This window comes from Glycine soja, chromosome 1 (genome assembly GCF_004193775.1).
Source record: "Glycine soja cultivar W05 chromosome 1, ASM419377v2, whole genome shotgun sequence".
NCBI classification, from domain to species: Eukaryota; Viridiplantae; Streptophyta; class Magnoliopsida; order Fabales; family Fabaceae; genus Glycine; species Glycine soja.
Genome location: NC_041002.1, coordinates 33,200,692 through 33,269,655, shown reverse-complemented (window position 1 = coordinate 33,269,655; position 68,964 = coordinate 33,200,692). Strand labels below are relative to the sequence as shown.

Here is a 68,964-nt window from a genome sequence, read left to right as displayed (position 1 = left end):
TGAGACTGGGAGCTTTGAGGATTACTAGTGAGTTGTTAAGGCAGATTAGAGAGGGCCAAAAGTCTGATCCTTTTCTAAAGACTCAGTTATAAGCTATAGTGTCAGGGAAAGATAGTAGTTTCAATGTGGGATCAGATGGAGTCCTGAGACTTCGAGATAAAATCTGTGTCCCCAATGTGCTCGAGCTTAGGAAGATGATCTTAAAGGAGGGACATAGGAGCAACCTGAGCATCCACCCTGGTTCTACCAACATGTATCAGGATCTAAAGACAATATTTTGATGCCCAACATGAAGAGAGAGGTTAGTGAGTTCGTGTATGCATGTTTAGTATATTAGAAGGCTAAGATAGAACATCAGAGACCTTCCGGTAAGTTACAACCCTTAAAGATACCTCAGTGGAAGTGGGACAATATTTCCATGGATTTTGTTGTAGGACTAACCAGGACCCCTAGAGGTTTAGATTCTATCTAGGTTATTATTGATAGACTGACCAAGTCTGCTCACTCTATTCCCATTAATATCATATTTTCCTTGGAGAAGTTGGCCTCCCTGTATATTAGTGAGATTGTTAGATTACATGGTGTGTCGTCTAGCATAGTGTCTGATAGAGATCCTAGGTTTACCTCTAGATTTTAGGAGAGTCTAAACAAAGCGTTGGGAACTAAGCTTAGGCTAAGTTCAGTTTACCACCCTCAGACTAATGGCCAGACTGAACGGACCATTCAGTCATTGTTGGACCTTTTAAGGGCGTGTGTCTAAGAATAGAAGAGGATTTGGGAGAGTTTTCTGTCATTGATAGAGTTCACCTATAACAATAGTTTACATTCAACCATTGGCATGGCTCTCTACAAAGCTCTGTATGAAAGAAGGTGTAGGACACCTCTGTGCTGGCTAGAACCTAGAGAGAACCTCACCTTAGGGTCTGAAGTGGTACAACAAACCACTGAGAAGGTCAAGTTAATCCAAGAAAGGATGAGGATTGCTCAGAGTAGGCGGAAAAACAATCAGGACAAGAGGAGGAAAGACCTGAAATTCGAGGTTGGTGATCATGTATTCTTAAGAGTCACTCCGTGGACTGGGGTTGGTCGAGCATTAAAATTCCAAAAACTCACACTTTGTTTTATCGATCCTTTCCAAGTCCTGTGGCATACCAAATTCCATTACCCCTGTCTCTTTCTAATCTTCATAATGCCTTTCATATGTCTTAACTTTATAAGAATATCCATGATCCATCTCATGTAGTCGAATTGGATGATGTACAAGTGAAGGAGAACTTGACATATAAGCCATTACCTTTGAGGATCGAGGATAGGCAAACAAAGCACCTAATAGGGAAGGAGATTTCATTGGTCAAGGTGATCTGGTGAGGTGCATCAGGAGAATAAGTCACGTGGGAACTAGAGAGTTAGACACGGGAAGCCTATCCAGCCTTGTTCGAGTCAGGTAAATTTTGGGGACAAAATTTCTAAAAGGGTGGAAGAGTTGTAACACCCTGAAATTTCGATAACTTAAAATTGATGTTTAATGTAATTCTTGTGTTATTTGATCGATTTGGATGAGTTTAGGTGTTTTGTGAATTAGCTATGTGTGATTTCTTAATGTGGATGTTAGGTTATGTGGAGTTTGATTGACGTATGTTGAAAGTATGAGATTTCAAGTTTTATCTAAACCTATTTTGGTAAAACCAAATTCCTGGACTCGTTAACAGTTGAATCACCTTAAAATTTGGGTTGTAGGTTCAGAACCCAGGTCCTCATGCTTTGACCGTTGGGATTTGCAGAATAACACTTTGGGACATCTCGCTTAGCTAGACAAGCGCACTGAGCGCAATTCCAACCCGAGAGAAATTGCATTCAACATGAAATGTCGCGCTCAACGTAAATCCCAACTTGAGAGGAAATTTGCTCAGCGCAAGAGACCATGCTTAGTGCAATTCCTAACCTGAGGGGACATTCGCTCAACACGAGAGTCCGTGCTCAATCCAAATCCTAGCTAGAGAGGAAACTCGCTCAGCGCCAAAAGTGGATTTCTGCTTAGCAAGACAAGCTCACTATGCAAGATCTACAGATTATAAATACGTCTTCAGCATGAAAAACACGATTCCACACCTTTCTCTCTCAAAACTCCGCTAAAAAACCCTAGAAACTCCTCTTCCACCACCCACGACCATTGGTGGCCACCACGAGCCGCCGTTGTTTGCTGTCGGATCACACACGGAGAGGAACGTTTTAATCGGAGCGAAATCCTCAAAATTCAGCTCAAGGATTCAGTGGAGAACAAGCTCTCAATCTTGTCTTTCATAGTTTCTCTGAGGTAATCTTGACTTTTATGCCTTTCTCCTAGTCAGTTTGAGCTTTTGTTAGTGTCTCTTGTGTTTTGGGTACCGTAATAGGATGTTTTTACACTTCCTTTGAAAAACCCTTGAAAATGAAACATTGTAAAAGTTATCTTTTTATAAAGTTGATGTTGTTTCCTTATTTTTGAAATCTATACTAAATTGTGCCTTCGACTTGGTATATTGAACTTTGTGTTTGGACCGACGAATGTGAACGTGAGAGGCCTCTGAGCAACACAGAGAGGAGCTAACGGAGAGCTCACGATATGTGATATTATCATTTTATTAGACTTATATTGTTTGAAGACTTGGGAAATGTGAATCTCAGGAATGAAATTTATATGTATGCACGTGTGGGATGTGATTACTGATGATAATGTTGATATGAGGTGATGTTGTTATTGATGATAATATTGATATGAGAATGATGTTGCTATTGATGATAATGTGATATGAGGTGATGTTATTATTGATGATAATATTGAAATGAGATGATGTTGTTATTGTTGATAATGTCATTCAGATGAGATGATGCTGATGTTGAAAATGGCATTGAGATGAGATGGTGTTGATGTTGAAAATGCCATTGTGATGATGTATGTTGTGTATGTACATGAGAGGTGTAGTGACCAAGTTTTATATCCCTGGTGGGGGAAATAGAGTGGTTAAAGAGTTCAAGCATCTCTGGAGTGAAGGGATGGCTTAGAATATTTAATTATCCACGGTTAGTGCATTGATGGTGCCCATGTGTCATACTTCATATTGCATGGAAATAGTATAAACTTTGTTAGTAAGTACTTGTAGTTTTTCATGAGGGAAAATACTTGTACATGGAGGCATGTCACTCGGATTGGAACTCCCTTGTGACTTAGGTTGATCCCCATGGGGGGGAGTTGCTTGTGCATGACAAGGTGACCTCGACACTTGCTGCCCAGTTTTCCTAAGTGTGAGTGTCGCGTGGACGCACTCAAGCTATTTCCTGATGAATGGTACCACATTGCATTTGAGGGATAAGGTCAGGTGCATGCATTATACCGAGCATGATTGATTTGAATTGTGGAAAGCTAATGACTACTTGTTAAGTGTATGTTGGACTAATGGACATTTGTGTATGATTATGATATTTTTTAATGTTTTCTTAGTAATCATGGTCATTTGATTTTCATGTTGATTCTTTTTATAATAAACTCACCCTTGCAATTTTTGTACTGTGTGGTTGGTACCTGTGATGATCGTAAACCTTTGTTCATGGGAGCAGATGGACAACAATAGATTACATGGAGTGAGATTCTTTTGTTGGAGCCACCAAGCCGACGTGATGACATTGGGATTAATTTGGGAGAGAGTTGTGTTTTGTTAATCAAATTCTTCGTAGCTGGTTCTATAATTATTTTTGAATTGAGGATGTAAATCACATATTTAATTATATGTATAAACTAATTTACTTTTCGTCATGTGAATGATGTGTACTAAGTTAATATATCTATATATATTCATTTAAGTATTTGTGCGTTGTTTGGTGAACGTATATCGTGAAAAAATTACTCTCATTTTTCATAAGCAAATTAACAGAATTTTCATTCAAAAATTGAAATTAACGTGGTTTAGAGTAGTGACATTGTAGTGACGAGGCGGGTCGTTACAAGCGCAATTTCCATCACATGAAATACTACCTCAAAGGTAATGAAACCAATCTGGATAGGCAGACTTATTTCCCCAATCACTTCTCTATGAGACCTATTGAAAGCACATACTACCATAGTGCTTGGCTTCATGTGTGACTCATCAGATGGTAGTTTTGCCAATGTTGTCTTTGGCATGACATTCAACGAGGAACCATTATCAACTAGAACTCTAGCCAAGACATGGTCCATGCATTTCACTGATATATGTAGGGCTTTATTATGCCCTGCTCCTTTTGCTAGCATCTCTTCATCAGTGAACGTAAGGTAATTGCTTGCCGTGACATTACCAACAATACCTTCAAATTTCTCATCAAAACCATCAATACACACTTTGACTTCATATCTCCAAGGCACTGCTTTATTATCCTTGTAAGGAAAAGCTTTCAGAACTTGTATAATGATGAGCTTTGGTCCACTAAGGGTTTTGGAAAGTTTGAACTGGAGTCAACTTGTATAATATACCACAAAGGGTTTTGAAATCTTTTTCTCTTGTGAACATAGCTACAAGATGAGATGCCAAACGTATGCATGCATGCATGTATCTTTTATTTTGGGATTGATGCATGTATACATGAATCCTTTTTTATTTTCTATTTTTATATTATTATTATTTTTTATGAATGCATGGCATTTTGTTTTATGCTGAATGATATTTTGTGCAAAATAAAAAATGCATGTGATGCATGAACATATTATTATGTTTCTACACTAATGTTAGGATGAAAAATGAGAAAAAGAAGAAGAAAGGTATGTTCCCCATGTGTCTTATCAAGGTAGAAATCTAAGGTAAGGAATTTCTATGGCCATAACCTTAACTTGGTAGGTCACTAAGCTCATCTAGAAGTGCAAGGTTCCATTGGTGGATCTAGACTCCTAAAGATTTGTTGGTCTCCATATTGCCTTTGTCTTTAGACTAAGATCTAGCCCATGACTTAGCCACAAGTAGGGAAATGCCCTCTTAATATGACTAACCCATAGTGTAATGACCCGCCTTGTCGCTACGATATCACCATTCTAATCCCCGAGAATTTCAATTTTTAAATGAAAACTCCCTTAATTTGCTTATGAAAAATAAAAGAAATTTTTGTCTCAACATACATTCACCAAACAACACACCATTACTGATGTGAATATATATTTATATATAGGAATAGAAACTCAGTACACGTCATACACATGATGGAAATTAAATTTGTGATTTACATCTTTAGTTCAACAAAAGAATCATGAACAAATTATGGAGGAGTTGATTAACAAAACACAACTCTCTCCCAAAATAATCCCAATGTCATCACGTCGGCTCGGCGACTCCACATCAGAATCTCACTTCATGCACCCTATTGCTGTCACTCTGCTCCCACGAACAAGGTTCGCGATCATCATAGGTATCAACCACACAATACAAAATTGCAAGGGTGAGTTCATTATAAAAAGAACACATATTAAATTCAAATAACCACAATTAATAAGAAAACACAGGCAAATATCATGAGCTTACACAACATTCATTAATCAACACACACACTCAACAAATATTAATCACCCGTACATAGTTCCAATCAATTATGCTCACAATGATGCATGCACCTGACCTCAACTCTCAGATGCAATGTGGTACCATCCCCGAGAAAATAGCCTAAGCGTGTCCATGCGACACTCTCACTTAGGAAAACTAGGCAGTAAGTGTCGAGGTCACCCTGTCGTGCACATGCAACTCCCCCCCTCCCCCCTCACGATGATTAGCCTGAGTCACAAGAGAGTTTCAAACCGAGTGACACACCCCCTAGTACAAGTATTCCTCCTCGCAAGGACCTACAAGTACTTATTGGCAAAGTTTATACTATTTCCGTGTCATATGAGGTATGAAACATGGGCACAATCAAGTACAATGACTATGGATGAATTAAAGATCCTAAGTCATCCCCTCCAAAGATGCTTAAACTCTTTAACCACTCTATTTTCCCCTACTAGGGACATCCGACAAGGTCAATTCACCCCCCCCCCACGAACATACACAACATCCAACGTATGAAACCATCAAGTACACTGACCATGGATGAATTAAAGATCCTAAGCCATCCCCTCAGAGATGCTTAAAACTCTTTAACCACTCTATCTTCCCCCACCAGGGACATCCGACAAGGTCAATGCACCCCCCATGAACATACACAACATACATCATCACAATGTATTTTCAACATCATCAACATTTCATTTCAATATCACTTTCAATATCAACATCTTCTCATCTCAATGACATTATCAACAACAACAACATCATTTCATATTAACATAATCATCAATAACAACATCAACTCATGTTAACATGATCGTCATTAACAATGTCATCTCACATCAATATCATCATAAATATCAACCTCACCACATGTCAGTTAAAGTCATCAATGGCAACATCAATAGTAAGTCGCATTCCGCATGTACACACACACACACACACACACACACACACACACACATACATATCATGCCTGAGATTCACACTCCCCAGGTCTTCAGACAACACAAGTCTAATAAAGACAAAATAATATTATTCATCAACAATAGATATATCACATCCCATTAGTTAAAAATATTACTTTTTAGAAACATCAACATGAAACAGGGACATACATATATTCTCATAGTTAGGTTCTGTTGTAAGCTCCATTGGAGCTTGTAGGCCTAGGATCTTCTTCATCAATGGATTCCTTTGCTTCTTGGAAGATGAATAGCAGTGGAATGGAGAAGGAAGAAAGAGAGGAGACGCCACTTCAAGGAGAAGATGAGTCTAGAAGAAGCTTACCACCATAGGAGGCCATGGATAAGAGCTTGGAGGAAGAAGGAGATGAATGAAGGGAGAGGAAGAGAAGAGCACGAAATTTTGTGCTCTAAAAGAGCTCTGAAATCTGAAGTTTAATATTCAAATGATCAAAGTTGAAAAAATGCACACGCATGACCTCTATTTATAGCCTAAGTGTCACACAAAATTGGAGGGAAATTTGAATTTCAATTCAAATTTCACTTGAATTTGAAATTGAATTTGTGGAGCCAAACTTTGGAGCCAAACTTTCACAAATTATGATTAGTGAATTTTAGTTATGGTTCAGCCCACTAATCCAAGATCAATTCCAAGATTCTCCACTAAGTGTGCTTAGGTGTCATGAGGCATGTAAAGCATGAAGGACATGCACAAAGTGTGACTATATGATGTGGCAATGGGGTGTAGTAAGCAAATGCTCACCTCCCCCTCTAAAATTTAATTGGATTGGGCTTCTACCAATTCAATTAAATTTATTTCCAACCACACACATCAAATATTCACTTAATGCATGTGAAATTACAAAATTACCCCTAATACAAAAACTAGCTATATGCCCTAAAATACAAGGGTTGAAAAATCCTACATTTCTAGGGTACCTTACCTATATTGTGGAGCCCTAAATACAAGGCCAAAAAAATAATGAAACCTTAATCTAATATGTACAAAGATAAGCGGGCCCATACTTAGCCCATGGGCCCAAAATCTACCCTAAGACTTATGAGAACCCTAGGGCCTTCTCTTGCATCTCTAGTCCAATCTTCTTTGAGTCTTCTACCCAATGCCCTTCCGGGGTAGGATTCCATCAGGTTCCCTGACCCTAACTATGGTATCAAAAATGGTAAATTTATAATAAACTCCCCTCACCTATCGTGAGCTCTCCGCCAGTTCCTCTTTGCATCACTCAGAGGTCTCTCTCGTTCACGCTTGTCAGTCCAAATGCAAGTCTCTATATGCCAAATTAAAGGAAATTTAATATAGGTTTCAGAAATGAAGTTAATAACAATATTTGGGGTCAAATACCCCTGTCAAAACATAAAGGGCTGAGGGGTGTTTCAAACTTCTACAAAAAGGAAACATCATTTTGAAATTCCGATCACGCCAATGTGACAGGGGTTCAATGAAAGTCACAAAAATAACATCAATGTTGTAAAAAGATAACATTTACAATGTCTCATTCTCTAGGGTTTTTCAAAGGAAGTGCAAAACACCCTATTACAGTACCCAACACATAAGAGACACTAAGAGGAACTCAAACTAACTAGGAGAAGGCTTTAGAAATCAAGAATACCTCGGATAAGCTATGAAATGGAGGATTGGGGGATTTTCTCCACCGAATCCTTAAGGAGGATTCTGAGGATTCCACTCTGATTAAAGTGTTCCTCTTGATGTGGGGGTTCAACAGCAAGCAACGGCGGCTCACGACAGCCACTGGTGGTCTTGGGTGGTGGAAAATGAGGTTTTAGGGTTTGGGTGGCGTTTTGGAGAAGAGGAGAGTGAAAAATCGAGTTTTTCACGCTAAGAATGTATTTATAACCTACAGATCTCGCTTAGCGAGCTCATCTCGCTAATCCAGAGTCCAATTTTCGTGCTTAGTGCGAGAATTCACACTTAGCGCAACTTCCACTGCATTATGGCTCGCTTAGCACACCCCTGCTCGCTCAGCGCAATTCCCTCTCTGGTTGGAATTGCGCTTAGCGCACCCTTCTTGCTTAGCGAGACATCATTAGTTGTTAATTTCCAAATCCCAATGGTCAGACTGTGGAAACATGTCTTAGGAAGCTCCAGACAAGATTTGAAGACGAGCCAACGATTAACAAATCTGGGATCGCGATTTTACTGAGATAGGTTTGGGAAAATTCTGAAATCTCATAATTTCAACTTAGTTCAACAAAACTCCATAGAACTCAGCATCCACATCAAGAAATTCATGCACAACTAACTCAAGTCATACCTCAAATTATTCAAGTCAACCATATAGTCAAATAACAAGATAAATACAATTATACATCAATTTATAACTATAAATATTTCAGGGTGTTACACATAGTACTAGTAACAATTTGAACGGTAACTCAAAAACCGTCAACTGAGCATGGAGCCCCTCAATAATAGTTGTCAAGACGCCTTCTAGCCCTAGGCTTTCACATGCTTGGGTATTGAGCCCAAAAGTGTGTGAGGTAAAAGTGACAGTGAAGTGTGTGTAGGGAACATACAAACCTCATAATCCTAAAACTACCCGAATTTGCAAAAGGAACAAACAAAACAAATATATACAAAAAGCCTTCTATCCTAGAGTGACATATAATATTTATAAAATAAAAAGATAACCAAAATATATACATAAAAGAACTCATACAACAAAGACACAAAATATACAAGAAAGAAACAAAAAAGGGTACCATAAATATTTATAAAATTATAATTTTGTGCAATTAATTATTTTAGGCCCGACTCTAAAAAAATTCCTAGTGGAGTCACCATCTATTGCAACCGATATCGCAACGGAACGATGTAAATTTTTTATTTAAAATGGAGTCGGCACTAACATTTTTAATTGAGGGGAAACATTAGAAAATCCTTACAAAAATATTTGGAACCAGAAATAAGTTCGGGAGTCTATTACACGTAGAGAAGATATTAGCACTCTACAATGCATGTAGAAAACGGTACCTCCAATTAATTATGCAACATCATTAATTTTATAAATATTTAATTTAGGCCAAAAAACATTTTTGAATCTTATCATAGAAAAACTCTTTTTTTTATACTCCATTAAAAACTAGCACAAGGATTTAAGCTAGCAAATGGCTAGTCATCAAATCCTCAAAATTCACAATGTTAAAGATAGAATCATTATTCAATTAACGTCATAAATTGTTGCTTATTTTAATAAAATATTATTTTTGAAATTTTTGATTTCTTAAATTTACTCTAGCCGATGAGTTTATGATAGTAAATGATTATTCTATAAACTGCTATGATTTGAAAACATTAAAGGTAGAATTGTAATCAATTAATATTATCAAACCATTACATGAAGTAAAAAGAGATTATTTAGAATTGCATCCATCATAAGCGAGTAGATTAAAACACTCAAAGTTATAATCCTTGATTTTTATTTTTACATGAATTACATTTGTTGCTCTTGATTAAAAGAAATAGAATTATACACATGATTTCCACAACATATATAATTCATCAGAAAATAAAATATGCCACAGACTAGATTTAGAATCGTAGCAAGAATTTTCTGCACCGTCTACGGAACGAGTGGAGCATAAGGTTAACACACATGCATTCAATCTAATTTATTCATTTTGACAATTTATTTTTCTTTTATGTATAAAGTAAAAATAGGTTAATCTATATTCAAATCCTAGAAGCTATGGCACACACAACTCACGAAAAGAATGATAACAAGAATAATAAAAACAATCAACATATATAAGAGCCAAGCAAATCAAAATAAGAAAAAGAAATTATAGAAAATATCTATGAACTGCACGTAATTAAATGGAAGAGAGAAAGAACATGGGTTGAGCGGGGTCGCAGAAAGTTCCAAAGGAAGTTATGGTTACCTGAGAATGCCAAAGTTGATGAAGTGAAGGCCTCTTAATGGAGTTCTCAGTGTTACTGTTCCAAAGGTGCTAGAGAAGAAGCTTGAGGTCAAGAACATTGAGATTAGTGGTATTGAACTTGAAGAAGCTGAGAGTGAGATAAAAAAAAACTATTAATTAATTTGTTTTGAACAAAATAGATTTATAAAAGAGTAGCTTGGCTTCCTACTAGTCTGGAATGATTATTCAATAGCTTGGTTTTAAATTGTGGTCTACAACCGTAATTGTGGCCACAACATTACTAGTACATAGTTGTCCACAACTGCATCAACCCATAATTGTGGTGTGGAATTCAATCACACAAAATGCCACAAGCATCCACAACACAGCTACAATGGAATTATAATAGAACCACAATGGAACCTTGGCACTATTCTATTCAACTTTTTTGTTAAAAAAAAACATATTCAGATTGAAACCTTCTATTATAACTTGTAAGTGTCAATGATCAAATGGGTGTGACAATATGGGATGTTGGGAGAGACCAAATTTTAAAATGAATGAAAATTTATACTATCTTACAAATAAAAGATATATCAAATAATTAGAGTAATAGTAAAATTCCTTTCTACAATTGGTATCGGATTTTTTAGGGTTCTTTTTTCCTTCAACTGCAGAGCTACCTATAACACGAACAGTAGCACGCACATTGCGAGCAACCTTGCTTTGCCATCACATCGGTGTGACCCTTTGATCAGGAGCGCCTCTCTCTAGCGAACCCAACACCACCGATTGTGACCCTGTCTACTACCACACGCTCCACCCTTCTCCGGCGTATGAAGCTCACGCACCAATAACTACTCAGTGCGAGACATGTCTTTTCTAGTGCTCCCTTTTTCGATGACTCTCTCACCGTGACCCTCCACTTCTAGTGACCTCGTTTCAGCACTATTTGGCTTAGTTTACCTACTATTTGGTTACGTTTGGTCGTTTTGATTGTTGTTTGGCACTTTTCTGATGGCTATCTCATCCGCCTAGAGATCTATAGTGACTTTTACCACTATTCTGTAGATTCTGTGCAAAAAACTCACCAGGACAACCAACTATAGCACTTGGGCCACCGCCGTTCATTTGTGATTCCAAGGCCAAGGCCATGCCGATCACTTGACAATAAAATTGATGGATGTTCCAACCAATAACCAAGCTCATTGGAAGAAAATTGAAATCTCTTTATATAGTGTCCCATGGTTCTTTCTTGCCCTTAATCTTCAATCACAGAACCAGGATTTTACAACCAGTTATGATGTGTGGACCAAGGCCAAGAAAGTTTATTCCAATGATGTCCATCACTTCTATGGTGTACTGACCAGCCTAATGAACATTAAGCTGAAGAACATGGACATGCAAACATACTTTGGTAAGCTAGACCGTTTAATTGTGGAATATTCCACTCTTATGCCCTTTACGATTGATGCAAAGACATTTTACAAACAACACAAACAATTCTTTATGGTGGTTGCTCTTGCTGGACTCACATTGGACCTTGAGGCAACTCGTAATCAGATTTTATTGAATCCCATGGTTCCTACATATAATTTAGTTTCATAGTAGTTGTTCCATCTCTCCATTCCACATACCTTTGGACCTTCTTCCATGTCTACCGGGGATTCCTCTGCCTTTGTCTCTCACTCCTTTCATTGTAGAGGACATGGTGGTGGTGGTGAACATGGTGAACGTAGTGAAGGACATGGTGTTCACTCTCACTACTTCAAGAACTGGGGTCATGTTGAAGCAAATTGTCGCATCAAAGCCAGAGAACTATCTCGATTAGTTAATATGGTCCAAGTTACCACCTTCGCTTCAAGTATTACTATTTCTACTGTTGAATCACCAGTTATTTTGTGGCTCAGCTTGGTAATCCTATAGCCTTTGTTTCTCAGTCCTCTTCCCTTGGACCTTGGATTCTTGATTCTGATGCCTTTGATCATATGATTGGTAACCAACTCATTTCTCTCTGTTAACTTTTTTGGACACCTTGCCTTCTATTACTCTAACATATGGCTCTCAGATTAAAGTCTGAGGCATCGGAAAAATCCATTCTCTTCCTCAACTCTTATTAAATCCTGCCTTATTTGTTCCTGGTTGTCCTTTTAATTTAATCTCTATTAGCAAACTCACTGAAACTCTTGATTTTTCTTTCCTATTTGTTAATAATTATGTTCTTGTATGGTGTTGCTGAATGCAAAAACTTCCACTTGGTGGAAACAAAATACAATCTTCTTCTTCACTATAGTGTCCCACTTCATTGTTGGTGGGATGCCCTTCTTACTGCATGTCATTTGGTTAATCGCATGCCTTCGTCAATTCTCAACAATCAGATTCCTTATTCCATCTTCAATCCTCAACACCTCCATCTTGTTCTTCTTCATGTCTTTAGGAGTACATGTTTTGTCCATGATCTTATTCCAAGTAAAAATAAACTCTCTGCCAAGTCCCTAAAATGTATTTTTTAGGGTTACTCCTACCTTTAGAAAGGTTACCAATGTTTTTCTCCTCAACTTCAATGATATCTAGTCTTTGTTGATGTTATGTTCTTTGAGATCTTTTCTCACTGCCAAGTCCCTAAAATATATTTTTTAGGGTTACTCCCACCTTTAGAAAGTTTACCAATGTTTTTCTCCTCAACTTCAATGATATCTAGTCTCTATTGATGTTCCATTCTTTGAGACTACTCTTTTCTTTTCTTCCACTGTTGACGATGTCCCTTTAGAGGTTCCACCTATTATTCCAGTGCCATTGGTTGCTCCTGCTCCACCTCTACTTCTTGTATACCACCAACGGATACAAGTAGCACTGGCAACACTACCCACTAATCCTCAAGCATCACCTCTTGCTCCAAATGCCCAAACACTCTTCCACCACCATCACCTGCACCTGAATTTCCCATTACTCTATGCAAAGGTATTTGGTCCACTCATAATCTCAATCCTAAATATCCTTTTTCTGTTACCCATGACCGTTTATCTCCCTCCTATTACTCTTGTATCTCTTCTTTGGATTCTATGTCTACACCTAAGTCTACAGGTGAAGCCATGGTTGATCATAATTGGCAACAAACATTAGAATAAATGGATGCTTTGGATGCCAGCAACACATGGGAGCTCATTTCATTTCCTACCAACAAATCCATTGTTGGGTGTCACTGGGTCTGTATGGTGAAGATCGCACCTGATGGCACAATTGATCACTACAAAGCTCGTCTGTTGGCTAAGGGCTATACTCAAATTTTTGGTCTTGATTATGGCGACACTTTTTGTCCTATGGCCAAAATCACCTTTGCTCATCTTTTTCTTGATATGGCCACCATTTGATATTGGCCTCTTTACCAATTGCATATCATAAATGCCTTCCTACATGGTGACTTTCAAGAAGAGGTATACATGGATCAACCCCCTGGTTTTACAATATCAGGCGACTCTCATCTTGTCTGTAGACTTCGACGTTCTGACTTGAAGCAATCTCCTAGTTCTTGGTTGTAAAGTTGATCACTTGATATTTTCCCTTCATTCACCATTTGCCCTGTGCATCGATCTATCTAGTTGTATATGTTGATGACATTGTCATCACTAGCGATGACTCTAATGGCATTCATCGCCTCAAGTTTCACCTCCACAGTCAGTTTCAAACAAAGGACTTGGGTTTGCGTAGGTATTTCCTTAGAATCGAAGTTTCCCAATTCGCATATAGCATAGTCATTTCCCAATGAAAGTATGTTTTAGACATTCTGACTGAGACTAGTATGTTTAATTGTCACTCGAGAATGTGAAGCTTCTTCTAGGTTAGGGGGAACCATTGAAAGACCCAAGAAGATACCATTGTCTAGTCAACAGACTTAATTACCTCACTATCACTAGACTAGATATCACATTTGCAATCAATGTGGTTAGCCAATTCTAGAATGAACCATGTGATAGTCATTGGAATGTTGTCATACTTATCATTTGATATCTCAAAAATGCACCAAGTCGCAAATTAATATATGAAGATAAAGGCAATGCCAAGATTGTCTACTATTCTGATGGTGATTGGGCAGCATCACCATTAGATAGGAGGTCTACTTCTAGATATTGTGTTCTCATTGGAGATAACTTGATCTCTTGGAGGAGCAAGAAGCAAAAAAGGATTGCTAGATCTAGTGCTAAAGTTGAGTATCCCTTTCAACTTTTCACCTATAAGCATCGTTAATTTGAACATGCTTGATTAGTGATTCCAGCAACTAACAATTTTTCATGCTGCAAAATAAATTACTATTATTTTGTTTCCATAACGGTGTTGAAGGTTCCACATCAGACGATCCAAACTTGAGTTTCAAGACATACCTTGCTAAAATATGGTTACAAAGTTTAGATTTCAATAATGTATGACAATAACAACAAAATGGAGAGCCAAAATTTGATTTTCAAATATTTGAGCATGATTCACTAAAAAACAAAATTCAGCATGAATGGAATACTTTAATCCTTCGGCAGATTTTAGAGGATGAGGAGATGAAAAATATCTGCAACTTATTAGGTTGAGGTTACACAGAGCAGAACAAGATAAAATCTGTTGCTCTCAGCTCCTAGATAGCTCTCCTATAATATATTTGAAGTTTGTGTCAACCAAGAGGTTTGGATTCTTAGACGTTCTTACAACTTCAGAAAACAAGTTAGTAATGTTTAAGAGGATAAACATGTCTTTAATATGCTCTAGCTGGGATCAGATAAGGCATTTCAAGTCCAATTATACAAAATTAGAGAAACTGAGTCCTTTGTTATGAAATATGGGACAGCTCATGTAAGGAGAAAATGATTTGAGAAAAATAAAGGGAACAAGTAGTGTAGTTTAGAAAAAATAATTTTAGAATAATGAGATGTGAAAAAAAAAAAAAAGAACCTTTGCAATGATGAGCTTTAAAAAAACGTTTTAAAATTAATGTGGATAGTGAAAAAGCAAAATGCAATGCGTGATTAGCAATGAATGGAAAAAAAAAACTTTTGGTAGATAAAATCAATATATTAATGACTTAAGAAAAACATAAAAAATAATAGGTTTTAATTGGTCATAGATGTTGAAAGGGATAACAATTTAAGATGCATAAAAATTGATAAAAAAAATTGAATGAATATATCAAACGTTATTTGTTTCAATTTTATTATTATTAAAATCAATAAAATCATGTTTAATTCTATTTAGAGGTTCAAAAGTTTTGAATTTATAAGTCAAACTTTTAATTACCATTATTTTAGTGATAATTGTTACTAAATATATTCTTGATAGTAGAATATTTAAAGTGTCGATAAATAACAATCATTGGTCCCTAAACTTCACACTCATAAAAAATCTAATAAGTTAATACACAATTTATAGTGAGAGTGAGAACTTAAAAGAATCAAATATAGTAGGTCTTTACGATTGCAATGGCAAGAGGTAATTTCGATTCAGTTAATTCGGCTTTTATTTCTATAATGTATTTTTATTTAGTTCCAAGATTACAATGAACATCAAGTTTTTCTAACATTTAAAAAATTGAATGAACTCTCTCTCCCTCTCTCTTTATATTATATGTCCGAATATTATAATAACTATTATATTTATATATATAATATTATTTTATTGTAATATATATATATATATATATATATAATAACTATTATATATATTTTATATGTAGTAGTAGTCTTAATTGCATAAACTTTATAAATAGCATGTTTTAACTTTATATTGTGGCTTTTAGTCTCTCCATCATTTTCCTTTTTAATATATAAAAATAAAGATCTGTTTTGTTAGGTTTGATCTTCAAAATAAAAGAGATGAAAGCTCTCATGGTTCCTCCATTTCACATTTCATGATCACATGGTTTCAAATGTAATAGGATTTTGGGTATAGGTAAATGATTTTTGGTAAATTAGATTTTAAGAATTTTTTTTTGTATTATCTTTTCACCTTTCTTCCTATTTTATTCTTTTTCTAATTGTGTTTGTAGAAATGTTGCAATTCTGGTGAGATACATTTTTCTTTCAATTATAAGTGTTGGGTTTGATTTTATATACATTGATTTGTATTTTTTATTACTAATTTCATCTAGAGTTTTCGTTATATTATTTGAGATCACTTTCTTAAGTTATGTTCGATAAGATATTTTATCTAGTTTTTAACTTTTTTTACTAGTTGAAAAATTTATTTGGTTGTTCGATAAACAAAATTTTTTAGTACCTTCTAATGTTTTTTAGAATGTTACTTGAAGTAATATTTTTTAAGACGTTAACTTTTAACTTTTTATATTTTCTTTCATTTTTATCGTCAATACATTTATTCAATTTTCTTATTATCTTTTTTAAATAAATCATGATTTTATTATTTTTATATCACATTACATTTTTCAACTACTTCAACAGTTAATTTTACCGAACACTTATAATTTAATAAGTTAATTTTTCAACTTTTAACTATCAGCTTACAACTAGCTTTTCACCTGCCAATTACTACCAACTTACAATTAGTTTTCCAACTAGCTTTTTAACTTTCAAATAATTTTTCAACTAGTTTTGTCGAACATAGTCTTAGATGAATAGTTAATCTCTTTTTTATTTATTTTTTCTAATAATTTTCTTTTTCTTTACCCTACTTTTTTTTCATTAGATAGCATTTGTTTGGTTTGCTTCAAGCACTTTCCACCCGATAAGTATACTTTTAAAATTATGAATATTTAATTTTTTTGGTGAAGTATATATTTAGATATTTGTTCTATTTTATAATTAATATTTCTTTACCAAAATTAATAAAATATATTGCCCAAAAATATTTTAAAATATCAATTATTTAGTATTTGATTATTTTGTTCAAATCATATGTATATTTTTTTTGTCAAAATATGGTCATTCTTATTCTATTTAGCGAATTTAGTTTTATTCAATAAAGAATTAATTACTCATTATCGCAACCTACCTCATGACGGGACGACGAAGGTGAAATAGATAAGCCAAAGCGTTCGTCTTCAAGGGAGAAAACGCGTGGAGTCGCCACCAACATTTATTAGAGGAAAATATTAGAAAAACCAAAAAGAGGTCTGCAAATTTTGAAAATAAAAGTTCAGGAGTTGTTTACGTATGAGGAAGATATTAGCACCCCCACGCGCCCGTCACAAGGGACGACAACCTTTAATCGAGTGTGTGCAACGTGACTTCAGAATTATTTACTTTTTTATTTTTAATATTTTAAATTTGAAAAGAGGAGAGAATCGTTAAGGTGTTTGACCTTGAAATGATCTCAAGTGATGTTTGATAAAAAGAAATTAGTTATGAGTTGGTTTTATCTTGATTTTGTTTATTAACTTTCAATCTCTTTAAAGACAACTTTACAACACTAGTGATCAGTTAAGATTGAACTTGACAAAGAAAAACGAGATCGCCGATGATAGATGGAGAAGATAGATGTGCACATAATAACAAGGGGGACCCCTAAGGGTACATAGATCACATTCAAATCTTAAAAATAAACAAAACTAACCAGCAGTCGCACGAAGAACACCGAACAAGGAACGATGTAGAGATTGATCACAGTCGCGATTCGACAGCACCTCGATTTCATTTCCTCTTCTTTCTTCTCCTTCTTTCTCTCTTCTCTCAATTATCTCCACTTCTGAACCTTGGAACCCTTTAAAACACCCCTACGACGCCTATTTATAGGAAAAAGGTCACTTTGGGGCAGTTCTGAAACTTAGTGCTGAAGCAATGAGCTTGCCCAGGCAAGCTGGAGCTCGCCCAAGCGAGTTGGTTTCTTCACCATGAAGCTATTTGGTGGCCCAAGCGAGCCAGAGGCTAGCCTGGGCGAGATACGGTCCAAGAAAACCAAGTAAAAGACCCTTTTGCCCCCCTTTTTTTGGTATTTTTTGTATTCTTGATCAAAACAGTGAATGATCATCTGTTTCGCATTATAACTGGTGTTCAACATCGTAAATCAATTAGTAAGGATCAAAAGATCAACGAATAATAGTCTCCGAACGAAATTAGGGTATGACACTCATATTAGTTACATTTAGTATAAAATTTTGATAATTATAATTAAGCTAATAATATATATTTTTAAATTAGGTTTATGTTTAATAGTAGACTGAAGCTAATATGATTTAATTATATTCAACTACACAAATCTTAACCTTTGGCATGCCCATATATATTCAATTATTAACCAATAAGGTAGAAAAAAGTTAAACGATATACCTTAATTTTATTTCAATTTTTATATAGAAATATTTATCATTTATTTTAATTCATTGACAAATAATTAGTGTTTACTTTTATAATATTAAATATTATTAATTTTTCTTATCAATATATGTAATGTTTATTATTTAATTTTATTCAAATCTTAAATGTTATAATAATAATAATAATAATAATAATAATAATAATAATAATAATAATAATAATAATAATAATAATAATAATAATAATAATAATAATAATAATAATAATAATAATAATAATAATAATAATAATAATAATAATAATAATAATAATAAATAATAATAATAATAATAATAATAATAATAATAATAATAATAATAATAATAATAATAATATAATAATAATAATAATAATAATAATAATAATAATAATAATAATAAATAATAATAATAATAATAATAATAATAATAATAATAATAATAATAATAATAATAATAATAATAATAATAATAATAATAATAATAATAATAATAATAATAATAATAATAATAATAATAATAATAATAATAAAATAATAATAATAATAATAATAATAATAATAATAATAATAATAATAATAATAATAATAATAATAATAATAATAATAATAATAATAATAATAATAATAATAATAATAATAATTAATAATAATAATAATAATAATAATAATAATAATAATAATAATAATAATAATAATAATAATAATAATAATAATAATAATAATAATAATAATAATAATAATAATAATAATAATAATAATAATAATAATAATAATAATAATAATAATAATAATAATAATAATAATAATAATAATAATAATAATAATAATAATAATAATAATAATAATAATAATAATAATAATAATAATAATAATATAATAATAATAATAATAATAATAATAATAATAATAATAATAATAATAATAATAATAATAATAATAATAATAATAATAATAATATAATAATAATAATAATAATAATAATAATAATAATAATAATAATAATAATAATAATAATAATAATAATAATAATAATAATAATAATAATAATAATAATAATAATAATAATAATAATAATAATAATAATAATAATAATAATAATAATAATAATACAAAAGCAACATCATTTCATAATGTTCAATTATAAGACATTGTATAATTTTAGCGATTTTAAAGAATAAATATAACATCTTAAACAATAATAAATACTCATTAAGTATCATAAATATAAAATAATTGTAGAGTATATAATAATAGTTTACTTATTATTATTATTATTATTATTATTATTATTAATCACATCATTTTTCTGAGTTCACTAAAAATAGAAAAATAAATACTACAAAGTAAATAAGATAAATAATAGTAAAATATAAAAAGTGTAACCAATATTTTTTATATAGAATAATCCTTATTATAATTAAATTATAAGATATAAGTTCTAAATCATATAATAATTCTTATAGATAAATAAATTTAAAAAGTAAAAATAATGAAATTAAAGTAAAAAAATTAAAAATAGACAAATCTTATTGCATGATTGGAATCATACAATTTATGTCAGAATGAAGTTAACTAACTCAAAATTTCAACAATAATTAAAAATATTATCTTAAAATAAATAAAAATATCATTTTAAAATAATTAACAAGTAAATATAGTTTTAAAAAATTATACAATTTCAAAAAATTTAAATACATTTTAATTTTTATGATGTATAAATTTAAAAATATTTATTATAAACACACAAAAATTATTAGACGTTAAAATAATATTCATAATTACAAAAATGAACACTCGAACTAAAATAATTATATATATTAAAAATTATTATATTTACATTCTCTTTATATTTATACTTTTGATATAGGTATTGCATCATTATTTGAAGAATAAATCATAATAAATTTAAATAGACTTAATATTTTTTAAGATAATATCTATTTAATTAAAATGCAATTAATCATCTTGCTCAATTTTACTATAATTATATTTAATACACTTCTAAATATTTAATTAAAAATTAATAATTTCACCTATGTACATAATATTTTAAATATATGTCAAACAATAATATCCACATATATAATTTAAAGGAGTGTGTTAACGGCCTCCACCAAAATATGTTGGATAAAAAAACAATCCTTTCTTTATTTCAATTCATTTATTTTAGGGACAGTTTTTTAATTTAATAAAATTTATATAATTAAATAAATAAACAACCAATATAAGTTAGATTGTATGATTTAAAAGTGATGTGAGTATCTACCAAAAAGAAATAACGTGAGTAATTGATGGATACTTGAGTCTCTATTTTCATAATTAAATATTATTTTTTATATTCATATACATGTTTTTTATTTTATAAATTTAAATAAATATTAATTTTGATATTAATTAATAAAATTTAATATTATATTCCTACTCATCATGCACATTTTTTAAAAATATCAAACAAAAAAGAAAAAAATGAAATTTAAAATAAAAAGAAACATCTTTCAATACTTTAGTCCTTTTTATAAATTCAAAAAGTAATTATAATAATCATTATGCATAAAAATAAATTTTTGTAACCATTGATATAATTAAAATCCTTAAATGGTAAAATAAATGCCCTTTTTTCCCACTTTGTTTTAATTTTCTATCCTACATTGCATTGTTTTTTGTTTTATATTTTTTGAAAATGAACATTAATGGTCAGTTCTCTAATTATACTTAATGCATTTTCATTGTAATCTAATATAAATATAAATAACAATTATGATAGCTTTTGATTTTTGCACTATTTCCTTTTTAATAAAAACCTTTTATGTTAGGTTTTTGCACCATCTCTCCTGATTTCTCCTTTTCTCTCTTGCATTAGCATACAGTTCAACCTTAACAAAATCTTAGATAGAAGTAAATAATATTCTGATAAATTTGATTTTAATGTTTTTTATGTGTTATCTTCTCACATTTTCTTCCTTTCTTCCTCTTCTTTTAGTTGTTTTTGTAAAAAATATTGCATTATTTGCAATTTATGTGAGTTTCTTTTTTCTTTCAATTGCAATGGTTAGGTTTGGTTTTGTTTGTGTTTTGCAAATGAATTTAGTACATGTTTTATATACATCGATTTGTTTTTTTTTATTATTGAGTCATCTACGTTGGTCATGCTTTTTCAACTAATCTCATAATATTATTTCTATTTTTTATCTACATTGGAATCACTTATATTTCTTTTATAATATATCTTACTCCATTTCAAAAGTGCCAATATCCTTTACAGGGGTGATGATTTTTGTTGGAGGAATAATTCGTGTAAAAAATTGCATATTAACAAATATTTTTAGTTACATGTATACTTCTAATATAATACTAAATTATTTTTATCTGTATTTTTTATGAGATTTTTGGGACATGTGAAGAATAATTGATATATTATATATTTTTTTCAATAATTTATATGCATTTACAAGTCTTTGTAACAACAATAATTATTTTCAATAGCCATGTTATCTTAATTTTATTAAATTCAATTATTTTTTTAATATTTAACTTATTATATGTCAAAACAAATAATTCAATAAAAAAACTTAAATAATTTTTTTTCTTATATAACTATATTACTTAATACAAAATCACTTATAACTATACACATAAATTTTATTTTGTGCATCACACGGATAAAAAAACTAATATAGTATAATGAGAAAAAGTATATGCAAATGAAAATTTATATACTAATAAGCCAACCAATCTGTAACTAATTATCTAATAGACTAATCAACCTGTAATTAACTAACTCAACACATTTGTCAAAAAAAAAAAAACTCAACTCAAATATCTCCAATACCCTTGGATGCTAATTGTTTCCAACAATTCTTAGGCGCCACAACAAAATACAGAAGCAAAATTGTACAAAATGAAGGGAAACTTAACATGAATCCAGAAAATGAATGCCAGTGGACGAAATAATTAGAATACAAACTTCCTGTATTTGGGATTGAATTTATCATAACAAGAACTTTCTCTCTACAATTATGAGACATCATGAGATGATAAAATAAACAAATATCTAAAGTACAACTCTACGTACAATGTAGATAATCACCTTGTTTCTCCTCTAGCATGGAGAGTATAAAGAGATGTATCGATGAAAGGGAACCTAGCATCCATGTCTGTCTTTATATCATAGGAACTTGTGCTCATATGATAAAAGGAAGAAGGTTCTAGAGAGTTCAAGAATTCATCAAAACCCTCCTGGTAACCTACCTCTCCTGGCTTTCTCAACTCGTCTGGTAAACCAACTTCTCCCTCCAAAAACCTCACCACCTGTCTCATGCTAGGCCTAAAAGTGGGTGCACCATTTGAACACAGAATCCCCAATTTCAACACCATGAGCACCTCTACTCTTTCATTAAAAGCACCATTTAGTTTAGGATCCACCACATAAAGTATTCTCCCTTGTCTGTACTTGTCCCACACACAATCAACCAAAACCACGTCTTTTGGCATTGCCTTTGGATCAACTGGTCTGAGCCCGCATGCCACCTCTAGTAAAAGTGCACCAAATGCAAAAACATCTGAGCTAGGAGTGGACTTCCCTGTCCTAGGTACCTCAGGTGCAATATAGCCAAAGGTCCCCACCACCCTTGTGGTACTTGGGTTAGCCCCATGTTCATACAACCTTGCTAATCCAAAATCTCCTAGTCTCCATTGAGTTCACCATCTAGAAGCACATTGTTAGCCTTCACATCTCTATGTATCACCACCGGCTCATAGCCCTCGTGAAGATACAAAAGGGCTGAAGCAACATCCTTGATGACCTTAAACCTTTGCTCCCAACTTAAGATTGTTTCTGGCTCATCAAACAAGTGCTTATCTAAGCTCCCATTTTCCATGAAATCATACACAAGGAGGAGGTCACCACGGCGGAGACACCACCCAAGCAACCGAACCAAATTCCAGTGGTGAAGCGGGCCTATGCTGGCTATTTCTGACACAAATTTCCTAAGGCCTTGTTTGGAGTCATGTGAAATTCTTTTTAACAGCAACTTGGGTATTGGAATTTGGCAATGTTCCTTTGTAAACACTACCAAATCCACCTTGTCCAAGTAGCTCTTTGTCCTTGAACCCTTTTGTTGTTTTCTTGAGCTCTTGGTAGGAGTATCTGTGTGGCCCAATCTCAAGCTACCAAGCTTCTATGACATCAGCATTCTTGTACCTTCAGTACATGTAGATGCCAAATAAGATAGCACACAATGCAAGCAAACCAGAAACTGAAACCCCAATTATCACAGATGTGTGCTTCTTCTTTGGCCTTGAAAGCTATGGCAGAGAAGAGAGATCAAGGGGTGGGGCTGACCCATTGATTTTGAAGCTCCAACCCAAGATGTAATGTGAGCTAGCAAACAACCCTGTGATGCAGAGACCCAACAAACATTAAATCCTCAAAGACTGGTGAAAGATCCACATGATAGGACAAGAGTGGTCTTTTGGGTTTGTTAGAAGATGCAGAAATTGTAACATTGTTAACACTTTGAGCAGCATCGTAATCAACCCAAGCTATAATGGGTTTCCCACTTTTGAACGCGAGATTTGTTTGGTTGAATCATCATCCCCAATGTAGTAACTTACAGGTGCAGAAGCAATGGATACCAAGCTATTGATGTCAATTCCTGTGACACCCTCTACCCCTCACATATATACTAATAAAGGAATAAAAATTCAAATATTAATTAAAAGTATTTTTAAAACATTTTTAAATACAAGTCTTTCAAAGGGGTAAAAGGCTCACATTCCCTTCCTTCTACATCATATTCAAACTTGTCCAAATAAATAATAAAGTCATCTCGGCTCAAACAAGGCCGTCTAAGCTTCATACAATTAATATAGAACCTATATCCTAATATCACATCCTATCAGAGCGTTGTGTTCCTGTGTCCTCTAGCATGAGGTTTTTCATAGTCATCCATCTATTCATCTGCTCCCCCGAACACAAAGTTCAAAATCATCACAGGATCCAAACACAAACAACACACAGGAAGTGAGTTATCACATTCCTAACTAATGGAGAGAAACAAGATAACATGTAGGTATAAATATCATATAAACAAAATACAACTTATTTAAGCATCACTCACGTTATTTCATCACTTTGTTGCATAACATTACCTCGCAACACCACACATTTCATTTATTTTCACAACATTCACGTACTCAAGGATCAAAATACAATATCATCAAGTCAATTAATATCGATCAATACACAAGAGTTATGCAACATATACACTAAGACTCAATCCTATAAGCAATGTGGTACCATGTCAGTGAAAAACCACGTCGGGCGCCTAGGAGTACATGACAAGACAAACCGCACACTAGTAAGTCAGGTCGCTCTCACTAGGTAAGATCATAGGGAGACCAGTCAGGGTCACAATATTTTGCGAGAATGCTTCAACCATATGGGATCAACATAGGCTTAAAGGAACACTCAAACCGAGTGACTCCCAAGGCCTACACTCCGAAGAGTCCGTCAGGGCCTCTCCCTCACGATTCAGGTCCAACCCAAAAAACATTTTAGCACACAGACTCTATCTATGAACGGTACAAAACACATGACTCCTCAATTGTTCTCAAATATTTTTAACTCGTCGCCCTTTAAGGGTTTTAGCATTAACTCGTCACCCTTAAAGGGTCTAGGCATAATTCGTCGTCCTAAAAGGGACTTAGCATTAACTCATCGCCCTTAAAGGGTCTTATAGTCATGTGATTGTACAATCCACAGTTTACAACTCAATGCACACAACATCTCAATCACGTGCATGATCAGTTTATCACATACACTCGATTTCAATTACAATGGTATAATCTCAAAATAGCATGTTATCACACCTCATGAATCATATTCACTTTACCTATGAACTATGCAATACACACAACTACTCAATTATTTTCAAAATCATTTTAACTCGTCACGCTTGTGATTATACTCGTCGGGTTCCCACAATAGATCCCATCACAATACTCGTCACGCAAAACTCATCGCCCTTAAAGGATCTTACAGTTGTGTGATTGCACAATTCATAGCTCACAACACAATACACATCTCAATATACATGTATTCCATCATTCATCACATGTTCAATTCACCACATACTCACAATTTGAATCATCATTTCATATCCTCAATATAACAGTTTATACAAAAGACTATCACAACCTGGGGACTATAATCTCTCAAATAATATTACACAATTATATCAAAATCATAGGTCAAAATATACAAATATCAAGAGCACAATTTATCAAGTAATTCTCATTAGAACATCAATATTTTATTTATAATCATAAAGGAAAAATTGCAATTTAATAAACATCCCAAAATAAAACCTCAATTTAATCCTCTAAGGATCCCTACACATGTTCTTACTAACCTCCACTTATGAATAACTCATTCCTTACCTCTAAGCGGGCTCACGTGTCTTCTGACAGCGATAGAGACATCTCTATCAAGTTCCTGAGATTCCTCTGATTGTTCTGATAGGGTTCCCAAACATTAGAGAGAATAAGAAGGGATCGAAGCCTTCATTTGTATTATCTTCATGTGATTCATTTTTCTCCCTCCACGAATATTATCTCGCAAATCACAACGGTGAAAGTGTTTGAAATTGAATTTCAAACAACATATCCAAATTTCATGAAAATTCAACGGTTAAGGAAACTGAGATCGTAGTTTTACTGAGACTGTTTTGGATTTCTGCGGGAAAAGAGAAAGTTACAGTGGAAAGGATATTTCTCTCAGCTCAGGCATGATATGGAAATTCGCAACAGTGAGAATGCTAGGAATTTGGTTGCAAACCTGGTGCTTAAATTTCACAAAGATCCGACGGTGAATGAGTCCGAGATCATCATTTTTCTGAAACAGGTTTGGTGGTCTGCGGGAAAAAGAGAAGATTTTGAGAAAAAAAAAGAGAAAAATGAAAATGAGACAAAGAGGAAGCATCTGACTTAACATAGCTATTTATACGTAGAATACTCAGCCTATTATTTGTTCTATATTTATTTATTTATTTTTACTAAAAAAAATAAATTTATTTAAAAAAATGGAATGTTACAATTCCAACATGGTTGTCATCGGTGTCCCCCAACTCAAAATCTTGGGTTGTGTCAAACTCAATAGCAAATAGGTGGTTGGAGGAGTTCCCATTGCCACTTGAGTTAAGAAGACCAAGATACGGACTTGGAAGAGCCTTGAGATTCTCGAAAGATGCAATTGTAAAAGCATGGTGTAACATCCCATTTTTCATAAACTAATTTAAAAAGAATTTTTATTTATAGATAAATAAAGTTTAAAAAAAATGATCATGTTTTTTAAAGAAATAAATAATGAAAAATAATGGTTTGAAGAAAAAAAAAATTTGATTTATTCATTCGATAGGGAATAAAATAGAGTTTCTTTTTATAAAATATTAAAAATAAATAAATAGAGTAATAATAAGTTGTGTGTACCCTAGGTATAAATAGCGATGTTATGTCAGTTTTAGACTGACGATGCCTTTTCTTTCCCTCATTTTCGTTTTCCCTCTTCTCCTCCCCAAAACCCTTTCTTTTTCCCACAACCCACACAACCTGTCTCAGAAAAACGATGATCTCGGACTCGTTCACCGTTGGATTGTCGTGAAATTTGAGTACCACGTTTGCAACTCAATTTCGAGAAATACCACCGTCGGGAATTCCAAAATCATGCCTGATCTTAGAGGAGAACCCTTCGCATTGCAGCCTTTTATTTTCCCGCAGAAACCCAAAACTGTCTCGGTAAAACTACGATCCCAGTTTCATAAACCGTTGGATTTTCATGAAATTTGGATATGTTGTTCGAAATTCAATTGCTCACACTTTCACCGTTGGGATTTGTGAGATCATATTCATGGCGGGAGAAAAAGGAATCGCATGAAGACAGTACAAGTGGAGGCTTCAGTCTCTTCTCCGTTTCTCTGACGTTCGAGAATTCTATCAGAGTAGTCGGAAGAAAAACTTGAGGAATCTCAGGGAACCGCTAGAGATGCCGCTATCACTGTCGGAAGACACGTGAGTCCGCTCAGAGGTAAGAGATGAGTTATTCACAATTGGGGGTTAGTGAGAACATGCGTAGGGATCTTTAGTGAACTAAATTTGGATTTATTTTGGGATGTTTATTGAATTATAATTTTTCTTTATGATTATGAATGCAATATTATTGTGTTCTATGTACCAATTGATGTCCTGATGAGAATTGATTGATAAACTTGAGTGCTCTTGATGTCCTTGTGTTTAACCCATGATTTTGATTGATTGATTTTGATACAAGTGTGAGAAACTATTTTAGAGGTTTTACATCCCATGTCGTGATAAAATCTTTTGTATAAATTGTTATGTTGAGGTTATGAAATGATGATTCAAACTGTGAGTATGTGATAAATTGAACATGTGACGGATGATGAAATACATGTGTATTGAGATGAGATGTGTGTATTGAGTTATGAACTATGAAATGTGCAATCACACAATTGTAAGATCCTTTAAGGGCGACGAGTATTGTGATGGGATCCACTATGGGAACCCAACGAGTTAAAATGATTTTGAAAACAATTGAGTAAATGTGTGTATTTCATAGTTCATAGATAAAATGTATATGATTCATGAGGTGCGATAACATTTTAAATTGAGATTATACTATTGTGATTGGGATTAAGTGTATGTGATAAATTGAGTATGTATATGATTGAGATATATATGTGCATTGAAGTGTTATGTGCATTGAGTTGTGAATTATGAATTGTACAATCACACGATCATAAGTCCCTTCAAGGGCGACGAGTTAATGCTAAGTCCCTTTTAGGGCGATGAGTTGATGCTAAGTCCCTTTTAGGGCGACGAGTTGATGTTAAGTCCCTTTAAGGGCGACGAGTTAATGATAAGACCCTTAAAGGGCGACGAGTTAAAATTATTTTGAGAACAATTGAGAAGTCGTGTGTTTTGTACAGTTCATAGATAAAGTCTGTGTGCTAAAATGTTTTCTGGGTTGGACCTGAATCAGGAGGGAGAGGCCCTGACCGACTTTTCGGAGTGTAGGCCTTGGGGGTCATACGGTTTGAGTGTTCCTTTAAGTCTATGTTGATCCCATATGGTTGGAGCATTCTCGCAAAACACTGTGACCCTGACTGGTCTCCCTATAATATTACCTAATGAGAGTGACTTGACTTGCTAGTGTGTGGTTTGTCTTGTCATGTACTCCTAGGCGTCCGACGAGGTTTTTCACTAACATGGTACTACATTGCATATAGGCTTGAGTCTTAGCATAACTGTTGCATACGCTTGCTAATTGTTTATTATGAAATTGATGTGTTATTATGTCTTGATCGGAGTGTGTGATTCTTGTGTATTGTAATTGATGATTGAAAAATGAATTTTGAATGACAAAGTGATAAAATAATGTGAGATATGCTAAGTAAATTGTATTTGACTACTATATGTTGTCTTGTTTCTCTCTAGTAGTTAGGAATGTGATAACTCACTCCCGGTTTGTTGTTTGTGTTTGGATCCTGTGATGATCTTGAACTTTGTGTTCGGGGGAGCAGATGAATAGGTGGATGACTATGAAGAACCTCATGCTAGAGGACACGGGAACACAACGCTCTGATAGGATGTGACATTAGGATATAAGTTCTATATTAATTGTATGAAGCTTAGACGACCTTGTTTGAGCCGAGATGACTTTATTATTTATTTAGACAAGTTTGAATATGATGTAGAAGAAAGTGAATGTGAGCCTTTTATCCCTTTGAAATGTTTGTATTTAAAAATGTTTTAAAAATACTTTTAATTAATATTTAAATTTTTATTCCTTTATTAGTATATATGTGAGGGGTAGAAGGTGTCACAGATGGCCATGCCCTCCTAACTTTTCATACTCAGGGAATATAATCAAAGCAAAAGAAGAAGAAAAGGACAAAGCTTTACCATCACTAGAGTTCTTGAACCTTTAACCAGTTGGGTATAAAGCTTGACCCATTACTCTACTCGAATCATCTGTGAGTTTCACTATCCCATTTGACTCCATTTCTGCTACTCCTCTAAGGGTCATGATGTTGCTTCCCAAGAATCCATCTGGTTAGGCTGAGATGAAACCAGGATCAGAAGGAACAACAACACATGCAAGAGCTGGAGGAGCATGTTGAGGTTGGGCATGAGACCAGATGTGGAAAATCAAGGACTTTGAATGATTACAACTTACAAGGGCCTGAGCCTTGAGGCTTCAAAATATTAATTGCTATGAATAAAATAGATTTGTTGTGAGTAAAAAAGGTGGCATATAATAAATAAATAAAAGGTCACATTTTGCTCATGTTTTTTAAAGAGTTTGGAGAAAAATGTGTTTCGATGGGTGGCTATGTAGGAACAGGAACGAAGCAAGCAAAGACAGGAACCAGCTGTGGGCGTCCACATGAGTCATCACTCAGCAGTAAAGTTAAAGCTGTGGATTTGGATTGGTCCAATAAAAGCATATAATATATATATTTTTTCCAATAAAACGAATTCCAGCACACCTCAAATATTTGTTGGTATAATTATTTGTTTTTTTTTTTAGCTTAATTACTGATTCAGCACAGATTACCACCGCCATTTCAGTCCTTTCTTTTAATTATTTACTTCAAAGAATACTGATTGTTTCTCAGAGCTGAGCTATGGTATCAGAGCCTCTCCCTCTCATATATATATATATATATATATATATATATATTAATGCATCAAAGTGGAGAACCCATATCTTTGCGATCCTTCCCCAAAACTGAACGGAACCTACCTGTGGCTGTGATGTATGTGTTCTGTTTTGAATTTGATCATTTTCAATCCCTTTTGGGTAGATTTTGGTAGAAATGGTGATGGTAAAATAAAATGAGTTTTAAAACGTTAGAAAATCAACGATTTTTAATGGTATGATAATTTAAGATTAGTTATTCGTGTAAAAAAAAAACTTTTATAATATTGGTGTCTTTTTTTTTTGGTGAAGATTTTATAATAATATTGGTGTGTTCTAATCAAATTTATAACTAACAGCTTTTTAGAAAACATTGGACTCTATTGCAACGAAGGGCCGTTAGGAAATGGCTCTAGTACCATGGAGAGAAACAGGGTTTTAATCTAGACTCAGTTCTTTTATTCCATGAGAAAGAATAATACAATAGAAAAGTGATGGTCCCAAACACACAAAATAGGCCAATCAAATCAAGAATTTAAAGCAGAAACACTAGATCAAGTAAACAAACATTCAGTTTGACTAACAGACCTAATCATTCCAAATAAGTAAATAAATAAACTACAATACAACTGATATATCAGAATTAATCACATGCAGCAGAATCAGCACTTGACTAACAACAATTCTGCACAAAACAAATTGAATTCTCTATAATAATAACTTCTCCGTAATTATTCAAGTTCACTAGTACGTAGTGAATAATATTTGTAACTGTCACAGCATTGCTGTTTTACAAACTCGGAATATGTTATAAAAGTATAATCAAACAGTAGCATTCCTACGATTATTTCCTCCCCCCTTGAGCTTGCTCCAGGTAAGAAAAAGGCCCTGGAAAGGGTCAAGTGATAGTTACGATTATACATGGCCAGCATCTCAGCAACTTCTGCATATCATAACAGAACAGAAAAGTGATGCTGCTTTGTTGAGGTGAGCATGTTATAGCTTGAAAGTGAGCTAAGTTCTGCATGCAAAGTTATGCTTTTAGTGGCAACTCTTTGTAAGTGTAATTGATCCCTTGATCTCCATCAACCACATGCCCACTCCCTCTCAATATCCTGCATTATATCCACAAAATGTGAAAATTGGCGAAAACATAGTGCTGAATAATATAACTGTAAGCCTTTAATGTGAATAACAGATTGGTAAAAAGTAATAGGTTTCTTGCACATTTTTCCACACAATTTCTTGTACCTTATTTGCCAAGGTATTGAAAAAGGGAAGTGCTGTGAGAATGATGAAAAAAAATTGCACAAATAATATTGTTGAAGTAAAATAGAATGAAGCACAGAACAGACCCACATGACAAGTATCAACAAGTGCATATATTAGTTGAAAGTATTATTTCCTTCATTAAATAAAACAAAAGCCTTGACATGAGCTCAGAATATCATACCATCTGTTTGTCAACAACCCCTCAACTCCTACAGGACCTCGAGCATGAATTCGACTTGTACTAATTCCAACCTGTTCAACAATTAATAGTACCAAGATCAGATGAGGAAATAAAATCAATGTTACTAATGATAATAAGATTTCGGGAAGATGCATTACCTCTGCGCCAAGCCCAAAGCGTGCTCCATCACAAAACCGTGTACTTGCATTGTGGAATACAGCAGCACTGTTTGTACACAAGGCAAAGTTGCGTATATTCCAGTCAATGACATGAAGCAACAAGAGTTATTCATAGTCTAAGTTATGAAAGAATGGATGCTAAAATAGGTTGAAAATTGAATTTTGTCCAAATAAAAGATGGTTGGTACTTGGTATCCTCACTGTATTTTAAGAAACAAACATTTTGAATCCCAAAATGTTGTTCATTTAGGACTAGACATGAGGCACTATATAGGAAGAGAGAGAATGGGGTGAATGACAAAAGATTTTCTGGAGAGAGAAATAGATGGATTGCACAACAACGATTCTGTAAAATTTACAGATTCCACAGGGTAAAATAATGTTTATGAAATGGAACAATTCATTGAAGACAAACTAATGCAAAAACCACAATTGATAACTCAATCTCATGAGCTGAAAGAGTATAGACATATTAGTTGCAAAGGGACATATTATTATGGTGATGAGGTTTAGGAATGAAGTAGTAACTAACACTGACAACAACAAAAGCCTTTTTCTCACAAGATATGGAGTAATGGTGACACAACAACCAAGCCTTTTCTTGCTAAGTGGGGTCATCAAGTTAGAATGACACCAGACTAAAAAAATTGGGGCAAGAAAATTTACCCTTAGTTGGCTGAGTGGGAATAAAATATCCTTACTAATGTGAAAATAAATTTAACAGATAAAGGCAAAAAAAGACAAACATTTAGTCAAATTTCTAGACATACCTGTCAACTTGACTTAAGAAAGTCTCAGCAACTTCACTATCTTCTGTAACAATGCATTCAGTATGAGCACTGCATAACCAGCAAAGTAAGAGAATTTTAAACTCAATAATGATGAAGTTAAGAGAATGAAAATGAAATTTATTTAGAGGAACCCAACATGCCTTCCATGTTGATTTATGTGGTCAATGGCAGCAAATACATCTTCTACAATTTCAACTGTGCAAGCAAGTGAACTATACTCATGATGAAAAGTGTTCGTTTCTGCAATGTTTAGTAAGCCACTGGCTCTTGGTCCACCAAACATTTTAACACCTGCAAGCCATTTTATCCCTGTTTATTTATCTTTTCTGATTTTGAAGGAAAATATGATGCATATTGCTTGCACCATGCATTAAGAAAAGAAAATTGAGAGAATTAAACATGACACAAAAATAAATAGAAAAGAAATTATATTTCAGTTTGGTGAACTCCAAAATGATAGCTTCATATTAAACAAATCCACTTATTCTTTTCTGTTATGCAAGTGGTCCAACTTTTTTTCTTGCCATTGCTATATGAAATTTGAATAACTTGAGTGAGTTTTATTCACACAGATGATTTTTCTTTCCTTTGAAAAGCTTGTTTTAAGATCAAACTTTTTTTTTATTCTTCTATACACTATGGTCACTTTTTCTTCCCTTAACTTGCACATTGTACTTATTATTGCTCAAAAGTTGGGAACTACTTGTACACAGAATACCATGATGTGATCTAATGATAAAATGGGGGGAAAACAGAAAACACCATATATATCATAACTAATACAACAAAATCTCTTTTCATTCATGAAGGGGATTGTTAAAAAATAAAAATTAAAAAAGATACACTTCAATTTGAATTAAAGTTTGTTTTTATCAATCCATTTGCAAGTAAAGTCGTACCTTCACGTTGGAGTTCAAGGACAAGCTCATGAAGTCCACCATTATTTGACAGATCCTTGTGTACGAGAAGAGTTTCCTAAGAATACAAAAACAAAAATATTTTGATGAGCATAGTCCATAAATTCCAATAACATCACACCTACCAATTCAGTAAAACCCAAAAGGAGAGGAGGATACAGATTAACATGTTTTATTTAGTGCATTGCAAAGGATGTGTAAATGCTAATTACCATCGCATTGCAAGCTGCAGGATAATCGGTCTTTGCATCCCTAACAATCTGCTTTGCCATATCAATATTAGCAGACTTGTCAACATATACATGACAAATTCCATCTGCATAATGAAAAAAACAAATTCAAAAAATAAAGCCTATATACTAACTACAAAATATGAAATTTATATGGAAGAACATTACCAGCATGACCAAGAACAGGAATTTTTGTTGATTCCTTGATTTGAGAAACAAGCTTATTACTGCCTCTAGGGACCACTAGATCTATTACATCATCAAGCTGAGACAGAGTATAATAAGTGACAAACCATTGTAAAACAATAATTATGAGGATTTATTTTTTACTAGTGATATCCAACCTTAAGTAGGTCTAGAATCTCATCTCTTGAAGTCACAAGCCCAATAAGTTTGTCACCAACAGTATCCGGCATCACTGAAGTAATGACCTACAATAAAAGAAGAAATATGAAAGATAGAAACATATGTATAACTGAATTGATGGCAAAGAAACAACAGTCAAATCTGATCCAGATTAATCTCATAAAACACCAGTCTCAACTAAAATCAATAGATAGTACCAACCTTGTGTAAGATTGCATTTGATCGTCGGGCTTCCTTTCCACCTTTAAGCAGTAAACCATTCCCACTTCGAATTGCCAATGCAGCTATCTGTTAATCCGTTTAACCAAACAACTTGAAGATAAATATCCAAAACAACTAAACAATTTCAAACAACACACTTCATCAATAAAAGTAGAGTCAGAAGATTGCATAAACCAATAGGACATGTTGAAATTTGAAACGACAATCAACTTATACTAAATGGACAATTTGTAATCATGCTCAAATCTTTGTCCTTCTAAGCAGTTTATTGAAGATGAAAGACAGATAAGGAATGGGAATTTAAATTAACCTGAACAAGGGCATCAGGTCGAGACTCAAATATAACCAGAAGGACACCCAAAGGACATGATATCTTCTCCAGGATGAGTTTATCTACTAGCTGGACAAAGAGAAAAACAATCAGAACCGTCACAAAGAGTGTTGAGCAATAAAATGTATAGTTTAATAACATTATTCATTTTTTGGTAAAAGCAGTGACTATAACCAAAATTAGTGAACATAAGTTACAGGATCAGCTCTACAATTTGTTACTTTATCAAATACTGGAAACATATTACATACTTAAAACATGTTAAAAGAGGAAAATGTTAAATATTTCAATGTCGCATCACCAGTATCAGAAGTTACTTATAAGCCTTTTATTTTCAATAAAAGAAGAAACTCATTAAGACAAAGAAATTAGTGACTACAAAAGAATTAGGAGGATAAAAGAAAAGGGATTTTTTACCTCAGTCCTTTTTAAAATTTGACCAATTGGTTCTTCCATATCTGCCAGCATGCGCACAGACTTTGCAAGACTAGAGATCTGTAAAGTACAACAATAAAGATCAGACTAAAACATGCTCTCATAAAAAAAAAAGTTTAAAAAAACCATACTTTGGAACATGAAAAATCAGTGTTATACAGTAACAACAAAAAAAGTGGTGTATGCTATCTTTCAGTATTTAACTCTAGTATGCAACCAATTAAGTTCTTGCCTTCTCTTGCTTCAGGATTAAACGTGACATCAAGGATTTTTCATATCCAGTTGCCACAGCATCAGCAACATCAGCTTCATTCTCATGCCTTATCATACTTTCACTTGTCTCCAATGCATCAGCAATTGCCAGCAATATTTTCCTCCTTTCTTCAGATTTGAGGATCTGACACCAAAAACATCAATATAATTCTAATAACTACCCTAATTCAGTTCATTGTGTGGAGAATAATAATAGTAATAGTAGTAGTATAACATAAATCACCACTTAAAAAAATTATATTAATGAAAGTAAGGACTAAGGAAAACTTATAACAGTAATACATATTTACTATTTAACAAGTAAAGCCTTAAATTGGTCCTTCAAAGATTAGTATTTCTCCACATTATTCCTCAAAAGATTTTTTTTCATCACATACGTTAGTAATTCAAAAATGCAATATAGTTGTGAAGTTCGTCCCACTTTAGTGTTTTATAAGGATGATATAGCAACAATTTAAGTCTTTGATGGAATCATTTGGGGACAAAAATCTTTAGAAGACAAATATGCTGACATGCTATCTTTGGAAGATTAATTTAGTAATTCACTCAACATGTCACTGTATTTACCTGAAGCCGTCTAGAACCCTCACGTGCTGCAACTGCCATTTCACGTGCACTTACTTCCTTTATATTGGTCCATAAATGAGCGTCCTTATGAAAGACAGTACCTATTCTTTCCCCTTGAAGCACTCGTATGATGTTGTTTGTAGCATAGCCACTTCAACAGAGGTTAAAATATAATACAAAGTCAGTAAAGTACAAAATCCAAGTGTATACTTGATATTATGCACTACATGCAAATTATTGCTCACAGCAGAAATAAGAATCCTTTTTATCTCTCGAACTATTTCAAAGATAATATACCAATGGTTGCAACTTACAAATAGAAGAAAAGGTCAATTTTTTTTGTCTTCTTCTTTACCCTAGAATTACATGATCCACGAACCACCATAGATAGCATGGCACATTACATTTATTTCAAACTGATTAAGGCCATAAGATATATATACTCTGACATAATGGAATATCTGCATTCCCTTGTCTGATATCCATAAACTATGTGTTGTATCAAAAAGAGGGTGGGGAAGGAACACACCCATTGATGCACTTTCACAACCAAGAAAAAGGAACAATCCTTTGGAAACCATTTCACAAGAGAACCTAATTCAACCCTCTTTTTTTTATGTTTTGTCCATGGTTTTAAAAATTTAGCATGAGAGGGTGACTACCCCAATAGTCAATGCAAAAATGACTCAATTAGAACAATATATATATGGTATAAAATGTGAAACTAAAAATAGTTATCTTCAGTGCAAGCATTTTAGCACAGCACAAAAATGTTAAATACCTAGTTATAATGACCGGGATGCCAGCATGAGCAGCGCAAACAGCAGCATTAACTTTAGCAGTCATACCCCCTCTGCCCAATCTTGACTTGTCTCCAAAAGTAATTTCCCCTTGATGTTTCTCTTTTATATATGTATGGATCAACCTTGAGTTTGGGTCACTTGGAGGACCACTATAGAGCCCCTCAACATCACTCAATAAAACAAGGAGGTCAGCTTTAAGTTCAAGGGCTAATAGACCAGCCAAACTATCATTGTCCCAGAAAATACCGGAAGAATCCTGCACACAGTGCTTAAAATTTAAGATAGCCACGTATTAGATATTACAAAGTCACCAACCATGTAGCCAAACCCACCTAGTGGGACATGGCTTGTTTTGTTTATGTTAATCAAATTAACATATTGTTGGTGTAACATAAAAGAGTTTTGACTAAAACATTTTGATCATACCATCTCAACAAACTAAGATAGTAATCAAAAGCAAAATTTAAACAATTTTAAAACAAAAAAAAAAAGTAGAGATAATTCAAATGAAATAGTTGAAGAAAAACCAGCCTACCTCATATGGTGCCTTCCTAGTACTAACAGCATCATTTTCATTGAAAATGGGGATAACCCTTAAATCCAACAATGAGTTCACTGTGTCTGAAAGTTGTTTTCTGAAGCCAGAATCCCTGAAGAACCCATCATTCACAAGAAGTTGGGAAGAAGTCACATCAAGCTGCACCACGAAAAATCTTGTATCAACATCAATATGGAGGAAAAAACAAATTCACATGCAAATGTAGTAAATAAAGGAAGAGAAAACACTTATATTGAATTGAGATGATAATAAATAAGCAACTTAGTTTTGTGCCAACCTGGCTGAACATGGTATCATAGAGAGCCATGAGACTACTCTGCCCAACAGCCGCACATGCTTTTCCATCAAGCTCTTCTTGTGGCTTTTGAAGATCAGAAAAGCTGCATCACAACAAGTAAACAATGTCTTTAAGGCTCGTCATTCTCACCCTAAATTCAACCTCAAATTAATTGAAAAGAAACAAATTTGCATTAACTCCTTCAATCCTACATGGGTTCAATCCTAATCACACAATTGGGACTAAAAATTCTAAAGAGAAACATGCTAGTAGAGTATACAACATTAAAGTACTTTCAGCTCAGCTTGAGACAGTTCTGCATAAGTACCTCTAAGTCTACAACCGAAGCTTTTATCAATTTTTTCAAATTGAAGTATCGAAGTGTGAAAGCCATCATTGATAAGAAATTTGATTCATGTCGTTGGGAAACATATACAATTAGCATAGCAAAAGATATAAGAACCTGCTATTGGCCAATTTGCGATATCTAAGCCTTTGCCTGCCAAGACCAACAGCACCTGAAGTTACCAATATGACTTCATACCCTTGACTGCTTAGTTCTTTAAGCTGCAACAATTTTCAAAGGAAGCACAACTTTTAGTCACATATACACACACAAATACATGAAAAGTAAGGAATATACAAGATATAGGGTTTTGATGCCCTTAGGGTACTGGTTAAGGAATCAAAAGGAGAAAATTTTTACTCTGAAAATTATAAGGAAGCGGAAAAAATAAAATCATGGGAAGAGCAATTCTACGTATCCTAATAAAAAACTTTTTATTCTTAGTTGTTTAACCAGCGACCTTAGAACACCTATTAGCATCTGCCGAAGATATATAATCCTGAAATTTCTTTTATTTTAATACCTGCTCACATAGTGCTCCAATTCTGCCCAATGCTAATCTTCCATCACTTCGAGTAACAACAGCTGTTCCAACCTTCATTAAAGATGATCCAACAAGCAAATGTGTTAATTGTAGAATTAGAATTATAAATAAAGCATGTATCACTCAGCCAAAGAAAAATATCACTAACATATAATCAATGCGACAACAACGCAAAAGAAGTAAACTATGCACAAAAATAAAAAGAAACCCAAAGAATGGTAAATGTTAGAGTAAAACGAGTAAAATACTCGGGTGAACTAATTAGAACTTAATGTACCATTTAAAACCCTCTAGAGTCTAGATTAAAAACTTTCTTTCCCTTTTTGTATCATTACGTTACATCAGAAAATAATGCAATATGGCAGCGATACATACATGATGCATATAATTTTTTTATCAATAAAATTAAAGATAGGTACAGGAATAATTCACATATTCTATTTAATCAGCTTAGATGAGATAGAACATCTTGATATATATATATAGTCACCCATACATCACACAACATTAAAAAATACCATCAAACTATAAGGAACAAAAACCATGCCCAATTTTTCATCTAGAAAATACGTGACATCTTTTCCATAACAAATAAAGAACCATCTCTATCCAATAGACAAGAGAATGCATGCATGTTGTAAATAACAATCATAATAATTATAATAGTACTTATGAATTACGAAACAATGAAAACAAGGTGGGACCTTGACAACAACACGCTTGACAGAATTGACGAAAGCTCGAGTGGGATCCATGGAGTCTATGCAATAGGACCGAGTCGAATTAAATAGGAGGCTCGAGCGCGTGAGAATGCGTACAAGTAAAAGAAATAAGTACTAAATACTTTTAATAGGTGGCATAGTTCAGAGACATGGCTTTGTGGGCCCTACGAATCACGGTTACTGCTGTTGCTTCATCACTCAATCACACCACTTCTCTATTCGACTAAATTTCCATTATCCTGGATTTTTTTCTTTTATTTTCTATTTTTTTAAAGTATCTTTTAGATTTAAACCTAGCGATTCATGAATAAGATAAAATAAGATAATTAATTATTCTATAACGTTGTAATCAATTGTTTAATTTTATATTATATAATATAATAATTTTACCCTACTTCTTATATTATCTTATTAATGCGTTCAAAAATATATTATCTTACTAATCTAATATATATATATATATATATATATATATATTTCTTGAAGGAGGAATTAATTAAAAAACAATAAATATGATAAAGTTTCTTTCTATATATAACTAATAAGATTTGTTTTTAAACATAAAATTTAGATCATTATTTTTATTTTTATCTTCAATAAATTAATAAAATTTATCACTTATCACTTTATTTGAAATTAAATTATTTATTTTAAAAAAATTTCTCCGTGTCATTTTTAACTAAAACTTTTTTATTCAATTTTCATATTACATCTTTCAACTTTCAATTATCTTATTAGCTATCTTTGTTAAACATGACCTACCTAAACTAAGTTTTTCTTAATTCAAACTAATTTCAAAATTCATTTTCTTTATGCAGATAATGCTTATTAATATTAAAATTTTCTTTTTTTGATTGTTTTTCAAATTTTAAACGAGAGTCAAGTACCCTTCTCACTTTTAAATTAATTAATTCTCTTCATTAAATATATTTCCTTGCACTTTTTTTGTTCCCGTTTATCCAAAGAATGAAAGGGGGAGGGAACCTCTAAATCTAATCATTCAGGGTAGGGGTGCTAATAGGACGCTGAAAAGATTGACAAAAGTCCAGCACAAACCTAAACCACAAATAATTTTATCAAAGTGTTTATGTGGAGAGTAATTAATGTCTATCAAAAAAATTTAGAAGACTTTAGAATATTCGCATTCGTATTAGAAGATAAGGTTTTATTTTTATTTAATCCTTAACCATTCATTCGCAACAAATACATCTTCTATTTATTTTTGAATTATTAGATATTTATCATATTAAAACTTTTTTTTAGTTTTTCAAATTGCTAAACTCGGTTCTTATTTGTTTTTTTAAGTAATTCTATAAAATAAGAATTAAAAAATTTAAAGGTGTGTTTGCTTGATTATATTTTACTTTTTAAAATAAATTTGAATATTAATTTTCATGTTTTTTAATAAAAATATATATTAATGTAAAATTTTAGTAAATATGTATTTAAATATACATTTTAATTACCTTTACTACGGTTAGAAATTAATTCTGTCAAATTCAAATTTGATTTACTTAAAAACGTATAACTTCGTTTGAATTATTTAAATCTTAACCATGACTATGAGTTAGTATATATATATTAATTAAGAAGTTTGGGACTCACTTAAAAATTTAGAAGGTGTATATTAATACTTTATACCTTTTCACTTTTGAGAAGAAAAAAAACATTTTATCATTTATTTATAGCAACATAAATTAAAGGATAATTATATAATTTTATTTTATGTTTTATTTTAAAAAGACAAATAATAAAAATTCCTAATACATTATTTGACCTTTCTCTGTTAGATGCAAACATCTCGAAACCAGATCGCAAGAGGATATCGCAAAATGGCATCCAACCACAAAGACGAACATGTTTTTCAAAATCAACATCCATGAGTTTTTTTTTTTCCAAACAAACCATAAAATGAAAACCAATCACATGAAAATACAACTTGTTTTTGTTGCTGCCATCGCTGATCGATGGAGAAAACAAAGATCTGCACAAGCATCAGCCTATGAAGACTCGCCAAAATCGTTTGCCACGGTGAGCTCTTGTCGAAGCAGAGCTTGATTCCCATGTATAGAGCAACGAAGAAGACATCGTGTTGATGGGAAAGAAAAAAAAAGGGATTCTGGGAACAATAGAACGTCCGAGAGATAAAAGGGTTTTTTTTTTTCAAGGATGAGGTTGAGGATCACGCTGGGGATCCGGAGGAGGGCCTCCTTGGTGGCCTTCGGTAGCACAGAGGGGGATCCGGCGGCAGTGGCATCCTCAAGTCTATGAAGCACCGACACGAACACGTAAACATCTGTAATGTCTAAAATATAAAACGTAGCACGGGTGTTGGGTCGGTGTTGGACAGTGACACGAACTAGTGTCGAACACCGAACACGACAAGAGACTTGGGTATCCGTGCTTCATAGCCTCATGTAATATAGGTTTTCAACGAGGTCGCTGTATCAAAGAAAGGGTAGAAGCTGGATTGCAAAGAGGAACGAAAGGGTAGAAGCTGGGTTGCAAAGAGGATGAACGATTATGATTAAGAAATAGCTACGGAACATCGGAATAACAGAGTAAGAGTAATACAGGTCCTATGTTAAAATAAATTTTTTTCAGGTATTTAATAATTAATAATTGACCAAAAGTATGTATTAACTTAAAAATAATATATCTTTTAGATATAAAAAAACATATTTAATCATTTTTTTAATTAGATAAAAATGTATGTTTACTCTTTGTGATGGACTGGTGTTAAATAGAGAGAATAATTTTTTAGTCCAAGTAAAAAGTTGTTGAGTACTAATTACAATTACAATCAATATAAAAATAATATAAGCTTGTTAATATCTTTATAATATCTTTATAGCACTATTAGTCTTTGTTTCTTTGAGAAGAAATGGAAAAGAATGAAATTGGAAGGATGAAAGAAGAGTAGAAATGCATTTATTCCACATTTTAGATGATATGAAATATAGAGAAGATTTGCCAAAAGGAATAAAGTGGAAGATGCAATTGCAAAGCATAGATATGTTAATGTTTCTTTTGGCTGGATAGCATAAATATGTTAAGTGTTTCTTTTTTTTTTATTAAGCAATATGTTTTTTTAAACTACGAAATATGAAATATTTTATTTGACACTCAATTAATTAGTTTTCATTGGATAGATTTATCTTAAAATAAAATGATACATTTATTTATAATTTCATGTTCTACCTAAAAATCAAATCTCATATCTTAATTAAGAAATTTAAGTCTCAAATCACTTGTGTCAATATATTAATATTTCTATTCTACCTTTATATGAATATTTTGAGTTTGAGTTTTTGAATCATGTCATGCTTTATTTCATTGGTGATAAAATTATATGATTTTGCAAATTTTTTTATTGTTTTCCTTTATTTTTGAACATAACCAAATAAATGAAAAGGAACTATTCTTTATTAATTTTATCCATCCAAACAACTTAAAATTTCATCTAAATTTTACTTATATTTCTTTCTTGTCCCTTTCCTTTTTTCTTTATTTTTTTCCTCTCAATTTCAACTCATTGAAATAAAACATTAAAAAATATACAGAGACATGTGAAACCCAAACTTTTGCTTTTAGGGCAATAAAACGAAATTAAGAAAAAAAAACAAGTTATTACAATAGTAAATAAATATAAACTAAAATTACAGCCTCATATTCGAAAAATTTAGTAATAACACTCGTTATATTTTTTAATAATACCTTGTTTTTAAAAAAAACATATAAAAACATTAAACAATCATATCACCACTCACACAAAAATAATTAACTTAATAAACATTTATAAATGCCTGGTACTAAAATTAAATCTTCACCTTTCTAAAAACTGTCATGTTCGTAAAAAAGAAATTCAGAAATAAATAGGGAAATTCACTCGAAAATCGAGTAAAACAAAATTACTACACCCGTTTACTTTATGCCAGTAGAGGTGTTGAAAAAAAAATGATGACATTTTGATTGTTGAGGAGAATCGCGATATGGATATGAAAAAAGGTTTGAAAAAGGAAACACAGAAAGGCCTCGTCTCCCTTATTTCATTTTGATGCAGAGAAGAGAAAACTAGAAATTTGGAAAACATTGAAAATTAAATTAAAGAGAGAAAGAAATTCTAATTTTTGCTTTTGAAAATTAAGGCCTATTTATGTCTGTTTTTATGTTTAATGGACAAAATTATCATCTTATTTTCAATTTATTTCTTATTTTCAAATATTTATACAGAAAAAAAACTATTTCTTTTATAAATAAAAAACAGATTAAAAATGAAAATCCAAGTAAGCAAACTCTTAGTACTCTCATTTTGTATAATTTCCTCAATTAAACAAAAAAAAAAATCGTTTTGAGAAACCATGATAAATTGTTATAAACTCAACCTACTTGAGTTTGATTTCTACAAATAAAATAAAAGTAGTGATAAATTAAAAGCAGTACCTTTACAATGATACGCTTAACTTTGGTGACAAAAACTCTGGAAGGATCTATGTTGCCCAAGTACTGAGTTTTGGAGAGCGAGTTGAGGAGAGTTAACGCTGCCCCATTCGTGAGGGGTAACTCGGAGGGTTTGATGCTGACGAAATTTTTGTGGCCATTTTGCAAAAGTTCCATTGTTTCTCTTGTGTTCAGAAGTGAGATGAATGAATAAAGGAATGAAGAAGCCACTGGTGTGAAGTTCTGTTCAAATGACAAGGGCTTTTAAAGGCATGCACAGTGTTTTGAGGGTTTTTATTTTTAGTTTTTAATTTTTTTTCTGCGTTTAATAATCACCAGAATTTTTTAGTAGTACGGCATCTGCAATGACTTTGGAGTTTGAGCACAGTCCTTAATTAATATATATATATATATATATATATATATATATATATATATATATATATATATATATATATATATATATATATATATATATATTAAGGAGGTTGGCTCTAATGAAAAAGGATACTGAGGTGGTTGGCTCTAATGAAAAATTTATTTGGAGAGATGTTCGTGTATATTTAAAGTATGTTTGGTTTTATGTTTTAGATGTGGTGTTTGGAATTAAATGGGTTTACCTCAATTTATTAAAATGTCGTATAAATATTATAAATTTTTTATTGTCTTTGATTTTTATAAATTAAAATATATATAATTTTTAGAAATTAATAATTATTATTTTTACATTTTGAATGTGATTTTTTTTAATTACTGTGTTTTGAAATATGTTGTTAGTGTTTGATGGTAACTTATAAGAGATTGTCTTCGAAAGACATATGAGTAGGAATTTTAGATAAGGTAACCAATATAAAAAGATCATGACTTAAAAAAATATTCAAATTTAATAAGCGTGCATACATGACATTTACAAAAAATTAATATATAGCTAATACTTTTATGAGCAAAAAAAAATATATAAATTGTGTTGAGCATGAGATATTAATCTACAAGTATAACTAATACATAAGCGTTCAACAACTGATAGCAAAAGAAGAAAATATAAATTTTTCATTTAAGTGAAAAGAAAATTTTATTAGTCAAAGCATGTTATTCAAATATTTCAAAAATAAATATTTGAGTAATACATGAAAAATTCTTAAAAAATACTTGATTAAATGAATAAAACATGATAAATGCTTAGAGAAATTAGTTAAGTATAGATGTATCATTAACAAAAATAGAAACTATAAATCTAATAAAATATTACTAAAAGAAACCAATTTTTTTATTTGTTCGAAGTTAGTTTTTCTATATGTTAATAATTTTATAAAAGGTACAGAATTATTTTAAATACTTCATTTGTTCTTGCATTCTTATTTATAAGACCCAATTAAAAAAATAACATGTAAGGAAAAAAAATACAGGATGAAAAATTTTAGTAGTAAAAGAAAGTCATAGCACAAAGTAGGAAGAACAACAACAATGAAAAAAACTTGTGATCTTGCCAGAGCCAAAATAGTATATAAGAAGTCGAAAGAGTATACAAGAAATTAAATATAATTTACAAATAGAAGAAAGTAAAAAATGAAGAGAATTTTGACTTTTAGATTAAACATTGTTAGTAAAAAAAAAATTAAAGAGAACTTAGAGGAAAAAAAAAGAGGGGACCATAAAATAATTTTATACATAATACTATGAAAGTTTAAAAACCTTGGTGAAACCTTGTAGCTCCCCCACTCCCTTTGCATATGAGAAGAAAAATGCTTACAATGTATTTTTTATTGTTGGTCATTTTTAGTGGGTCTCATCTCCCAACTATATTATTTCATCTATAATATTTAAATTTGAAATCTTAGTTAAAGGGATTGGGCTCAAATTCACTTGGACCAATATGACTTATTAGTATATTTTATTCCTTTTCTTGTATATAAGAGGAAGGAAAAAAAAAAGCTCATTACAATTACGGATGAATCCAAAAATCTATTAGAGGGGGACTAAATTTTTTTTCTTCCTTTGTAAATTTTTAAATATGTAACTTTATTGTTAGACATAAAATTGAAATAAATTTTTATTTTAAATGATAACAATCTTAGCCATTATCATACTAACAACAAATGTAATATCCCATGTTTTGAGTATTAGGAATATACCATAAGCAGAACTCTTATTAGGATATTTTTGTTATATTTTTAATAAATATTTGTTATTATTATTTATATATTATTGATTTTGTCCTAAGCATATACTTGTGTTGTGATAGTGTGTGTGTTCTTATACACATGTATATTTTGTGTATATTATTATCATTATTGTTGTTGTTGTCTTTACTATATTATATTATATTTGGTGTTATAAGAGTATTAGAATAACTTCTTATAATTAAAATGCTTGAAAAGTTGTCAAAGTTTTATGTTAATTTTATGATGACAATCCTAGATAGACTACATCATATCTTGAGTTATAGTTGTCTATTTGAGGAATTTTTTGCGTTGTTGGAAAACTTGCTGAAAAAGTTACAATTCATTCATACACTTTAAAAACCAAAATCAGCTTCCATCTCAGAGAAAATTAACTCCAAAGTAAGTCACTTGATCATGAAAAATGCTTTAGATCCCACAATAGACAAAATAACCTCATGAACCTCTTTCTTCTCCTATATATAGAGGAGACCAAGTCTTATATGCACTAAAGAATTAAGTGGGCTTAACATTAGGTGTAGAGCCCCTCAGTCAATATTTTCATATTTCCATTTGACTTTTCAATCTTAGGGAATTTAGACGGCTTGAGATTGTGTTTTAAATCACAACCAAATTTTTGTCATAGTAAGAGTTCTCGTGAAAATCATGGTGGGCAAAGCCATTGGATCAATGCATTCTTAGGAGTGATCTTGACTTCCTTTTCCTTATTGAGGAATTGCTTCATTTGAGGTTATGGGGAGTGGGTTCTCTTCTTTTTTTTTGTATGAGTAGTAATGAGCCACAAGTAAATGGCATGATCTTAGGTTTAAGATTATAACAAGTTTATTTTCTTGGATGGGTTGTGAATACACTGAAACTATTTGTTTTGTTATGATTTGGGTGAATTTGATTGTTGTATGTTTTGATGTTTTGTCATTTTGATGTTCTTGAAATTGAATTTGATAATTGATGTTGGATGCAAATTGCTGATTTTCAGATAGAAAATGTTAAATTAGAACACCAAAATGTGTACTTAAATGATAGAATTAGACTTTGTATTCTTCATAATAGTTGTAGACTTAGATGTTATCTAGTTAAGGGATTTGATATCACTCAAAAAGGATTTATATAACTCTAGACATTGTAATTTTTATGAGTAAAAGATATTTTGAGGTCAACATAGAAGTTACGATAACTGTCTTATCTTTCTAACAAGATAAGAGCCAACTTAATAGGATTATTACAACTCTAGACATGATTATTATACTCTATGCATGTCATAGTAATGTAAGAGGAAAAATGAGTGTGTAATAAAATGAGTGTGTAATATTGACATCATAAAGAGTGATATATGTGTACATATATAAGAAGTACCAAGAGGAGAAGGGGGGGGGGGGGGTTCTTGGTTGTCCCCTAAATCGGTCACAGATTACAATATGGAGAAAGTAACTCCTGTTGCATCAGTAAGACTTAAATGTATTTTTCATCCCTATGAGTTTGTTTTTTACTTTAGATCGTACTATTTATTTTTATAAGAAGGTTCATGAAATTTTTTATTCTTTTGTTGTTGTTGTTCTTTGCTGTAAAAAATTACTATCAACGACTTATGATTACTAACATTTGCCACTGCTATGCCATGTCATAGATTTCATGGCATGAACTGAAAACAAAAGTAAAACAAAATCTAATAAAATAATATATATAATTTATAGGGATAAAAAACAAAATAGTCACATATCTGTAAGACCAAAAAATTTAAATATTAATATACAAAAAATACTTAAATACGTAATAGCATATTTTCATAATTACAAAAAAAAAAATAGCTCCGTTGTTTTCATGTTATAGGCTAATATTTAAGGCCTAATTTTCTAGATTGAAGGTTTGGCCTAGTCTAATATCTTACTTATATGACTTGCTTGATTTGAAAGCTCTAAGATGGTGGTCTCATGATATGTTATTTCTCAAAATTGTTTATGTAGAGCTAATCCATGATTTAATCCTTAAACCATCACCTATGACAATCACTCAAAAAAGCATAGTGTCATGACCACATTGCCTTTCATCGAACTACATTTGGCTTAAATAAGTTTGCATCATTTGAAAAATGTAAGGTCAAGGACTGTCTAGTGTCTATCATGAACTACTTTTTAAGCTTACATGATCATTTTTAAAGCCTAGCTTAATTTATTAGACAATCTGCCAAGGGCTAGACCTTTAAATAGGATGTCATATAAAAGCATCTTCAACGTTAATGCTTACATGAGTTGCTTAAAGTTAAACAATATTGTATAACAAATTTTTGTGTAAAATTCTTAAATCTATGTGGCATTGTAAGGCCTATGAATTTAATTGAAGATAAATAACTCATTTAAATAATTATGCATTTAAGATGCTCTATGTAGGCTTTCAAGCTGGTCACACCTTCAAATAGTTTAGGCCAAGTCTTAATGCAAGACTATATACTTTTTTCAAGTAGACAAAGCTATGTGTGGTTATTAGTTGAAGAAGAACTTTTGGATGTTGAATGTACTTTTGGAGAGTAAACTCATTTTGGTATTATGTTTGGCTACCCCCAAAAGTGAATTTACAATGAAAATTGTCTTGAAACCCAATTTTGCAAAAGGAAGACTTGAGTTACTTTTATAAACCCAGCTTGCAAACTTAAGTTTATAAATTGTAATCTAAACATGTACTAAATATATTACTCCTTTTTTTTTAGTTTCTATAAGTTATATTCTTTCTTATACCCTACCTGGACTTGATATTCGTTACATTTTTTGTTATGTGTGACTTGCTAACAATATTATATGCTAACATGATACTTGTTGATCTCAACAATCATTAGTCATATCGATTGTCGTTATAAATTTTTAACAACAATGATCAATGACAAAAAAAATAATAAATTGCAAAAATATGTTTAAATTTTTTTTTATAGGAACTAAGAAAACAAATAAACTATAGTAATGAAAAGTACACTGAAGAAAACAAATAAAGAGTTATCAAATTAGCATTACGGATTAGCCTTCAAAGCTAGAGGTTTACTTAACATTAGTACAATATAATTCATCTTCATGATAAAATGAAGTTTTCCCAAATCTAATCCCATAGAGTTTAATGATTAACTTTTTTTTTTTTTATTAAACATTAGTATTGCGTAGTACACTTTTATTTAGAATTGTTTTCTTTTCTAAATAAAAGGTGTGTTTTCCTTCTATTAGCTAATGTCACTTTTTGATTTTTTTCCCCCCCTTCTATTATCATATTTCTTCTAAGGTGTGTTTGAAATAGTGTTGAAAATAGAATAATTTTAGCAATAAATTATATGTCCTCTAGAAAAAAACAATAAATTATATGCATGTATAATCAGTTATAATCAATTTTAATTAGAAAAGAGTTTTTGTTTTAATAAGTTTACTAAAAAATTGTTTGAAGATATAGTAAAAGAGTATAAAAACAACTGAAAAAAAAACTATTAAAAAATAATCATAAATTATAAATTTCTAGATTCATAAAAACAACTTCTTCTTTTTTTAAAAAAAAAAAAGTTTTTCTCAACTTATTTCGGTATAACGAACAACGATTGATACAAGTAGATTGTATTGAAAAGAAAATACTCACCTAAAACCTTGCTGAGGAGAGACTACTTCGAACCAATTTTATAATTAAAAAAAAAACTTATTTCTGTGTAAATTTTTAATGAGGTTGACGTTCCCAAGTAATATAAATGGCATTCCTTCTTTAACATTTTTATTAAGTGAATATTATTACTCTTTAGAAAATGAGGTGCCGATTCGCCACGTCTCTTCATTTCTGAGTAAAACGACAATTCCCATCCAGACTCTATATATATAAATTACATTAAATTAAATCAAACATATAACAATAACTACCAACTCATACAACTTAACTATCAATTTTAAAATGTATAGATTTAATTAACAATGATGGATGAGTATTACAAATAAGAAACAAGATTTTGAGATGACAAAATAATAAGTGTACCGGTAAAACCAACTTAAAAATTACTCCCTCCCTCCTTTACATCATAATTAATGGTTTTGTCCCTATTATAGAACTTATTTAATTAATTCACATCCTTAAAAAAATAATTAATTAATTTAATTAATCACATTAAATATATTAATTATTTATATTATCATTATAAAATTATTATTTTTTCTTCTATTTACTTAATTTTTTCTTGTTAATATTTAAAAAAAAAAAAATTAATTAAAAATATATATGGAAAAATAATCAATAAATCTAAAAATTAAAAAAATTATCTACCATCAAATTTATGAAAATAATCCTATAATTAGGAATAAAGAAATACTGTATAAGAAAATATTTTTTATTTTAATATAATTATCATTTTAGTTTTTTTAGTGTAACATTAATTAATTTATTGACTTATATTCCTTATATATTAATTATATATTAATCATGAATTACAAAATCTAAAAATGAATGATGATGATGTAAGATTAATTTTGTAAAAATATTATTTTTTTCATATATTTATTACTTTTTATTGATGTCTAAAATAATATGGGATTATAATTATTTTGATAAGGAAGGAAGGAGTATTAAAGTTACTCATTAAACACACTCTTTGAATAAATAGTCTAATGAGTTCAATTTTCATATAATTCAGACTTTCTTCATATGACAAAATCCGAAAATTTATTATTATTATTATTATTATTATTATTATTATTATTATTATTATTCACTTTAGGAAAATAACTTGGCTGTAATCAACCGATTTTTTTATGCACCAAACACGTTATTATGTCAGCTAAATTCATAAAATTTATCATCACTAAATGAGGTGAGGATTTGCCACGTCTCCTAGTTTCTGAGCAAAACGACAAACACCAAGAGAGCATCATTTATAGGAATAAAAATATGTTGGCTTTCCATAACCACATCTGGTACATCAAACGGCAACGTTTCAACAACCACCACTCCGTTAGGTTTTTGCCACGTCACAAGTACATCAACGTGAGTACACCAATCCAACGGCGTATAAGTTTTTCAGCAAATCTGGTTCGCATGTACACATGCACAACCCATGTGTACGCTCCCTTTGTTGTTTTGCGTTTCATGTCACATTCCCGAAGCCACGTGGTCGAGGATGTCGTTGTCGTTGTCGTGTGTGTGTCGTATTCACGAAGTGTGTCGTTACGTGAAGAGTGTGTCGTTTTCAGTTTTCCCGTAGCACACCGCATCTCTATGCAACACGAAGTGGGCTCTGATTTGATAATGTTTCTATGATTGGTTTTGCGTTACAAATTGACCCTTTTTCAGAAGCAAAGGATTCCACGACTCTTCCTCGCATGTGAAACAAATCCACATGTAATGCAATGTTGTTGGAGTTAGAGACTGGCTAGAACTTGAAAGTATAGTGAATGGTTCCTAGAAATTTTTTCAAATGAATCAAAGATCGATCTTTTTAGATTGAGATTGATTTGCTTTGACTTTACGAATTTCCCCAACAAAATCTTTTCATTTAATGCTTACTTAATTAAAAGTGTATTTTGGCAATTAAATGGATTGATTAAATATTTGTTTGATTAGTTTGGAAAGAATTTTTTTGGCACTACAATTGTGTTGTGTTGATGACTTTTTTTGGGGGGAGGGGGGAACAGAGGAAAGAATGTATAAATGAGATTTTATATGAAACTTGTTTAATTTATTAAAATAGTATATATATATTTTTTTAAAATTAATAATATTTAATGAATTAATTTCTCACAAAATAACTAAACATGATTTGAATCTTTATTATACTTCATTGACTATTTGTGTGCACCTAGATCAAGATTGGTCCCAAATAACACATAGAAAGTAAAAAAGGAGAATTTTTTTTAACCACCACTTTAATTAAGATCTTTTATTTTCCAATGGAATCTTTTGGTATTCTTACAAATTTTAATTCTTTGGATGTAATTCTTTGAGTTGATTATGCATCTTGAGATTTAGTAACAATTAGAATTTTTTGTCCCTCTCTAAGGATGTATTTAGGGGAATCAAACCTAGGTCTTTCTTTCCTCACAACCTAAGTGTGTATTGTCAATTAAGTTACATTTATGGAATTAAAAAAATGATAATTAAATTGATTGATTTAGCTTGATCTTTTAATCATCTTCAATATATATATTCTAATAAAAATTACTTGTTCTATTATAACATCTTGACATCACGTTGACTGAGATATTTTCAAGTCTTAACTACTTCTCCAAAGAAGTTGTTGACTTGGGAGCAACTATTATGGTATAAAATCTTCAATACCTCTTGGACCTACATATACCATGTTCTTGATTGAAATCGGTGAGGAATTAATGCACACCACACTGACAAGGGACACACATAAGACACGTGATCTTTGTCCCATACCGAGACTTAGGAGAGTTGTCTTGATATGGTTTAAACCACGATACTTTAGAATGACATGGCCAATCAAGCCGTTAAGTTCAAGAGCGTAGGACTTAAAAGATGTACATGCAGGAAGTCTGACTAGAGCCTGGTCATGTAGTCCATGTGACGCCTCACGCAATCTGTGTGGTTACAACTATATAACTAATTTTCTCGCCCAAATGCTAGTATATAAATAGGTTTTTGGTATGATTCTAAGCTAACTCTAATGCATAACTCTCTTACTCGTCCGCTACTAACTTGAATTGTGGAGTCTATGTAAGCACCCTAATGCCATTGTGATAAGCATTCATCGCCTTGTGCTCCATCGTCTGGTTCACCCCTCGATCTAGAAGCGGATTGAAGAATTTTCTTTGAATCGGACCTGATTATAATCCATCGAACACCCTTTTAAAGAAATCATATGATCTCATGAATAATTTAAAATGAACTGAATATGTAAAAACATTATGTATCTAAAAAAAAAAAAACCTATTTTAATTTATTTTAGAAAAATAATTATTACCTTGCTTTTAATTTTAAGAAAAAATTTAAAAATAATTATTTCTCTAAATTTAATTAATACTTATCAATCATGTATAATTATTATTTTACTATTAAATTTATTATTTATACATTCATATGATATATTCCATTATCACTTACAATATTGGTACACACGGGATATACATTAATATATATTATGTGTTTGTTATTATACGTGACTTTTTTTTATATCAGTCAAACTTTTTTATGATTTCATACATATTATATGTTTGCTATTATAAAAAAATCGTTTAATTATATAGCATTACTGGATTAAAGAGAAAATAGTTTTTAAGAAGTAAATACATTTAGAATGGAATAACTTTATTATTAATTTTTTTTGAACATTTTTTAGATATAAGTATATATAAATGGTTAAAGATAAATGAAATATATAATATTTAAACAATAAAATTATTTAAGAAATACATTTTGCACAAATCACAAGAGGTATATATACTATTTGAGTAATTTAAAATAGGTTAAATGTAATTGTTGTTGTCCCTCTATTTTTTTAAATTTGTGATTTTAGTTTTCTATTTTTTTAATTGAGACATTTGTTCATTCATTTTTAAAAAATTCACTATTTTATTCTCCCATCTTTTAATTGAAATATTTTATCATTCACTTTTAAAATATCAACAATTTTAAGTCACATGATAGATTTTTTTTATATTACTTAATTATTGATAAACTTAATTTATAAAAAAAGGATTAAAAAGTACAAGTTAATGTTTGACATTAGTCATGAGGACTAAAATCATAATTTTTTTAAAGTGAGAAATGAGATATCTCAATTAAAAAATAAAAAAAACTAAAATCACAAATATTTTAAAAAACAACGGAACAAAAATTACGTTCTAACTTTTCAAAATAAGTTATATATAACAAAATCAATTGCATACAAGGAGTGTACAAACATACTTTAAAAATGTCATTATATATAAATTTTTTTATCATAACAATTAAATCCTGAATAAAAAAATGCAAATAATTCAAATATTTGCATGTTAATTCACTGGTTTTACCGATTTGATAGAGGGTTAACCAATTTTTACTGGACCAATAATTACATAAACGATTCAAATAATAAATCGACAGGGCTAGAACTCTGATTTCCGGTCAAGCTAGTTTGACCAATGAGATCAATCCGATTTTAATAACATTGATTTAAAGATACACAAATAATTTTGTGAACTCAAATACAATATTGTGTATTTTAATGCATAAAATAAAAAAGAAAAACTTGTTTTGAACTCTCCCAACTTTCATCTAAACAGTTACTTAATTTGCCAAGGCTGTGCACATAGTCAAATGGATCTTCCAAAATCTTCAGCATTTATATCCACCAAAGATAATAGGGGTAAGATATTTTGCAATTCATGAACCAACAAAATAAGCAAAAACAAAGAAGACAAAACACAACAAGGGAGGAAAATAATGCGACCAGATTCAACTGTGTGACCACCGTTTAAGAATTTTTCTTTAAAATTTGTTAACTTCCATGATAGGTAAGACAGACCATTTTCAATTTCCGTGGGGAAGGGGGTTAAATAGTTTCCTCCACAAGTCTTTTTTTTGCCTATCCTTATGCTTTCTTTCATAGTACACTCTAATTTTGAAGCTCCGAATTTATTTACATCATCATATATTTTTTATTTTGATAATTAAGTTAATTTCTTCATTTTTGTTTCAAATATTGAATCTTTAATAAATTAATTTAATAATAAAATATTGTCAAATTAAAATGACAATTACATAATATTAATTTAAAGAACTAAGGATTTAACAAAAACACATCAACAATGTAAAAAGTTTTATATTTTCATTCAATAATAAATTATCATGCATTCTTTTCTTCTTATATACAATAATGATAGCAATGTTTAAACTTAAAGCTTTATAAACAATGACGAAAAAGACTCAGACATGTTGGTCGTTCCAAATCATGATAATCCCCTATTAGTTAAAGCCTTTATAAACAATAAGGAGGTACATTAGCTAATGGTAGATATAGGCAGCTCTGCAGATATAATGTTTTATGATTTCTTTAGGAATCTTAGAATCCCACAATCAGAGTTGCTTCCTTACAACAAGGACCTCATAGGTTTCTTTATACCACATAACCCTAATAGGATACGTGAAGTTACACGTAACCTTTGGAAAGACACCAATAACTAGAACGATTGTCGTTAGGTTCATTGTGGTAAAACTGCAATCATCCTACAAAGCAATATTAGGCAGACCGACCTTAACTGCATTAAGAGCGGTGTTTTCAATGGTTCATCTGGCCATGAATACCTCAATGATGAAATGCAAGTCATAACATTGAAAGAAGATTAGAAGAAAGTCCGTGAATGTTACAAAGAGTCACTAAGGCAAAAAGCAAAGATAAGTCCTGTGCAATGGATTATGAGCCCATAACCAAAACTCAGTCCAAGGTAATGCTCACTGAGTTGGATTATAGAGAAGATATCAGGAAAGCGACATGGGTAACTAGGCTAAAACCAAGAAGTAGTTGTCTGAATCTCTAAGTCAGAAAAGAAGATGAACAAATGACGTCCATTGGAGCAGACTTGGATAGTGAAACCCTGGAAACCTTATCCTCTTTTGATATACAATAATGATAACAATGTTTAAACTTAAAACTTTATACAAACTACTTAAACCCTATCAACCCTAATGAGTTTGCAAATTATCATATATAACAATGCTTGAAGAGCATAAAAAAACTGATCATAAATCTACGAACATAAAATGATGATGCACAAAATGAACATTTGAAGGTAGTAGAAGACGAAGGAGACCCACTGGTAAAGAAAAAGTGTGCAGAAAATGAGTTGAGCAAATCAAAATCGGAAATTCCACCGAAGTCTAGAAAGAGAGATCTTCGATCATTGTCGTCACAAATATGGAGGAAGAGGTGGATTCTGATGAAGATATCCCTTTCAACATGTCGGTTTCAAAACGCTTAGTGAAGCTCCGTATCCCAAAATAGTTGAGGCAAATTTTGGCTATGAAATTGTATGACAGATCATCTGAACAATCATTTCTCAGCATTCGGGTTAGCATTGTCGTATAAAGGAGCTTCAGCTTCAATAATGTGTCATTCATTCTCGTTGTTGCTAAAATCTATGGAGCTGAAGTGGTTTCAATCTCTTCCACCGAGATCCATTGATTCATGACGGGATTTGAAGGAGAAATTTAGGTCTGCCTTTGCGACTAGTAAAGAAAGACCAAAGACAAAGGCCGGCCTAAAACTAATTAGGAAAGGGCTAGAGGAACCGCTCAAACAACCTACAACTGGGAGTCACTGATGTCGACTAAGGATGGTGTGAGGGAAGGATCTTCTTTCTTTGTATCCATTTCAAAAATGTTACCAAATACCTTGGAGGAGTTCCTGAAAAAAGAAGAAAAGTACATCAACTATGAAAATGCCCTAGAGGCAGGAAAATTAAAAATGGCCAAAAGTCAATGCACAAAAAGGCTCGGCGCAGGCAAAAAGTGACAAACCGCTTAAGTCGGATAACAAACCGGCTTACAAAGTCTGGTCAAAATACGAAGAGTACACTCCCTTGAACGTGTATTGAGGAAGAATATTAAACGAAATCATGAATGTGTAATTGAAGGATCTTGGTTTTAATGTTCCTAAACCATTGAGGGCTGAAAATGGTGGAAAAGATCAATCAAAATATGACCACTATCATCGAGCAACTGTACATGACACCGATAATTGATTTCAGTTGAAAAATGCTATTAAAATCCTCATTTGCTGAGGAAAATTGGACAAATATGTGCAAGGAAGGGAAGGTAACTTCAGACCTTGATATGATCAACCCCTTGCGATGAGCAGCAAGAAATATTAAGAAGTCTTGATTGACATCAAAGAAGAGGTCGCTCCAAAGAACACTATCTGAGTTACCAACATAGAACACCAAAGAGAGAAGTGGAAAATCACGTGCAAACTGTACATCGTGATGGATCCAAGTTGAGACACAAGGCAAATTCTCCTGAGACAAGACAAATTCCCCTTAGCTTAGAGCATGAGGTGATATATGTCATTGAAAGAGGATTCATCAGCAGGGGTGCTTCAAACAATGCTCGAAAAAGGCATGCAAGAGAAATCTTGATTGCCATGCATGGTAGAAGAAATTATGTGTCAGTTAAAAGAAAGCCTCTACTATTGATTTTTGATGACAATGACTTGGACATATTGATCATTCCAAATCATGATGATCCCTTACTAGTTAAAGCCTTTATTAATAATAAGGAGGTACATCGGTTATTGGTAGGCATAAGTAGCTTTGCAAATGTAATGTTTTATGGTTTCTTTAGGAATCTCAGAATCCCACAATCAGAGATGGTTCCTTACAATGAGGACCTCATAGGTTTCTCTAGTTATCACATAAATCTAATAGGATACGTGAAGTTATAGGTAACCTTTGGAAAGACACCAGTAACTAGAACGATTGTCATCAGTTCATTGTGGTAAAATTGCAATCATCCTACAAAGCCATATCAGGCAGGCCGACCTTAACTGCAATAAGAGCGGTGATTTCAATAGTTCACCTGGCCATGAAATCCCTCAGTGATGAAATGCAAGTCATAACATTGAAAGAAGATTAGAATAAAGCCCGTGAATGTTACAAAGAGTCACTAAGGCGAAAAAGCAAGGATAAGTCCTGAGAAATGGATTATGAGCCCAAAACCAAAACTCAATCCAAAGTAATGCTCGCTAGATTGGATTGCAGAGAAGATATCAGGAAAGGGACATGGGTACTTCGGCCGAAACAAAGAGGGAGTTGTCAAAATCTCCAAGTGAAAAATAGAAGAAAAGTAAGTAACGTCCATTGGAGCGGACTTGGATAGTGAAACCATGGAAACCTTATCCTCTTTTCTCAAAGAAATTACCAATGCATTTGCATGTAAACCTACAAATATTCTAGGCATAGACCCAAACCTCTTCTATCATAAATTGGGAGGAAATCCATCAGTAAAACTTCTATGCTAGAGAAGGAGAAAAATGGTCGTCGAGCGACTAAAAGAGATTAAAAGACAAGTAAAGCAACTACAAGAAGCAGGGTTCATCAAAGAGATTAGGTACACAACTTGGCTAGCCAACGTCATCCTAGTAAAAAAAATAGAACAAAAAATGGAGAATGTGTGTTAAGTATACTAATCTAGACAAACATTATATGAAGGACTCATACCCGCTTCTCGACATAGATAAACTAGTGGACAAATCCTCCGGTTATCGATGTTTGAGTTTCATGGATGCCTATTCAGGGTACATTCAAATACCATTGCACTTTGGTGACCCAGAGAAAATGACCTTCATAACAGAAAAGGAAAACTACTGCTACAAGTTCATGTCCTTTGGATTAAAGAATGTCGATGCTACATACCAAAGGATGATGAACAAATTCTTTGAAAATCAGATAGGTCGAAACCTGGACTTCTATGTAGATGACATGATAGTCAGAAGTAACACCCTAGAACAACACATAGCAAATTTGAAAAAAAACCCTTCCTCAGCTGTGAAAGTATAACAAGCGCCTGAATCCAAAAAAATGTGCTTTTGGGGTGTTTGTATGAAAGTTCTAGGGTTTCATGCTAGTAGAAAAAAGGATCAAGTTAAATCCCGACAAGTGCCAAGCTATACTAGAAATGCAAAACCCGAATGTAGTCAAAGATATTCAAAAGTTGAATGAACGACTGGAGACATTGATAAGGTTTATGGCCAAGTTGGTCAAAAGAGCCATGCCTTTCTTCAAAATTCTAAAAAAATTACAAGAGGTAGCTTGACGGAGGAATGTGAAATTGCCTTTAAAAAAATTAAAGAAACATTAGTTGCTCCAACAATGTTGACAAAGCCAGATCCGGGTGAAACACTGTACCTACACTTGGCAATAGCCGATGAAGTAATCAGTGTCGCATTGATCAAAGATGACAATAAGGTTTAAAAGCCAATATACTTTGTAAGTTGAGGACTTCAGAATACCGAATCATTGTACCTAGAGATAGAGAAAGTCATACTAACCCTAGTATTTTTAGCTTGGAGATTACATTCCTATTTTCAAGCACATCCAATCGTAGTAAGGACTGATCAATCGATCAAACAAATACTACATTGTCCTGACTTGGTAGGAAGAATGGTGACATGAGCAGTTTAGTTATCAGAATATGGATTTCAATATCAATCGAGACAAGCACTCAAGGTCCAATATTTAGTAGGCTTCATAGCTGAAATGACACCTACCAAAGATGAGAAGAAGCTAGAGGAATTACCTTGGGCTCTATTTCTTGATGGATCATCCAATGGGACACGATGCGGGGCATGAATCTTGCTAGAATCCGCACATGGAGTTGTGCTTGAACAAGCATTAACAATAGCATTCCCATTCACAAAAAACCAAACAAAATATGAGGCATACCTTGCAGGTCTAGAAATAGCAGCTGACATCGAGGTCCAAGTGCTAAAAGTGTTTAGCGACTCCAAGTTGATGGTCAACCAATAGAATGTAGAATATTGAGTTAAAGAATTGATCCTAAAAAGGTATGTCAAAAAAATCAGGGAAATTAAAGAAAGATTCAAAAAACTGGTATGTGCCTATATCCCAAGAGAAGAAAATACCAGAGCCGACATATTGTCAAAATCGTCTAATATCAAGGAGCATAGAGGGATGGGGAATGTTATTTGCCAATACACGCTCCAAGACTTGTCATGATGATAGAAAGCCTAGAAAGTTGAATGACATCGATCTTGGAATATATACAAAGTTGTATTAATCTGAAAGATCAAAAGGAAAGGCAGAAATTGCAAAGATGGGCTACCAAATTTTGTATAATAGATAACAATCTTTACAAAAAAGGATTCACTCGGACACTCTTGAAATTCTTAAGAGTGACAAAGGCATAATTTTTCATGGACGAAATACATGAAGGATGATGTGGCCAACATATTTGACACAAAACTCTACAAAAAAAAAATATTGAGAGCCGACTACTATTGGCCGACCATTGAAACCGACACAACCAACTATGTGCGAAAATGTGAAAGGTGCCAAAAATGTCGTGACATACAACATGCACCAGCAAATGAATTGCACCACTTGGCATCTCCATGGCCATTACTTTGGTGGGGGATTGATATACAAGGGCATTTACCATAAGCTCTGGGACAAGTCAAATATCTGGAAGTGGCATCGACTATTTCACCAAATGGGTCCAAGCTAAACACTTGCCACCATAACTGCTAAATGTATTGAGAACTTTGTGTTCAAAAAAATAATTTGCAAGTTCGGGATCCCCTGATCTCATAGTAACCAGAACTAGTAGTCAATTCATTAATAGACAACTCTGCCAATTGTTATTAGGTCTGAACATCAAGCAAATGTTCACTTCTACAGAGCATCCTCAAACAAACAAAGAAGTTGAGATAGGAAATTGGATTATTCTACGAGGATTAAGGAAAAGAGTAAAAAATGTAACGCCATAAAATTTTGCTAATTGTAAATTGATGTTTAAATGTATTTCTTGTGTTATTTGATTATGTGATTAACTTTGATGTGTTGAGGTATTGTGTGAATTAGCCATGTGTCATACCCTAATTTCATCCGGGGACTATTATTTGATGGTATGCAACCTTTGTTTGACCGCTTCGAGGTACTTGGCACCCTTTGTCACACCATACGTGAAGTTCCGAGACATGCCGGAAATCAAAAGGAAGTATTGTTACACAATTCGTGAGTTTCCGTAACATTTCGAAAGCTAAAAAAAAGAGTAATTACATGATCTGTAAGGTTCCATAACCTTACGAAAATAAAACAAGTATCGTTACGAAATTCGTAAAGTTTCATAACGTTACGGAAAAAGAATCACCAAAAAAAGCAAAGGGGGTGTATTTAGTAAAAAAGGGTGCAAATAGCAACCAGGCCCACTTGGGCCTTCCAGATTCTTCCTCCAGAAGGCGGTTGCTTTTGGAGGAAGCAACCTGGCTCGCCTGGGCGAGCTGAGCTCGCTTGGGCAAGCTGGGTGGTAAGCTCCTCCCCTATTTTCCTATAAATAAAGGGAGGAGTGAAGAAGGAAAGGGTTCAGCCTTCTTGGCATTTTGTAATCACTTAGAATTAGTGAGGAAAATTGTTTTCGTGAAGAAAATCCAAGCTGAGGCGCTTCCGTAACGTTTTCGTGGGTTATTTCACAAAGATTTTCAACCGTTCTTCATCGTTCGTCGTTCGTTCTTCGTCGTTCTTCGGTCTTCAACCGGTAAGTTTCCAAAATCGAACTTTTCAATTCATTCTATGTACCCTTGGTGGTCCCCACTTGTTTCGCGTGCTTTTATTTTCATTTCATTTACTTTTCGTACCCCTTTTTGACGTGCTTCAGTCATTTACTTAAGTCATTTTCTCGCCTAATCAAAAAATAAAATAAATTTCCATCGATCATTTGATTTGTAATATCCGTTAATTTCTGTTAAAATAAAATTCGACCGTTCGGTCATACCGTAACCACGTTGGAAACAAAAAAAAAGGTAAAATAATAATATAATAATAAAAAAATATCTTTGAGTAAAATAAACCAAAAAAAAGCAATCAGACATTTCTCTTTGGGATTTCTCTTTCTTAATTGAATTGACTAATAACTAAAGTGAAACTAAGGCTAAAATCAACTAAAAAGGATTTTAAGGTTCAATACCTCAGTTTTTCTCACCAAGTAAAATGGATCATTTTAAGGTCCAACGCCTTAAAAGGACCACCTTCCAAGTAAAAAGAATCGCTTGATTCACCTTTAAGAAAGAACTACGTAGGTCTGATTTCTTCTTCGATGGAGGATACGTAGGAGCAAGAGCCCCGCTTTTGTCGACCTCAAAAATAAAAAAAGAAATAAAAGTTTAGGTACACAATTCTAAAATTATGGCTGTTGTCCTTTGGGACAAACGTGAGAGGTGCTAATACCGTCCTCAAATGTAAATACAACTCCCGAATCTGGAATATTCTTCATGACCGGTTTCCTTCAGTTTTTTCCAACGTTTTCCACAAATAAACGTTAGTGGCGACTCCGCGCATTTTCCTCCTTTGGAAGACACACCCGTGAGCCTCGCCTCGCTCGCCCATAAAAGGGTAGGTTGCGACACCATGTGTGATTTGATTGATGTAGATGTCGAGTTATGTGGAGTTTATTGACTTAAGTTGAAATTATGAGATTTCAAGTTTTACCTAAACCTGTTCTGGTAAAACCATAATCCCATATTCGTTAACCATTGGATCGTCTTCAAATTTATATTGTAGATTCACAACCAAAGCTTTCCTATTTTGACCATTGTGATTTAGAAAATAACAATTTTTGACATCTTGCTTGGCTGAGAAGCGCGATAAGCACAATTTCAACCTGAGAGAAAATTGTGCTCAGCATGAAATGTCGTGCTCAGCGCAATAGGAATTGTGCTCAACGTGAATTGTCACCCTCAGCGTGAATTGTCACCCTCAATGCAAATCCCAACCTGAGAGGGATTTGCGCTCAACACGAAAAGTTGCGCTTAACGCCAAAAGTAGATTCTCGCTTAGCGAGACAAGTTCGCTAAGTGAGATCTACAGAATATAAATACGTTCTTCAACATGAAAAAATGATTTTCACACCCCTCTCTCTCCAAACTCTGCCAAATCACCCTAGAAACTCCTCCTCCACCATTCACGACCACCAGTGGCCACCAAGAGTCGTCATTGCTTGCTATCGAACCACCATATGGAGAGGAACATTTTAATCGAAGCCGAATCCTTATAATCCATCTCAAGAATTCAATGGAGAACAAGCTCTCAATCCTTTCTTTCATAGTTTCTCGAAGGTAATCTTGACTTCTATGTCTTTCTCTTAGTTAGTTTGAGCTTCTCTTAGTGTCTCTTGTGTTTTGAGTACTGTAATAGGATGTTTTTATACTTCCTTTGAAAAACCCCTGAAAATGAGATGCTATAAAAGTTATCTATTTATAAAATTGATGTTGTTTTCGTGACCTTTGTTGAACCCTAGTCACATTGGCATGGTTAGAATTTCCAAATGACATCTCCTTGTAGTAGAACCCGAAACACCCCTTAGCCCTTTTTGTTTTGACAAGGGTAATTGACCCTAAATGTTATTATTAACCTTGTTTTTGAAATTTATACTAAATTCCCTTCAATTTGGTATATAGAAACTTGCATTTGGACCGACGAACGTGAACGAAAGAGGTCTTTAAACGATGCAAGGAGGAAATGACAGATAGCTCACAATAGGTGATGGGAGTTTATTATAATTTTATGGTATGGCTTTGATACCATAAGGGTCAAGGAACCCAATTATGGCAATGTGTTTGTCCCTATGCATGTTGGTTTTCAAGAAAAACAATGTTTTTTACTAATGGGATGCGATAGTCTGTTATTGATAAATGACATTATTGTTTTTGTTAGCCTTGTGTTGTCTGAAGACCTGAAGAGTGTGAATCTCAAGCTTGAACTATATATGTATGTATGTGCAGAATGTGATTTATTGATGATATTGTTATTGATTATATTAATTTATATGAGGTGACGTTGATGTTTATGATAATGTTGATAGAGAATGACATTGTTATTGAAGAAGATATTGATAATAATTGATACAAGATGATGTTAGTGTTTATGATAATATTGATATGAGATGATGTTGTTATTGATGATTATGTTGATATAAGATGATGTTGTTGTTGTTGATAATGTCATTGAGATGAGATGATGTTGATGTTGAGAATGACATTGAGATGAGATGTGTTGGATCGAGTGGCCTCAGAATAATTAAGAAGGGGGGGTTGAATTAATTATTCCTAAACCTTTACTAATTAAAAAATTACTATTTTAAAGCTTTTACTAAATTGTTAAGAGAATGAGGAGTAGAAGAGAAAACTTAACAGAAAGTAAAAGCGGAAATTAAATGCACAGCGGAAAGTAAAATAGTAGGGAAGAAGAAAACAAACACACAAGAATTTTTATACTGGTTCGACAACAACCTGTGCCTACATCCAGTTCCCAAGCGACCTGCGGTCCTTGAGATTTCTTTCAACCTTGTAAAAATCATTTTACAAGCAAAGATCCACAAGGGATGTACCCTCCCTTGTTCTCTTTGAACCTAGTGGATGTACTCTCCACTAGAACTGATCCACAAGAGATGTACCCTCTCTTGTTCTCAGTCAAACCCAAGTAGATGTATCCTCTACTTGTACCACAAAGGATGTACCCTCCAATGTGTTGAGACAAAGATCTCAGGCTGTTAAACCTTTGATACTTTGTGAATGGGGATACAAAAGAATTCTCAAGCGGTTAGTCCTTTGAACACTTTTGTATTAAGGAAAGAGAAGAATCAAAAGAATTCTCAGACTGTGTCTTATTGAATTCTTTGACAAGGGAGAAGGGAGACACAAAAGAATTCAGGCGGTTAGTCCTTTGTTCTTTTGGAAAAGGGAGAAGAGAGACACAAAAAGAATTCAGGCGGTTAGTCCTTAGCAAATTCTTTTTGGAAAAGGGAGAAGAGAATGAAAAGATGAATAGCACAAGTTTTCAAGGTTTGAAAAACCAGAAAACTTCAGAAAGCTTTTGGTACAAAGAAGAAGAAGAAGTTCAAAGAGATTCAAGGCTTGTAAAGGATTGTAATGAAATGATTGGAAAAGTATTCAAGATGCTTGAAATGCAAAACAAAGCCTTGCTTTTATAGACTCTTCATGTCTGGTCAAGAAGACCATTTAGAAGAGTTATAACTTTTAGAAAAACTTAAAACCAATTTGAAAAAGTCAAAACCTTTTTGAAGAGTTACATCTTTTGATTTATTAGAAACAGTCACTGGTAATCGATTACCAAATAAGTGTAATCGATTACACAAAGCTTTTGAGTGAAAGGATGTGACTCTTCACATTTGAATTTGAATTTCAACGTTCAAGGGCACTGGTAATCGATTACCAAAACATTGTAATCGATTATAGCTTTTTGAAAATAATTGGAACGTTGTAAATTCAGTTTGAAAACATTTTTAAACTCATTTTGCTACTGGTAATCGATTACAACAATATGGTAATCGATTACCAGAGAGTAAAAACTCTTTGGTAAAAGGTTTTGTCAAAAATTCATGTGCTATTCAAAGTTTTTTAAAAAACTTTTTAATACTTATCTTGATTGAGTCTTCTCTTTATTCTTGAATCTTGAGTCTTCAATCTTGATCTTGATTCTTGAGATCTTGAACCTTGAATCTTGATTCTTGTCTCTAGACTTTCTTCTTGAGTCTTGAATTCTTCTTGATTCTTATCTTGAACTCTTGAATTGTTCTTGATTCACTTGAGCTGTTCTTGATTGATCTTTGAGCTTTTTTGTCATCACCTTTGTCATCATTATTGTTATCATCAAAACACCTTTGAATCACCTTTGATTCACCATGAAGCTTTGCTTCTACAATCTCCCCTTTTTTTATGATGACAACTTCTGAAATCAAGAAACACACACACACTTTTTCCTAGTCGATCACTCTCATAAATTCTCCCCCTTTGTTTTTGAATTTATGCTTATCTTAAAATAAGTTGATTACTCATGTGAATTCTTGATTTAATCCCATTTCTCTCCCCCTTTGGCATCAACAAAAAGCCAAAGTGTGTATCAAACAAATTTAATTTAAACATCCATACAATGTTCATGAAAAAATATCAACCAAATCATGAAGCAAGAAGAAAGAACCATGAAAACCATGAAGCAAACAACCATGAATAGATTAATTATAAACTCCACATAGTCAAATAGCATACTTAATATTTGTTCAAACATACCATGCAAATAGGGAAATAGTAAATTGTTCAAATACCATAATAATATAGAGAATTATTTTGATAAGTCACTAACATCTATTAGTCCTAATTCTCTTCTAATGTTATAGAAGGTATGTTAACTTGGTGGTTTTGTAAAGATGTCTGCAAGTTGATTTTTAGTATCTACAAACTATAAAAAACCATCACCTTTTAAAACATGATCTCTAATAAAATGATGCGTAATTTCTATATGCTTGGTTCTAGAGTGAAGAACTGGATTTTTAGATATGTTTATGGCACTTGTGTTGTCACATTTTATGGGAATGTGATCTAATACTATTCCATAGTCAGATAGTTGTTGCTTCATCCACAAAATCTGTGCGCAACAACTACCAGCAGAAATATATTATGCTTCTGCTGTGGATATTGTTACACTATTTTGTTTCTTGCTATTCCAAGAAACAAGTGTAGATCCTATAAATTGACATGTACCACTAGTGCTCTTCCTATCTGTTTTTGATCCAGCAAAATCTGAATCTGAGTATCCTACTAGATTTCATAAAGAATTCTTAGGATACCATAATCCTAAACTAACTGTTCCTAATAAATATCTTATAATTCTTTTTACTATCATAAAATGTGAAAACTTTGGATCTGATTGAAATCTTGCACACATGCATACACTAAACATAATGTCTGGCCTACTTGCAGATAAGTAAAGTAGAGATCCAATCATACCTCTATATTGCTTTGGATCAACAGGTTGACCGGATTCATCTTTGTCAAGATAACAACTTGTATTCATAGGGGTAGCCAAGTGTTTTGAGTTTTCCATTCCAAATCTCTTAATGAGTTCTTTGTAATATTTTGCTTGATTGACGAAGATCCCATCATTTGTTTGTTTGATTTGTAGTCCAAGAAAGTAATTTAACTCACCCATCATGGACATCTCAAACTCACTTTGCATATCAATAGAAAACTCCTTGCACAAAGATTCATTAGTAGATCCAAAAATTATATCATCAACATAAATTTGTACTAACAAGATATCATTATCCTTCTTTTTTATGAATAAGGTAGTATCTACTTTCTCTCTAGTAAAATTCTTTTCTAATAGGAATTTACTTAATCTTTCATACCAAGCCCTAGGTGCTTGTTTTAGGCCATAAAGTGCCTTCTTTAATCTATAGACATGGTCTAGTTTTTGTGAATCTTCAAACCCAGGAGGTTGTTCCACATATACCTCCAGAATTAGACCATTTAAGAAAGCATTTTTGACATCCATTTGATATAGTTTAAAATTCATAATAGATGCATATACTAATAACATCCTAATGGCTTCTAATCTAGCTACAGGTGCAAAAGTTTCTTCATAGTCTATACCTTCTTCTTGGTTATATCCTTTTGCTACAAGTCTAGCTTTATTCCTAATTACTATACCATTTTCATCCAATTTATTTCTAAATACCCATTTAGTTCCTATGATTGGATAATCTGAAGGTTTTTCTACTAATTCCCATACATCATTTCTTTCAAATTGATTTAATTCTTCTTGCATAGCTACTATCCAATGGTCACCTATAATAGCTTCTTTAAATTTTTTAGGTTCTATTAATGAAACAAATGCCATATTATTGCATAAATCTTTAAGAGAGTGTCTAGTTGTTACCCCTTTTGAGATATCACTGATGATGTTATCAAGAGGATGATTTCTTGAAGTTTTCCATTCTTTAGGAAGATTATCATTTTCTTGTGATGTGTCATCTTGATCATCCTTGTCTTCATCATCTCTCTTTCTTTTCAGATTTCTTTCTTCATTTTGAGTATCTTCCAAAGTATCTGCAATATCATCAACAAACTCCTTTCTCGGGGAGGTAATGTTAGTTTCATCAAAAGTAACATGTATTGATTCCTCAATTGTCATAGTTCTTTTGTTGTATATTCTAAATGCTTTACTATGTAAGGAATACCCAAGGAAGATACCCTCATCTGCCTTGGCATCAAACTTTCCTAGACTTTCTTTACCATTGTTTAGAACAAAACATTTACATCCAAAAACATGTAAATGTGCAATATTTGGTTTTCTATTGTTAAAAAGTTCATATGGGGTTTTCTAAAGAATAGGTCTAATTAAGGTTCTGTTCATAATATAACATGCGGTGTTAACTGCTTCTGCCCAAAAGTATTTTGGAAGAGGTGTGTCATTTAAAAGAGTTCTAGAAATTTCTTCTAGGGCTCTATTTTTCCTTTCTACTATTCCATTTTGTTGGGGTGTCCTTGGTGCAGAAAAGTTGTGTTCTATGCCATACTCATCACAAAACATTTCAAAATCATTGTTTTCAAATTCACCTCGATGATAACTTCTGATGGAGATGATTTTGAGATTCTTTTTGTTTTGAATGACTTTGGCAAGTCTTCTAAATGCATGAAATACATCATTCTTATGAGTAAGAAATAAAGTCCAAGTATATCTAGAATAATCATCAACAATTACTAATGCATAGTAACTTCCACCAAAACTCATGACCCTAGATGGTCCAAACAAATCCATGTGTAATAATTGCAATGGTTGAGTGGTAGAAACAATATTTTTAGATTTAAAGGATACTTTTGTTTGTTTACCTTTTTGGCATGCATCACATAACTTATCTTTTTCAAATTTTAATCTAGGCAATCCAATAACTAGATCTTTTGAAATTAACCTATTTAGATGATCCATGTTAATATGAGCAATTCTTTTATGCCATAACCATGGATCACAATCTCTACTTAAAAAACATCTATCATTTACAGATTTTTGTTTTAGATCAATCATGTAGACATTATTTTCTCTAAAACCTATATGTTTAATATCTTTGTCATGCTCATGCTTAATAACACATTTTTCAGAATCAAAAGATACTTTATATCCTTTATCACATAATTGACTAACACTTAATAAACTATGCTTCAAACCTTCTACAAGCAACACATTTTCAATAGGAGTAGAAGAACTCATACCTATTTTACCGACTCCAATAATTTTGCCCTTGTTGTTGTCGTCGTATGTAACATGTCCACTTTTCTTGGGGAAAATAGTTGTGAATTTGGATACATCACCGGTCATGTGCTTGGAACATCCACTGTCTATGTACCATTTCTTCCATATAGAATCTTCTTTGTTATTCTCATCAGATTTTGTCATGAGACACAAGTTGACTTAGTCTTC

The 68,964-nt window shown here is 32.3% G+C and overlaps 1 protein-coding gene, 1 long non-coding RNA gene and 1 pseudogene across 6 annotated transcripts; all 3 read right to left on the bottom strand.

Annotated features, from left to right (window-relative positions):
* Positions 1–22,750: 22,750 nt before the first annotated feature.
* On the bottom strand, positions 22,751–30,308 carry LOC114423638 (annotated as a pseudogene).
* A 649-nt stretch (positions 30,309–30,957) lies between these two features.
* On the bottom strand, positions 30,958–44,081 carry LOC114414889 (delta-1-pyrroline-5-carboxylate synthase-like). 5 transcript variants are annotated; one of them, XM_028379337.1, is made up of 20 exons: positions 43,842–44,081; positions 38,656–38,727; positions 38,250–38,353; positions 37,787–37,889; positions 37,486–37,647; positions 36,929–37,206; positions 36,148–36,298; positions 35,540–35,704; positions 35,290–35,367; positions 34,852–34,941; positions 34,521–34,607; positions 34,298–34,384; positions 34,122–34,218; positions 33,936–34,039; positions 33,706–33,781; positions 32,947–33,097; positions 32,786–32,854; positions 31,995–32,061; positions 31,837–31,907; positions 30,958–31,498 (listed from the first exon to the last, which is right to left on the bottom strand). In XM_028379337.1, the coding sequence occupies exons 1-20, from the start codon at positions 44,013–44,015 to the stop codon at positions 31,417–31,419; spliced, it is 2,268 nt and encodes a 755-aa protein (XP_028235138.1). In that variant the 5' UTR covers positions 44,016–44,081; the 3' UTR covers positions 30,958–31,416. The 5 variants fall into 5 exon arrangements, with proteins under 5 accessions (XP_028235138.1, XP_028235146.1, XP_028235152.1 ...); XM_028379345.1 differs by lacking the exon at positions 43,842–44,081 and adding an exon at positions 39,381–39,446; XM_028379351.1 differs by lacking the exon at positions 43,842–44,081 and adding an exon at positions 39,195–39,236.
* Positions 44,082–54,081: 10,000 nt separating this feature from the next.
* On the bottom strand, positions 54,082–59,885 carry LOC114404959. Its single transcript, XR_003665160.1, has 3 exons — positions 59,601–59,885; positions 59,255–59,514; positions 54,082–54,296 (listed from the first exon to the last, which is right to left on the bottom strand). It is a non-coding gene; the product is annotated as an uncharacterized LOC114404959 (long non-coding RNA).
* Between the last annotated feature and the right edge of the window lie 9,079 nt (positions 59,886–68,964).

What these genes read in the sequence shown, in the direction of transcription:
- LOC114414889 (XM_028379337.1), bottom strand. Translation starts at nt 44,015, where the DNA reads ATGGAACTTTTGCAAAATGGCCACAAAAATTTCGTCAGCATCAAACCC. An exon ending in TCCTGTTCTTGGTCATGCTG is followed by an intron (nt 34,040 to 34,121) that starts GTAATGTTCTTC and finishes TTCATTATGCAG; the next exon opens with ATGGAATTTGTCATGTATAT. An exon ending in GCTTTGGGCTTGGCGCAGAG is followed by an intron (nt 31,908 to 31,994) that starts GTAATGCATCTT and finishes ATTGTTGAACAG; the next exon opens with GTTGGAATTAGTACAAGTCG.